Raw genomic sequence first — 72,089 nt, 5'->3', positions numbered from 1 at the left:
TGCTGATAAGTTACTTTATCAATTGAAGTGCCTAATGAAATTATGGAAATGCCAAAGGAAGTGCGAGTGGAATCAGTGTTGGGTTAATGCCACTGAATCCAAGCCAGCCAAACTCATCTATGAACTGAAATGGTTCGTACGGGTGATGGGGTTTGAATTGTGAAGGCATCCCAGCCTATTTATGGCTATTAGGACTCACAGTTCAGTTTTGATGGGGTGAAGCCGCGTGTATTCCTAAGTTAGATGGCCCAACTTATATTGATTGGGAAACGTAGACCATGTCACATGTAGCATCTATTTTCAGCAGCTAGTATCACATGCCAACAACATTTAGGCTTGAAGAAATCAAAATCTTCGCTAGCTTTCAAATTTTAAGGTAACCATTATTTATCCGCCATTATTTTTTTATGTTAACTTTAATGTGAGAGTTGAGATTTTGTGCATAATTGTTATGTGGGATATGATGCTCCATTTTTTGTCATTCTAGTTGTCGGTTGGGTGTTTTAGGGATAACTTAGATTATGTGTCTAAAGTATATTTGTGAATTTGAGTTGTTTGATTTGGAAGTTGGGTTTTCGTTGAGATATATATTTACCAGTAGAATATAGATGTAAAAATATGACTCAGTAGTATTGCCTTCCTTTGCCTATCGTTGATTATAGAATGTATTATTGGCTCAAGGGATGCAACCAATATATTAAAACACTAATTTTTTTTATGAATAATGTAGTTATGAATGTATGGAATACACAACACAGTATGTAAGAGAAGATAGTTATTAATGGTTATTAATGGTGATATATATGTCATTGGGCTATAACATGTGGTATTGATCGAGTTATGTGAACATCACTAACAGTCCCCTACGGCCCTACTCCTAGAGGATACAAACTACACCTTTCTTTGAGTTTGGTCATGGTGAGCGGTGAGAATTGTTTGCATAGCATGATGTTCCCTTTGATGGAGCATCATTTCGGAAACACAAATCTTAGAGGCTTCGCTAAACCAACCATCTATAGTTAGCATATGTAAAAAATATCACTTCTCGATCCCCCTTTCCATTTAGGGCAAGTTTGCTTCATATTAAATCGATATCTTCTCGATCAAACAGTGATATTTTACAAATTCTGGAAACTCAGCAACTGATGTCATCATGTTGTATTCATGCAAAACAACAAGCTCTACTCAAGTTATATGATTCTCAATCTCGCATGCATAACGTCTACTCAATGTTTTAGTGAGTATTGTTGCTCTAAACTCCTTTAACTTCTTTCTTTTAATAACAATTGTTAATGCATTTTATAGTTTCTCATGGCTCGCTCTGGATGGCGCTTAATCATAGCCATTGCTGCAATTCTTGATAATACTTGGTGCAAGTATGCGGGGTTGACTCTGACGATGAAGCTGTGTTAATTAAATTATCAGTTCGAATGAATGAGTCATATGTTGGAATGTCAGGATGTGAAATTCAGTCATTATGATTAGATTAGTGATTAGTCAATAAAATATGCCAAGCAAAATGCTTAGAAGACCATCTCACAATGATGGACCCCTGTATTTTATTTTAGCAGTTAATCTACAACCACTGCAACTGATTTTTAATTATTTATTTTGGCCAATATGTTAAGTTCAGGCTGCAAATTTGTATTTTAAAGCTTGGTTTATAGGCGGCAGTACGTGCGATGAATAATTGCATACACAAAACTGAATTATCTGTAATATACTGCTACGTTTCTTCTGCAAGTGTAGCTTTTATTGATTAAGAAAGACCAACCAACAACATTTAAATTTAAATGGTATGTGATGCCACGTCAAAGAAACCTTTCATTGTTAGCTTAAATTGACTTCTTTCCAAATAAGTATTTGGCCTATTAAATTCATTTTACCGTTATGTGTTTGACTAAAGTTGACTAGCTATGCAATTTGCCTTATTTCTAAGTGCTTTATAGATGTTTGGTTTTAAATGAGAGATATTTATAAAGGCCCATTTATAAATTATCTTTGTCGACTGATTTTGCTATATGATTAAACCGTTGCTTTACTTTGTAATTGTGCAATTAGGCCTATACATTTAGTGGCAATTCTACCATTTCACAACCGTAACGATATATGTATATGGAGTTCATCCCAGACCTGAATTATGCATTTCTCTATTAAGCCGTTTAACCAAATGACCTTACTACATCGACTTCAACTCGATGATCACTTGCCAACAACTTAGTTTCAAGAATAAATTTTCAATTGTTATGTTATCCAATTACCTATGTTTTCCTTATTAAAAATGTTATATGGTATTTAGCCATTTTCAAATGCTTTCAATGAATTAGTGACAGAAAATTTTAAAAGAAAACTACTATTCAATCTTCATCACTAAATAAGTTGTTTTTATTAGCGCATTACTCTTTTGGGGTTGTCTACTTCTCAATCTCCTTTTCCAATATAATAAATGATTTGATGGAATTTTTACATTGGTGTTGGTTGAATGACTGTGGTATTATTAGTTTTGAATTTTTAGGGTTGCAGGTCATAACTTGAGTATATTATATCTGACAAGGACTTTGGACAATTTCTAACTTGAACAGTAAGTTAATGCGTTAAATGTTGTAGTTCATTTTTGTTGAATATTTGTTCGGTGAAGTAGCCCTATAGTAATATTAATTACCAAAGAAAGTGAAGGCATGGTGAAACTTTAGGAATATTATTATTGATGGTCAATTCAGATGTTTTTCATTTGTAAAATTCCAACATAGTTATTTTCAAAATGTATTGTTTATTATTTTTGTCTTTTTTTCGTGGGATTTCTTCGACACTCCTATTTTTCGACACTATAGGGGAATTTCCTATTCTTTGACAGTTCTATTTTTATCGAGATGCCTACTTATCAATTTTTATTTTTCAGCTCTATAGGGGAATTTCCTATTCTTCGACACTCTTATTTTCATCGAGCTGTCCACTTATTAAATTTTTTTCCCATCACAATAAATAGTAAATGCATGTGAAATTTTAAATCACATTATCTATGATGTTTTTATGGAATCCGTGCCGAAGGAACGAACATTAACTAGTCTACTTAACAAAACAGGGCGGTCTTGATAGCCAACGGTTGAGATTCAATTTAAGGGGGTATAAATCAAGGGTCAAGACGAGTGCCACGATGACAACCCATGAGTTGGATTAGAAATTAATTTGATTCTTAATTGTGAAATTAAACAAAAAAAACCCCCCTTTGTTTTCTCTAGAAATGATTAATTGCAAACTTTAAACACAATTAAATTTTTACGTGTAGCGATTTAACCACTATGACATCCCATGAGTTGGATTAGAAATTAATTGGATTCTTAATTGTGAAATTAAACAAAAAAAAAAAAAAAAACCTTTGTTTCTCTAGAAATGACTAATTGCAAACTTTAAACACAATTAAATTTTTCCATGTGCCGATTTAAATTTCTTTTATACGTCCAAACGCTAGACTGGTAAAATTTTATTGAAGGGCCAGGGCATGCGCTTATGTTAACCCCCTCTTTATTTGTAATTTAGTACTCTCTTTTTGAAATTAAGAGTAGCTCTTCATCAGTTCTTATTTGCCCAAGACTCATGAAGACATGAACAGGTGTAACCATTTTCTTCTCTATCTCATAAAACAGACGATGAGTTTTTAAACCCAAAGGCCTCATTTCTACTGTTTTTGACCATCAAAGGTTTTCTACAAACTCATGCAAGTATTTTTCTTAGCAAATTAATTATTAGTCTTCTTTTTATTTTGGGCTTTTTAGACTTTGGTCCTACGCATAGTTGGTTTATTAGACTTTGGTCTAGAAAAGCTTGAATATTAGACTTTAGTCCTAGTTCTGTTTGTTCACCGTTAGTCAACTCAGTTGACTAACAGTCAACGTGGTCAATCTGCTTACATACGACTGAGTTGACTAACGGTGAACAAACAGAACTAGGACTAAAGTCTAATATTCAAGCTTTTTTGGACCAAAGTCTAATAAACCAACTATGCGTAGGACCAAAGTCTAAAAAACCCTTATTTTGAATGTTTTTGTATCTCTTCAAACTACTGATTTCTGGAATTTTCTTGACTTCTATATTAGAATGGTTACAAGGTTGCTGGGGGAACTGATGGGAGCAATGGACGTCACGACAAAGACAACGAACTCGACATTCATCACGGATGATTCAATTTCATCTAAATTATTCAACTATTTAAGGATGATTCTATCAAATATACACACACTCATCTATATTTATTTTGAATGCAATTTTCTAATTGCATTGGAGGCGTCAGCTTTGGTGATTGGGTCGACAAGTTATCATAGTCAATATAAGAGGTGAAGCAAAAATTTGTTCTTTAGTATCTTTAAAATATTGGTAGCGTTGATTTTTTATTTATTAATATAAATAAAAACTATACATTCTAAAATTACTTTTAAGCGAATGTTGTAAAAAGGAAATTGTAAGATCATGTAAGTGCTGCTTTGATCAATCGATTATTAAGAGTAGCATTGTTGCACTAATTCCCTTAAGTGCGCTGCATTTCTTTGAAGGTTCTTTAATCTTGAATAAGAAAAATGTGTTACTATTGATTCATTGTAAAATGTGTGCTTTCTGCTTTCAAGAAAATGTTTATTAGTTTTATTCCTCAATTTTATTAATTTCTCAGTTGAAAAGTTCATCGGACTAAATAGATAATTGATATTATATGATTAGTACTCATCAGATAAATATTTTAATGGGATTATTTATATTTAGATTTTTACAGTTCATCTTTAAATATATTTTTTATTATTTTGGTTCCACCAAGTTTCTTACTGTGGAATAGAACTTGATGGAATGTTGTACTCAAGATGTTTAGATTTCCATAGTACCTAATGGTTTAGGATGTCTTGGTTCCGCAACATTTTTAGGAAATAGATTATAGATTTATATTTATGATTGTCTGTCGATTCTACACCTCAAATTTGTTTTTTTCTCAAGCCGGATAACTTTTAGGCTTCGCTTTTAAGCGGAAAAAGATGAATATTATTTACATTCGGTATGTTAAAGTATTTCCATATATTCTAAGAGCTCCATAGATGCTCCAAGAGAGCTTTTTAAGTTGATCAAGTGCTCTATTTTAATGAGGATACGAATGCATTAGTTCTATTTTAATGGGGAGACAAATGTGTTTTTTCAATCCTAGAGTGAAAAATACTCACTTGAATACACACACACAAAATTATTGACTTAGTAGTACAGAAAACAATGATTTGGAATCAGTTTGTTCTCACGGCCTATATATGTGCATTTTAGTTACCGGAAAGTGACCCTTCTGCTTTTCAAACGTTAAGTATATATTTTTGAGTTTCTAAAGGAGTAAATGAAATGTCTAGGTACAGTCTATTGTTATATCTTTATCCTGATCGATGTTCTTTTAATCCATATGCATAATAGCAACATTATTAGACTTTGTTACGTATACATGACTTTCCAATAGGATAACTCAATACTTCCCAAAGCTAGCATTACCTGAACTAAATGTACTTTTTTTGTTGCATTGAATTAAAATTGTATTTGTTAATATTGTATTGGTCATTATTTTGACTTTTGAATTTGTGTGTTTAAAAAAAGTGTTATACACCTTTTATGTTTAATAGAAACTTTGCAGAGTCTTATTTCAGATTGCAAGATGGTATAAGTTAAGTTTTTTGGTGCTTCAAGTTCACTAAAGGTAGTACTAATGCCAACCCGCATAGCTTTTAAAATGAAATATGCACTTGGTGGATAGTTTTTGTGGCATATATATGCAATATCGACTGCTTCAGTGAATATGATGTTGGTGATCTCGACCCCCCAACCTCCCAAGTTTATGTGCATTCAATTGGCTTTTCTTAATTTGTTCTGATTTAGTTGTAGGCCTTTTTATTTATGCATATACAGCCAAGCATGCCAAACATTTATCACTAATGATACGATGTTCCATATTCAAGGCACAAGTCATACTTGCATAGAGTGTTGTGAAAGACTGTATAGACTTGGTGGTCAAAGTCCTAACTAGAATTCCTATTGTGCTATTGAAAATAACACTTTGAAAGCAAAGAGTAAGTGTACGTTGGATTGTGTTTTCAGGTCACTACGTACAATTTGCTCTCGGACTTCTTCTCATGGTGCCTTTTTTTTTGGGGTGAAAAGGTTTTATTTCTTCCATTCACTCTTGGAACAACGAGGGTGTACCAGCTAAGACCTCTACTCCAATTCTAGGTGATTTGATGGGATTTTTACATTGGTGTTGGTTGAGTGACTGTGGTATTGTTAGTTTTGAATTTTTAGGGTTGCAGGTCATAGCTCGAATATATTATATCTGACAAGGACTTTGGACAATTTCTAACTTGAACAGTAAGTTAATGCGCTAAACGTTGTAGTTCATTTTTGTTGAATATTTGTTTCGTGAAGCAACCCTGTAGTAATATTAGTTACCAAAGAAAGTGAAGGCATGATGAAACTTTAGGAATATTATTATTGATGGTCAATTCAGATGTTTTTCATTTGTAAATTTCCAGCATAGTTATTCGCAAATTGTATTGTTTATTATTTTTATTTTTTATTTTTATATATTTTTTTTGTGGGATTTCTTTGACACTCCTATTTTTTGACACTATAGGGGAATTTCCTATTATTCGACACTCCTATTTTCATCGAGCTGCCTACTTATCAATTTTTATTTTTTGGTTATATAGGGGAATTTCCCATTCTTTGACACCCCTATTTTCATCGAACTGCGCACTTATCAATTTTTTTTCCCCATCACAATAAATACATGTGGAATTTTAAATCATATTATCTATGATGTTTCTTTATGGAATTTGTGTCGAAGGCACGGGCATTAACTAGTCTATATAACAAAGATAGGTGGAGTGGGTTGACAAATTCCTCCTCATAAGGTGATATGTGGTCTTGCCACTCCCTAACCATAGCCACTAAAATATTTTTTTGGGGTGAGTTAACAAGTTTTTTTGGGGTGAGTTTAAAAGTTTTTCTCACCTCACCCACCCCACACAAAAAAGGCCTGGACTGTTTTTAAACTGAACTTTTATGGGCTGTTGGGCTCTGGAAACATGAGTAGGGGGGGGGGCAGATGCACATCGGGGGCACCTATATCTGTGTCGTACAGGGGAGGCGGATGCGCGTCAGGGTGCCGAAGGTGCGCATATTTGTGCCGTACGACGGGCAAATACTAGTCTCTAAACAAAATAGAATTTAGATATCACATATGACATGGAGTCCCATTGGAAGTTATTAAGGGAGTACGAGCCACAAAATATTTGCAATATATTCAAACTAAACCTTTCTATCACTTAATAATTAATATATGCACAAATATAATTACTTTTATCATGCTTTAATTATTTAAACTTTAAACTTGGACAAATTAAGTTTTCCAAAATATGTACTTTCTATACTAATTTTCACCGCCATTATAAACATAGTCACAAATTTGGAATTTGGCAAGGATGAAATCGTTAGTTAATTCGTACAAATTCGTTAAAAAATCGGCAAAGTCATAAATAATTAAAACATAAAATGGTATGTAGTGTGTGATTGTGCATCATGTCAAGGTTGCTTCGAGCATATATGAAATTCAAAATTTACAAATAAATGTCGAGTTTTTGCAATTATCATTTGCCAAATTGTCAAACAAGTTGAATTTTTGTAGAGATGATCTTTATGGTTAGTAGATCATATACACAAAAAAATAGGTTTTAAATCATTTTGTAGGTAAAGTTGTGGGCTGTTTTATATTTAGTACTTAGTTTGGTACTTATTTTAAGGTCCTTTTAGGAGCCTGGCTAATATATATATAGCCCTGCTCCTAAAAGGACCTTAAAATAAGTGTCAAACTAACTACCAAATCTAAAACAACCCACAACTTCATCTACAAAATTATTTAAAACCTAATATTTTGTGGATATCATTTACTAACCATAAAGAACATCTCTACAAAAATTCAACTCGCTTGATATCCTCTAACTTAGATAAAAATTGTTGTCCACTTTTGAAAAAATATCTAACGGTCTAGAAATGTCGAGTTTTTGCAATTATCTTTTGCTAATGTTAAAAATTGTCAAACAAGTTGAATTTTTGTAGATATAATCTTTATGGTTAGTAGATCATATACACAAAATAGGTTTTAAATCATTTTGTAGCTGAAATTGTGGGCTGTTTTAGATTTAGTACTTAGTTTGGTACTTATTTTAAGGTCCTTTTAGGAGCCTGGCTGTATATATATATATATATATATATATATATCGGGCTCGCTACGTTGACATACAAAATTGACATATGCAATCCTACATATCTACATAATGAACCAAAAACTGATTTTCTGGGGATGTGATCTCTACAACATGGAGATCATCTCTACAAAAAATTAGCTCCTTTGAACATTTCTAACCCTACCAAAAATTGAGTTCAAATTAGAAATTTATCTGACGGTCCAGAATTTTAATATTCTTTTGACAAGACTAGACATATCCGATTGAGGTGATTTTTTATGGAGATACTATCCATAGTAGGTAAGTCATCTCTACCAAAAATCAGCCCTTAGTTCAATGTGCAAATCTGCTTTTGGAATGCGTATGTCAATTTAGTATGTCGACGTAGCGAGCTCATATATATATATGGATAGTATCTCCACAAAAAATCACCTCAATCGGATATCTCTAGTCTTATCAAAAGAGTATTAAAATTCTGAACCGCCAGATAAATTTCTAATTTGAACTCAACTTTTAGTAGGGTTAGAAACGTTCAAAGGAGCTGATTTTTTGTGGAGATGATCTCCATGTTGTAGAGATCACATCCCCAGAAAAATCAGTTTTTAGTTCATTATGTAGATATATAAGATTGCGTATGTCAATTTAATATGTTAATTTTGTATGTCGACGTAGCGAGCCCGATATATATATATATATATATATATATATATATATATATATCGTCTTGTTATATCTTACGATATCCTACAAATAATTGCAATTTGGAAAATAAGATATTAAAATAAATGAATAGAAAGCTATCCATCATAAAAAAAAATAAATAAATAAAAAATCAGAAAAAATCATTAAAATTTGGAAAACATCAAGAATTAGGAGACTTTTACCGTTTTTATTGTTTATTCGTTTTGAAATTCTGTAATCTGTCAATTCATAAACTTCTTACAATTTTTAGAAAAAATCAGAGATTTTTGTAACTATGATTATAAATCTTTCTCTAACCGAAAACCCCAATCAATCTATTAGCCACAAATCCCCGCCAAAGCGCATGTCAAGAATCAACAAAAGGCTAAAGCACAATGAAGCCTTTTATGTCTACTAATCAACTAATTCGAAAACGCTACACCCTAATCCTCCCTTATTTAGCAATTACTAGCACCCATTCAAACTATTACTAAAAGTAGTTAAACCCTACATCAAAATTATTACTAAAAATAGTTAAACTTTTCTCTTGTTGATCTCATCAGATAAAACTCTTCTCTTGTTATTGTAGATAAGTTTGCATCACTTGGTATCCATGCAAACTCAATTGTCAGTGGTACATCAATCATGAGAATGTTAATTTCATCAGCCACAGTTGTAATGTCACCAATTGGTTAGGTTGAGCTTTTCTAGAAAATGTCTTATTAGCTATTTCTAAAGCTTGTTGAGAATCCATTTGGACATAGATTGATTTTACGAGTTTCTAAGAATGAGTTCTAATTCTCTTGCTATAATTAAGGAGATTTACGATAGAAATGCGAGTAAAGATTGGTAGTACGTACCTACATTGTAAATTACTTTCCGTAGAAAATTATCACCTCCAAACAAGTTTGGAGCATATATGGGTTGCATGAAAAATGAGCAATTAGTACTACATTTAATAAAAATAAGATTTTTCATAGACAATATTATAAATGTACAAAAATTTGAGAAATCATATGACAATAATAACAATCGCAATGTCTACGCAAAAATCTACAAGACATGGAAAATATATATATATATATGGGGTGGGATAGAGACACATTCACTGTAGCCACATTGTGGGCACAGTGAATCCACACCACCAATCTATCTCCAATCCAACGGACCATCTCGACCACCTCAATTCTCAGGTACCAAAACGAAATCAAAATGAAATTAATGAAATTTCAGAACAGTGAATCCACACCACTGATCTTAAACACGAAATTTTCACCAAAATGAAATCAAAACGAAATTTCGGCAAAAAACATTTTGGCAAAACAAAAAACCACGAAATTTTCAAAATTAACACCGAGAATTGAGTCTGAAACTCCTCCTCCTCCTCCAAAATTAGATCGATCTTAGTGAAAAGTAAATTGACCATTTCTCATTCACCGAAATTTCTCAACCATTTCTCTTTCTAATAGACCATATTTAGTAAATCTTACTGAAATTTTCATCCAAAAAAGTTAATCTTGCTGAAATCTCCATCCAAAAAAGAGAAATCTTTTTCCCCATTCACTGAAATTCATTTTCATTAATTTGAGGTAAACCTTTATTTTCATTTTCATTCATTCACCGAAATAGATTTTACAGTATTGTTTTTTTGAATTGGGCTTTTATATGGGCTTTTATATGATATGGAAATTTGGTGTTAATTTTCAATTTGGAGGAACTGAATGTTATGGAGTTTTTAATTGATTGTGGTTGGCTAATGGAACATTCTGCATGAGTTATTTGCAGGAATGGACGACTCCATATTGATTGATGAAGTTGGAGAGTAGGAAAAATGTGGTTCAGGTGAGCTAATGTTTCAATTTTATTTTCGATTTCTACCAACGAATTCAATACTGTATTATTGTACCGTGTTAGTTTTTATGTTTTTTTTTGACGTGGACACATTTATTTGCAGTACCCGAGCCTTCTGCGGCACCTTCTGCGGCATTTTCTTCCTATGTTCAACCTCCGGAGTTTGAAGTGGAAGTGGAAATTGTGAAGCCACCATGTTTGGGAATGTGTTTTGAAACTCTTGAGGCTGGAAAACAATTCTATATAGATTACGGAAAATCGTTTGGATTTAGTCCCGTAATTCGAAGCTCTGAAAAATCATTTTCTCGTTCGGATGAAGTTAGTAGTTGTGAAATGACTTGCTCGCGATTTGGGGTTTATAGAGATCGAGGAGGCAAAAATAAGAATGTGGATGGAACTGAGAAAGAAGTGAGAAAAAGAAACACAAATACAGTTAAATGTGGGTGCCTTGCTTCAATGAGGGTGACAAAGCAAAATAGTGGAATATGGAAAGTGGTGAAATTTAGTTGCGAGCACAATCACAGCCTGGTTAGTCTGGCAAAAAGAATGTGTATGCCTATTAATAGAAATATGCCTGCTGCAGCTAAGATGTTGATTGACTCATTTCGGGATGGTGGTGTACCTGTGAATAAAGTTGTCGACATACTTGATGGAGTACAAACTGGTTTTGATGATAGGGATTGTTGGAACCATTTGGGCCCCTCGAAAGAATACAAGAAACCGGTGAGAGGTGATGCTACCGCGGTGCTTCATTTTTTCAAGAAGAAAAGTATAGAGGATCCTAATTTCTTTTATGCAATACAGATAGATCATGAAGCAAGGGCCATTAATTTTTTCTGGGTAGATGGTCGGTCACGTACACAGTTTCAATATTTTGGTGACGTGGTTTTCTTTGATACCACATATCGTAAGAATGTATATGAAATGCCATTCGCGCCATTTACTGGAGTTAACCACCATATGCAATCAATCCAATTTGGTTGTGCACTGCTTTTGGATGAAGCAGAAGATTCTTTTCAGTGGGTTTTTGAGACTTGGCTTGGAGCTATGGGCGGACGTGCCCCATCTGCAATTATCACAGATCAAGATAGAGCTATGACTCTAGCTGTGGGTACGGTATTCCCTAAGACTCGACACAGATTCTGCCTATGGCACATTATGAAGAAGTTCCCTGAAAAACTTCCAAATTATTATTACAGGAGGTCAAAATTCAAAAAAGAATTCAAACACTGTATTCGGCAAATATTTATTCCTGATGTGTTTGGAAGGAGGTGGGCAGAATTGATGTCTAGTTTTAAGTTGGAGGAGAATGAATGGCTTCAAGAGATGTACAAGATTCGACACAAATGGGCTCCAGTTTATCACTTGGATACTTTTTATGCCGGCACTTCGACTACCGGGCATTCTGAAAGCATGAATTCTGTTTACAAGAACTTTTTCACATCTACAACAACTCTTAAAGAGTTTGTAGTGAAGAATGATAAGTGCTTGATGAGGATTGTCGAAAGAGAAAAAAAAGAAGATTATATTACTGAACACTCGAATCGGATTGTAGGCGGTAATTCCTTTCTCTTGAAGAGTGCAGCAAGTGTATATACAAGGAATGTGTATGATAGGTTCAAGCAAGAATTCGAGTTAGCTGAAACTGAGTATGTCCTGCATGATGATGAAAAAGGTACTGATGGCAATAGAACCTATACTTATAAGTCGCGAATTAAAGGTGACGAGTGCGAATGGAAGGTGAAGTTCAACCGAGCGACAAAAGAAGGTAATTGTGAATGCAAAACTTTTGAGTTTCTGGGGATACCTTGTAGACACCTTATAAAGGTATTTCAGAGTCGTGATATTGAGATTATCGAGCACTTTATTCTTAAGAGGTGGATGAAAGGGGCAAATAAGTATAGAGCTGAGTATGACCGTGGACTGGTAAGTGGCCATGAGAACTCTGAGGTACTGAGAACTACTCAACTTCAAATGGTTGCTAATCAATTGGTTTATGAAGCTGCGAAAACTGATTCGGTTTACCAATTAATGCTGCAAAGACTACAAGAACTGTCAGTGGAGCTCAAGAAACAGAAGGAAGTTAACCCTGGTATTTCTGTTGTTAATTCATGCACCATTGCTGATAGTTCAGCACCGCCACTTGATGACTGATAAGCACCCAAAACTGTATTATAAAAACCTGTAGAGACATAACATTTTGGTCAATTTTGTGCTTAATAATCATGAAATAATCGCATCTTCGTGCCTTTTGCAGGTTGGAGCAACTAATGTAAAAATTATGATAAAGCCAGCATTTAAGCACGGAATAGGGAGTATACACATGCCTTCCGATCAAGCCCATGTGAAGCCCAACAAATTCGGACTAAAGCCCAAAGACTCAAATAGTACAGAATCCAATCAGAAACGGGATTACATGCACAGAAGCATCAAACTTCCGAAGCTCATATCTCTTGAACCAGGACTCGAATAGCGACGAGTGTGAGCTGCTCCGACGATCAGTGGCGATGAACTCTACAAATAGGCGGGAAGTTGTAAAATGCCAAAAGACCGGACTGCCATCGGATTTGTGACGTGGACCCCACTAGCGGGCCCATAAGATTTGATGAATCATCATGCAAGTCAAGACAAAGGTGCAAATAATTGGTGCAATTTTGACACCTTGCATGAAGTTAATGAGTTAGTTGGATTTAGGTGATGATTATCTAAAAAATAAAAGGTGTCAAATGGGAGTTAGTTGTGGATAAGTGAAAAATAAATGAGAGGAGAGTGTTTCCACGGGAGAGAAGAAAAAGGCTCTCTTATGTAAAGGGGGCTGATTTTGGGAGTTGGAAGCTTTTACTTCCTTGACTTTTACTTTTCATTTACATCCATGTCTTTAATTTTGTTTTTTTAGTTCTTAGTTTTGAGAGAAAAGCTTGTAACTTGTTAATGGGGGAACTCTCTCTAGTTTTTAATAAACTCTTCTTCATTTAGGTAAACAGGTTGTAGTTTTCTTGTTTCATTCTCTTTCTTTTTCATTTCACATATCTTCTTGTAGTTTAATTCAATCTTAGGATCATGAGCTAAAACTCTCCCAAGGGGAGGGTTAATGATGCTCATGTGAGGATCATGCTACAAATTTAGGATTCCAAAATCACTACTTAAAAGACTTAGGTTCTATTTTTCATCCTGTCCCAAAATGACAGAGATTGACAATTATCTGATCAATTGTTGTAAAGTAGAACTAGGAGTTGGAATGATATTTCAGAGATGAAATATCATTTCAATTCTACATGCTAGCATGATATGTTTAGAGATAGGTATATTATGTTAGGGATTTGAGATGGTAGTGACTGTTTCTAACAGACTTGTAGCTAGGCCTTGCATGAGTAGGATTAATCCTTCCCTATCTCTCTCTCTTTCATTTAACTATAAACAAACTTACAAATTTTAGATAACTTGTGTAAAAAAATCTATCTATAAAATCCTTCTCACTTAGTTCTCCAAAGTGTAGATTCCAGTTGTGATCATTTAAATTCTTGTCTTAGAAGTTGGAACGAAATCCCTACTCGAACTAGACTGACATTCTCAAAGAAAAAAAAAAGTGAGTAAGGAATTATTGAGTTTTAGCACGTAGTAAGTCAACTTCTAAAAACACTGAAAAGTGCAAAGATCAAATGGCGCACGCCATTCTAAAGACCCAAGGACTGTGTTTTACAAACTGGAATTGCTCCAAGGGAAACCCCCGCTCATCCTTTCATATATTTCTTTTTCTTATGTTTTCTTCGTTTTTTAAATTTCCCCAAGATTTTTGCTACTTGATAAACATTCGGTTTTGGTTGAACTCGACAGTTCCAAATGCTAGGACACGGAAACTAGGCTACAAGAATCACTAAGCTTACTGTGAAACATTTGGTCTGTTGTGCACGTTTCTTTTATTTGGTGGACTTGCGGGAAGCTTGCAGGTTCCAAATTTTAAATATTTTTGCATGCTTCACATGTATGTAGTTATTGTGTTATAGTTAATGGACTATATTTTATGATTAGGTTAGTAATATGCATGAATCATGTGAATAAATCGCTTTGTGTGAGTATATATATGCGGTTAAGCGGTCATGAATTACATATTAATGTATATATACATAAATATAGAACTGTTTCAAGATGCATGGTTATCTATATATATATATATCTAAGTCACATGTTTAGCATATATATTACTGAGTGAGTGATTATTTGCATGTTAGCATCTATAACTTAGGAGTTATACATAGTAATTAGGATGTGTTTTGGTATTTTGGCCATAACTTTGGCTACAGTTCTCTGAATAACGCGTGTGAGCTCAATTCGGAAAGATCTCGACGGCGCGCACGCTGTCTCCACTGACCTCCGCTCAGTGGAGGTCATTTTCGAGGTCAAAATCAACTGTTTTCCCCTCCAAAATCATCATTTTAGAAAATGGTGTTGTTTAATAAGTCGATTTTGTCATGAAAGAGGAGAACATTCCAACGAGGGTTAAAATCTGAGTTGGGTAAGTTGTTTCTAAACCCTAAGGGGTGAAGCTGCTCTCTATATGACATTTGCAATCTCAATGAGTATTGATTTAAATCGAATTATTATGCAATACAAAAGTAAATTATTTTAGTCTAGGTAAAAACGTTACGTTTAGTTTACGTTTTCACATTTTAGTATATATATATGCATTTATAATATTTTCACATGCTACTATATCTAAATACGTATGAGTAATTCAAATTTGCTCAGAATCGTAGATATACGACTCACGCAATATCGATTTACAAATTAGCGTACATATGATTATTCGATGTATATTTGCCTCAGACGTTATGGAAATATTTATCGATGATACAACCTTGCCTATTCGTATAGCTATAATGTATGAGTAGAGTATCTTCACATGCTACCGTGATCTAGTATAGTATGAGTAGATCGTATTTGTATGTTTGTATTTTCACCCTTGCATAAATAAAAAAAAAAAAAAAAAAAAAAAAAAAATAAAAGATTAAAAAAATAAAAAGAAAAAAAAAAAAATAATAATAAAAAAAAAAAAATTAAAAAAAAAAAAAAAAAAAAAAAAAAAAAAAAAACGACCTTGCATAAATTTTAATTCCATAACTCTTAATCATATTCCAACGGTGTCTAGGAAACTTGACAGATTGAGGTTACTTTTAATTAGAACCGTGTTTTGCACGGAAAGCCTCCCTCATATCTCTCTTGTGACTGTTTGGTTTATGTACACGTATTCCTAGTTTCACTACTACGTTAGCAGCAACTTAGGCCTACGTTGTTCAACTCTAATGATTGAACATAATTATAAAATTCAAGTAATAATAAGTTCCTTTTGTCAATTAGATCTAAGTTTATGCTTGCATGAGATTAAGGTCTGGTTCTACTAAAGAATTTGAACATACTTATCGTAGGAGAAAATATGATAAGCAGTTGCGTAAGTTCTCACCTCCACAAAGTTCTTCATCTATTAATCAACAAGATTCCTTGTCACATTTTCCGTCATTCATTATGGCTGACGAAAATCCAAAGAAATTGAAGAAGCCCTTTCGAACTTCTATACTGAATTTTACGGGAAGGACCTTCTTCCCGCATCAAACTTGAGGACATTGTCGGTGATTTTCGAATTCCGCCAAACGTTTTTAGTTTGTTACCTATGTATCATGGTTTGGATCATGAAAAACCGTACAATCATCTTCGTAGGCTATAACAAGTAGCCACAACATTTCACCATCCGGCCGTCTCTAAGGAACAACTCTTGCTTTTACCGTTTCCATTCACTTTAGCGGATAAAGCGTCAATTTGGCTAACGGGACAACAGCCACAATCCATAGACACATGGAATAAACTTGTTCAAGCTTTCATGCTTCAATTTTACACTCGAAAAAAAAACATTGAAATGCTTCAGAAAATTCAATTCTTTCGTCAAAATCCTCATGAATCCTTTACGGAAGCATGGAGTCGCTTTACTGATCTTCTTTTAGAATGTCCTCATCACCAACTAGACAAAGCTGTCCTTGTTCATTCATTCTTTAATGGACTTTCTGATCATCAAAAAGAAACTCTTGATATAATGAACGGCGGTTGCTTCATGGACAAAGGAGCTACTGAAGCATATACTTTTCTTGACAAACAAGCGAAAAAAGGTACACATTAGGGTAACACTGATTCTTCTAGGTCATCTAAGGATAATGTTACAAAAGCTACGTCTATTTTTGAGGTAAAACCCGATCCCGAGTTGAAAAAACTGATAGAAACCCTCACTAAAAAAGTAGATGCTCTTGTAGTTCAAGTAAAAAACGATCAACTTCCACAACAGGCCATGAACGTTAACACTTCCCCATGTGTTCTATGTCTTAGTCCAGACCATCTTGATGGTTATTGTCCCTTGTTACATGCTACCCCTAACCAAACACCGGAGGAGGCATGTGCATTCAACATTCCTAATGCACCATGGAGACAACATCCTAATTTCGCTTGGCGCCCGAATAACCAACAAATGGCTCCTCCAGGTTTCGCAAATCCACCTGTTCGACCAATCAACAATTTTATTCCATACCGCCAAGGAAATAATCAGTAATACCAACAAAGTCAAAATCAATTTCAAAGTAATTTAAATGCTAACTATCAAAACAATCGCAGCCTTGTTCCAGCTAATCCAAATTCTGGCTATAATCAACAACTTCTCAAAGCAATAATCGTGGAACTAGTAACTGTTGCACAACCTATGCCTCCCGCAACTGATCGATAGACAAGTGAGATGTTCTTCGCTACATGAACCAACAATCACAAATCCTAACGCCTATCCAACAATCAATTCAACAATTAGCGCCAAGACAAGAGCCGAAAGGCGTGTTTCCGCCAAGCGGTTCTCAACCCTAAGCCAAAGAAACAACGCCTTTGAACTCACTAATATACCGTACAAGTACTCCAACCCAAGGTGAGGTGAATGCAATCACTACTCTTCGATCTGGGAAAACCGTTGATAATCAAATCCGTATGCCAGATGATAAAACAAACGATACCGGAGGTTCCAAGGAATCTGTTTCAGATAATGAACCTCAAATGGACACACCAAGTTCAACGTCACAATCTACAAAATTGGGAAACGAACAGGTGGACCCTTATGCCAAATTCCGCCCTAAGGCACCATTTCCTGCCCGTTTGGCAAAGAATAAACCGGATGAAAACTTTGATGAAATTAGGGAAACCTTTAAAAATTTGACAATAAACTTACCTTTTCTCGATGCCCTAAAGCAATTACCAAAACATGCAAAATTTTTGAAAGACATGTGCACCACAAAAAGAAGAACAAATGTGCCTCAACAGATTTCCATCAACAGCGGTTCCTTCCATCATCGAATACAATGGTATAGTAAAATACAAGGACCCGGTAGACCAACAGTTCCATGCACATTAGGTGATAAGTATACGGCCACGACATTACTAGACCTAGGAGCTAGTGTGAACTTACTTCCTTATTACTTATTCAAACAACTAGGTCTACATGAGCTTAAACCTACCACGATGACTTTACAATTAGCCGATCGATCCATTAAGCATCCGAAAAGGCATTGTGGAAAATGTCCTTGTAAAAGTCCAAGATTTTTTTATCCCGTAGATTTTGTCATTTTGGATACGAAGTTGCCTGTGACTCCATTCCTATCATATTAGGGCGTCCATTCCTCGCAGAATCGCTAATGCGCCATAAACTGTAGGGATGGGTCCATGACCATGTCCTTCGAAATCTTTTCGTCGAGGTTAATGTGTTCAAGTTGATGAAACAAATTCCAGAGAATGATATTGATGGTGAGATTAACATGATTGACACCCTCGCACAAGAATATTTAACAAACTCTTTTCCCCGAAGATGAAGTACACCAATTCCATTCTTTTGGCGGTCTGAATTTGATGTTGATGATTATTCAAAGGAGGTACATGAGTTTTAGAATCAATACCACCAATTGACTCTACTACCATCCTATCGTTTAATTTGGATGAACATAAATCTGTTTTCTCTCTGTGGAAAGACGACTTTCCTCAAGAATCTTTAATACCCACTCCTCCCACCCTCGACTTAAAGCCTATTCCTTCGGACTTAAAATACGCATAATTAGATCCAGATGGTAGTCACCCAATTATCACATCATCACAATTGATCTGGCCGATCGGGAATCACGGTTAATTAAGGTCATTCAAGAACACCATTCTCGCTATCGATGGTCTCGATGACATTAAAGGCATTGACCCTCATCGTGTTCACTCATCGCGATACATCTTGAAGACAATGCCAAGACATCACGTGAACCACAACGTCGTCTAAATCCAACCATGAAGGATGTGGTACGGGAAGAAATTTTAAGGTTACTTGATGCAGGTATTATTTACCCCATCTCAGATAGTGTTTGGGTAAGTCCGGTCCATGTTGTTCCCAAGAAGTCCGGAATTACGGTTGTGCGAAATGATAAAGATGAATGCATATCCGCCAGATTCCGTGAAGTGGCTAATATGCATTGACTATCGAAAACTTAATGCAGTCACTCGAAGGATCATTTTCCACTCCCATTCATTGATCGATGCTTGAACGGTTAGCTGGTCATGCATTTTACTATTTTCTTGATGGCTTTTCGTGATATTTTCAAATCGTCATAGATCCGGCCGACCAAGAAAAACAACGCTCACGCCGCCTTTTGGTACTTTTGCATATAAACGAATGCCATTTGGCCTTTGCAATGCACGGTACATTCCAACGCTGTATGCTTCATATCTTGATGATATGGTTGAACGTTTTATGGAAGTCTTCATGGACGATTTCTCATTATATGGTAATTCTTTTGATAACCTGTTTTATCAAATCTTGAAAAGGTTTTAGTACGTTGTGAAGAGAAAAATCTCGTTCTTAATTGGGAAAAATGCCATTTTATGGTTACAAAAGGAATAGTACTAGGTCACATTGTTTCAAGGATCCGAATCAAGTCGATAAAGCAAAGATTGAAAAAAATTGCTTCCTTGCCTATACCAACTTCGGTTGGGAAATACATGCATTTTTAGGACACGCAGGTTCTATAGAGATTTATTCAAGATTTCAAAGGTTGCCCGACCTTTAACAAATCTCTTACTTAAAGATGCCGATTTGACTTCACTTTCGATTGCAAACAAGCTTTTGAGACCTTAAAGTACATACGACTACAGCTCCGATAATTCAACCACCGATTGGTCTAAACCTTTTGAATTAATGTGTGACGCGAAAGTGACTACGCTTATTGAGCCGCCTTAGGGCAACGCCGAGAGAACAAGCCAATTGTCATTTACTATGCTAGTAAAACTCTTAATGACGCCAACGTAACTATACCACCACCAAAAAAGAATTTCTAGCAGTTGTATATGCCCGGATAAGTTTCATCCTTACCTAGTTGGTTCTTCTACAATAGTCTACACCGACCATGCGGTACGCGTTATCTATTAGCAAAGAAAGATGCAAAAGAGGTTGATCCGATGGATCCTCCTTTTGCAAGAGTTTACTCTAGAAATTAGAGATAAAAAAAGGTTGCAGAACGTGGTAGCAGACCATTTATCACGACTTCGTTAATGATGTCAATAATGAGTCCGAACCAATCTGCGATTCATTTCCGGATGAACATTTGTATTCCATTTTTTCATCTCCTTGGTATATCGATATAGTAAACTACCTAGTTACCGAGGAGGTCCCTTCATCTTGGACTCGAACGGACCGAAAGAAGTTCTTATCCATCTGGAAATTTTATTTTTGGGATGATCCCTACCTCTTTTAAGTATTGTTCGATTAACCGATACGCCGTTGCATTCCCCGACCGGGAACATAATGACGTGTTATCCTTTTGCCATGAACAATCTTGTGGTGGTCATTTTCAGTGGTAAGAAAACTGCAGCCAAGGTCCTACAATGTGGATTTTATTATTAACGTTGTTTAAAGATGCACACGAGCATTGCAAAGCATGCAACCGCTGTCGCAGCTAGGGACGATTACTCAACGCAATATGATGCCCTTAAATCCAATTTTAATTGTAGAAATTTTGATGTATGGGGATCGACTTTATGGGTCCTTTTTCCAAATAGTCATGGCTTCCTATACATACTAGTAGCTGTTGACTATGTGTCAAAATGGATTGAAGCGTTGGCATGTCGTGGTGAATGATCATAAAACGGTCGATTTTTTCAGTAAAGGAACATATTTTTCTCGACGCATGTTCCCAAAGCTATAATTAGTGATGGGGAAAACATTTCGTAATAAAATTTTTTGAATCATTAGTAAAGAAATATGGAGTTACTCACAAAGTGGCAACTCCAGATCATCCTCGCACTAGTGGCCAAGTAGAAGCCTCTAATAGAGATTAAATCAATTTTAGAAAAGACAGGTTAATCCATCTAGAAAAGACTCGGTCTCTTCGATTATCCGATGCCTTGTGGGCATATAGAATAGCTTTTAAGACACCTATAGGCATGTCCCCTTACCGCCTTCGCTTTTGGTAAACCTTGTCATCTTCAGTTAAACTCGAAAGCATCGCGGCTCTATGGGCTATCAAAAGCCTAAATTATAATACCGATGCGCAGCGAGAAGTTTAAAAATTGGGTTAAATGAGCTTTGAAGAGATTCGAGTGATGCCTATGATCTCTCAAATCCTATAAAGCCAACATGAAAAGAGTGCATGATAAGCACATATTAAAAAAGAATTCAAAATTGGTCAAAAGTTTTGTTGTACAACTCGAGATTACACATTTTTCCAGGAAAACTAAAAACTCGATGGTCTGGTCCTTTCACTGTCTCTGCTGTCAAACCTTATGGGGCTATCTCTTTGAAAAATGAAAACGATGACAGCGAATTTCAAGTAAATGGCCAACGCCTTAAACATTATCATGAGTTATGTTATCCGGATGTCGAAAAAGACTCTTCTCAAAGATCCGCCTATAAAGACTAAAGATTCGGCTGGTGTTTTTTTCCGTGTGTTTAAAACAAGGAAAGTACACCATTAGGGTAGCCGGGCCCTCTTCTATTTTCTTCTCTAAAAACTCCTAGAGTGTGTGGTTGCAAGCACCGGAACCTTAGTCCACAAAAACTCTATTTCAGAACTGAGTATAAATGTCTTCGCTCATCGAAAGCAAACGTGCCTTCCGGGTAAACAATGGGTACCAAAATTTCCCAGCTTTCCTTCTCTTCCCTTTTCTATTCTCTTCCTCATGAACTCCAGCTCATCATTTGGTGTAAATCTCACCCATCTCGAATAGGTAATGGTCGTAGTACTTTTGCTCGAAGCGTTTAATGCGTGCGAAGGATGGGGTGGTGTATGAATTGTCAAACACCTTTCTGTCTGTGTCTTGATTTACTATCCGATATGAGCCGGTATAAGGTATATTATTGTCCGACACCACCAAGAGGATAAACTTCGTCGCCGTCTCCGCTATTCCCACAGGGGTGGGATTCGCCTTGGAGGATCCGACGTTAAAAGACTCACATTCGCCTTGAGGATCCGACGTTAAAAGACTCCACATGTATATACTCGTGTATTTTATTTTCACCCTTGCATTGTGCACAAAGAGAGTCGATGATGAACAACATCGATAGTCCCACGTCAAGACGGGCAATGGATTTCACTGAGCCAACCCCGAATAGTTTTCTATTTGATGACAGTTAAAGGCGGTTTGAGGCTATACCATATGTACTAAGGGTAATATTATTATTATTAGACCATTGCACATTGGTCGGGGATGGTACCGTCCGAACCCTAGGCCCCCAAAACATAAAAGGTTAAGCCACAAACCGGCCGGATTGGGGTTGGTTCCCAGAGCCGACATGACAAGTTGCCCGATTTTATCAGAATGATTTTCTTCTTGTAGTCCGTGTTGTTGTCACGTTCTTTTGTATAATGACACATACATCTTCCCTTGTACATTGCCACGTTCATCTCCACTTGTACATTTGTATATAAAAAAAAAAAAGGTTGAAGGTGCCTTCTTCATATTCCAAATGGATGACATTTTTAATGCCGATCATTTTAGCATTCGATTCGTTTAATTTGAATTGAAATGAATCAAATTCGCGGTTTGAAATTTTGGGGGATAAGTTTAAATTTTCGAATTCATTTGGGCTTGGACCAAAAATTAGAACCGACCCAAATCACGGTCTGGTCACAAAACCCAAATGTTATCTCCATCGTAATTATTAAAAAAACGGTCGATATCCACAAACGGCCGATATCCACAAACGGTCGATATCCAAAACGGTCGATTTTTGCCTATAAATTCGACACAACTCATCACCCTTCACTCACCTCATTCTCTCACTATCCAAAGCTTAATCTTCACATATTATCTTTTCATTCAAAACAATGGATCCGATCGGCGATTGGAAAGCGAGCAACATGAATGGTCATCACAAGATTCGTGGATAACAGTATTTGTCATTATTCTATGCCGATCATGCATAACTTCATCCGAATATCTAGATCTATGTAACCTCCATATCTCTTTCCCTTTGTCGCTTTTGTATATTACTATGGTGTGTTAAATAATTATCAACCATTTGTGCGGGTTCATTACTAAATGGAGGAGCATCCTTTTAATAAATTGGGTATATTAGTTGTATTTTTACCTTATCATAAACATAAAATAGTTATCAAAACCATAACAAATAAGAAAAATCAATAACTAATAAAATAAATCAAACTCAACTTATTGTTTTCGAGAGAAGACAAGACGCTACACAGCACGCCTAACACTTGTCACGACGCTTGCTCAATTATTCTATCTATCTTCTATTATTGAGGTATGATAATAAAATTTTGAAATTACGTGTAGGTCTAAGCGCCGTGAAACTTTCCTCCGAATTCTCTATCATTTTAAGACCTCATTAATTGTTTTTGCTATAAATCTCTTCATTTGACCATTCTCATTACCACGGTTTCTACACTATCCTTCCATCAATTATCCTTCCAAATGGATCAACCAAGAAAGATAGTACCGAGAAGAACTACTTGAATTTTTTTGATGATGGCGATTTTCTCCTTTTATGACACGTAAATTATGCGTCGAGGATGGATGCCTCTTCTATATCATCATGCATGCCTATTCCGAGATTTGGTCTTGATGTTCTACCAATTTAAGCGGACTGAAAATGGAAAATTATGTTTCCATGCCTATGGACAACGCTTTGAATTAACTAAGGAAGTTATTTCGACATACTTCAAATTCCAATGAATGACTCGGGGTTCGATCTTTTCGAGTCCCCATTTAATTCCGTCAAAAATTACTACGGGCCACCGTATCTCATGGCGAAGTCGGAAATAAAAATCACGTTGTTCTTCAACGCTCTTTGAAACAAAATCAACGAGCCGCGGCTCCATCGGTTGGGACACAAAATGTGGTGGGTATCGCCACACCAATCTGAAGTCACCAAGCCTCAATTACACCTACTTTGGATTATCAGAATCAAAGAGATGATTTTTGTATAATCCAACACCTCCGAACGCAATCACCGAAGAAGAACAAAAAGGTTAGCACCTCTGCCTACTTTAGTCACGAAAATTATGATGCGTTGGGGTTATCCAGCAGTTTCTCCAGAAATACCTCTTCAAAGAGCACTTGTTACAATACTTCACAAAGATTGTGCCGGTGGTTCTTGGGCCTTGATACTCTCTGCCAGATGAAATGGATGGCCAAAACTCAAACTCTGCACATTTCTTTGATGAAAGTGCCATGCAGAACATTTTTAATCCCATGGAAGGTATTCAAATTCTTCATCAAGGAATGAGGGAACTCCACGCGTCGCCGGAAATCATCATCAAAAGTCTTATGGATTTCCAAGAACGTCAAAGCGATGCATGATGCCGATCAAGAGGCACTATTGGAAACTCACTCTCGGTCATTAGAAAATCACACTCTTCTAATAGAGAATCAAACTACGATCTCACGGCAACCGGGGAACCCTTCAAATCCAAATTTTAGCCAACAAATTAATGAACTGAGCGGTGTTGTCCACAATCTGCATTCCCATCACCATCCTTATCATCATTACGAACCATAAAAAATAATAATAATAATAATGGGGGGTTGCGTTCTGTTTTTACAAAACTCAACTTTCCCCAAAATAAATAAAATAAAATTATTATTATTAAGTATTTCTGTTATCTTTGTATCTTCTTTTGTAAGAAATGCCTACTAGGATTGTCATATTTCAAGTTGTGATAATAACAATTTTAACGTGTTCTTTTAAACTTGATTACAGGAGGTTTTATCTTCTTGCATACTCATTCCTCCATCCAGTCAAAATTTTCTTGGACATATTTCTTCTCATATCTTTCCCCATCACTCCACTCCATCAAACATGGCATCTTCATCGAAGCGTAGCATCTTCATCAAACGGGACACCTCGAAACTCATCCCCGAAAGCAATCATTTCAGCCATGATGGATTCCAATACTTATGGACTTCATTTCCGTGATTGCATTACTAACATCGGGTGGTCTTCCCTTGTTATTAATACGACCAAACTTATTCTCCAAGTTTGGCTGGCCTACTTTTATGCTAATATGGAAGATACACCAAAGATTCAACTTATTTGCTCATGGTTTTTCTTAGACGGATTCACAATCAAAGTTGGTGGCACAAACCATGTCTTTTTCAGAGGCAACACTTGCCCCGACTTTAGATCTTCCATATCACGAAGCCGGCAACAACATGGCCATACATTTATCACAACTCTACTCGTTCCTTTTCATGGCCGCTTTTTAGCGCGCGCAAAGATGATGACGGTCTTGAAATTAAAGATGAAGGAACTAAACTTGGCGAGATGGCGGACATCACCATTCCTTAGCCAAAGATGACCATGAACATGGGAAATGCGATGTTGTTTGTCCTTCTTAACATCATGGGAGATTGGCATTTTTCTACCGCCAATGATCTTTGCATGTGTAGTCTTCAATCGCGCTTGCTTTCGAGGTCATACATTCTTTGATATCTTAAACGTGGTTATCTCCAATTTGAAATGAGCTCGTACTTTTCGGGATCGAGATATACTTTTACAGAATCGCTTGCGAATTATGAAGACACATTTCCCACGGTTTTCAGCTACTTTTCATGGATGGGTCAAAGTAGATTCTATGTGCCCAAAGAAACAAGATAATTCGTTCATTAAGGTTTAGGCAATGGAAACGCCCGCCGCGATACTTGAGACATGTTCGTTTGTTATCCAAGCGATGATAAAATGATGAAACATTTGAACGAATCGGTGAACAAGAATGGGCCACCATTTGGGAATACGTTACCTTTTGGTAGCGATACTAAGGAAATGCATTTCATCGAAGAAGAGGCGGACCTTCACCACATCCCTGGATGGTAAACTTGAGTAGGGAATTGTACATATATCTAAGCGTATATAATTGTATATAGTGTGCTACTGTTTTTCTTTGTTTTGTTTTTCTCGTATAATATATTATGTTACCACAACTTTTACATTTCAAACAATCCGGCTCTAATTTTGTTTACGGTTATCGGGTAATTCCTTTCTTTATCTATTTCTATTTCAAAGACTAATCATCTGTTTGGGAGTGATATATATATATATATATATATATATATATATATATATATATATATATATATATATATATATATATATATATATATAAAAAAAAAAAAAGGCAACTTGTAGTCTGTATATAGTTTCTATTTTCTTGTTAGTAAATGTAATTAGTGACAATGTCTTATTTCTTTTTCAATGATGAAAATTATCTAGAAGTCTCACATTAGCATTCGAATTATGATTCGTTTTTAAGAAACTTAAGCTAATACGTACGCAATAGTTTTTATATCTTTTTATGAGTATTCATGCACTGAGTATCATTGATTGTACATGACAATAAGTTTCTGGAAACCACGGTTAGTCTACTTAAACTATCAATCCTGTGAGAATCAAACCAAAAGCCTCGATATGAGTGATTTGTGAGTAATGACACAAAAAGGAGTAGTTTTTCGAATAGAGAAAATCACGATCGACTTACTTGATCACCACATCCGAACCTGGCTTTTAGAATTTAGGCATTCTTTGGATCGACATAGCTATAAATTATTACCTGTTACAAATTTTACCGCTAGTCACTCCACTGAACCTTTCATCAAACCTTTCACTTTCACCAAAAATTCCTTACCCATATATGAACCCCAAATAAAAGAACCTACCTAAGTGATGAGTATATGAAATAGGGGACTTAAATGTAGAAAAATAAAAGAAGACTTGTTCCAAATAAAAGTTAGTTACCTGCTTCAAAAATAAAAATAAATAAATAAACAGGATCATGTTTTTTAAGCCTAAAAAAAAAAAAAATAAAAAAAAATGAAATAAGGCTTAAGAGCAAGGTAGGAAAACTCAGGTAGGAGCAGGAAAAGAAAACAAGGATTTCTCAAGTGTAAATATCTTGAAGACCTTATTCTCTTATACTTATCATTTTTGATCTTCCACTTCCATTTCTTTCTACACTATCTCCTAAGCCCCAAAATACCTAATAAAGACCTCTAGCTCAATTAGGAGTAGGATGGTGTGATAATAAGTAGTAGATGTGATTGATTGACCTTGGCTCCTCTGACTGTCATCGAGTATGTGAGGAAAAGTGTGCCCACTACACACTGGAGTTAACAAACCTGAGTGGGAAAATTATTTTTTAATTTGTGTTTTACACATACATGTGAGAACCCATTTAGGTACACTCTCCAAAGAATCGAGAAACAGCCCACTTTGTGCAATTCAATGTAAATTCACTGAATGCATACTCATATGTAGATGTTTTAATTATTGTATGCATATTAACTTGAGTTTGAAAGAATTAATCCTCGTTCGCTAAGGAGATGTATAGATATCTGAGATTAATTTAGGAAACAAGCTTTTGTTACTAAGTCATTGTAGTATAAATGAAGTTTGTGAGTATCTTCTCTGGAAAACTCTCACGATGCTATAACTCGTCCACTAGGAAATTCCTAGTGGTTTAAGGCCTTGTTGCATATGGTCAATGCAACCGCACTCTGCGAAACGAGACTTAGCTTAGAATGCACAGTTTTGGCCACTTATCTGTTTTAATGTCTCTTCTTTGTTTGAGGACAAGCAAAATGCTGTTTGGGAGTGGTGTGATAAGCACCCAAAACTGTATTATAAAAACCTGTAGAGACATAACATTTTGGTCAATTTTGTGCTTAATAATCATGAAATAATCGCATCTTCGTGCTTTTTGCAGGTTGGAGCAACTAATGTAAAAATTATGATAAAGCCAGCATTTAAGCACGGAATAGGGAGTATACACATGCCTTCCGATCAAGCCCATGTGAAGCCCAACAAATTCGGACTAAAGCCCAAAGACTCAAATAGTACAGAATCCAATCAGAAACGGGATTACATACACAGAAGCATCAAACTTCCGAAGCTCATATCTCTTGAACCAGGACTCCGAATGCGACGAGTGAGCTGCTCCGACGATCAGTGCGATGAACTCTACAAATAGGCGGGAAGTTGTAAAAATGCCAAAAGACCGGACTGCCACTGGACACTGTACGTGGACCCACTAGGCGGGCCCATAAGATTTGATGAATCATCATGCAAGTCAAGACAAAGGTGCAAATAATTGGTGCAATTTTGACACCTTGCATGAAGTTAATGAGTTAGTTTGATTTAGGTGATGATTATCTAAAAAATGAAAGGTGTCAAATGGGAGTTAGTTGTGGATAAGTGAAAAATAAATGAGAGGAGAGTGTTTCACGTGGGAGAAGAGAAAAAGGCTCTCTTATGTAAAGGGGGGCTGATTTTGGGAGTTGGAAGCTTTTACTTCCTTGACTTTTACTTTTCATTTACATCCATGTCTTTAATTTTGTTTTTTTAGTTCTTAGTTTTGAGAGAAAAGCTTGTAACTTGTTAATGGGGGAACTCTCTCTAGTTTTTAATAAACTCTTCTTCATTTAGGTAAACAGGTTGTAGTTTTCTTGTTTCATTCTCTTTTTTTTCATTTCACATATCTTCTTGTAGTTTAATTCAATCCTAGGATCATGAGCTAAAACTCTCCCAAGGGGAGGGTTAATGATGCTCATGTGAGGATCATGCTACAAATTTAGGATTCCAAAATCACTACTTAAAAGACTTAGGTTCTATTTTTCATCCTGTCCCAAAATGACAGAGATTGACAATTATCTGATCAATTGTTGTAAAGTAGAACTAGGAGTTGGAATGATATTTCAGAGATGAAATATCATTTCAATTCTACATGCTAGCATGATATGTTTAGAGATAGGTATATTATGTTAGGGATTTGAGATGGTAGTGACCTGTTTCTAAAAGACTTGTAGCTAGGCCTTGCATGAGTATGATTAATCCTTCCCTATCTCTCTCTCTCTCTCTTTCATTTAACTATAAACAAACTTACAAATTTTAGATAACTTGTGTAAAAAAAATCTATCTATAAAATCCTTCTCACTTAGTTCTCCAAAGTGTAGATTCCAGTTGTGATCATTTAAATTCTTGTCTTAGAAGTTGGAACGAAATCCCTACTCGAACTAGACTGACATTCTCAAAGAAAAAAAAACAGTGAGTAAGGAATTATTGAGTTTTAGCACGTAGTAAGTCAACTTCTAAAAACACTGAAAAGTGCAAAGATCAATGACCACTCCCAAGTTTTACTTTTGAATCCTAACATCTCTCAAACAGAAGGAAGAAAAAAAGTCATGAAGATTTTTAAGAAAACTAAGGACAGTGGTAGAATAAAAGGGGGTCTTGAACAAGCATGCGCAAAAGCCAAAGCAAAGACAGAGAGGAGATGTACATGTTGTAACAAAGTTGGTGTTAACCATGACAGACGAAATTGTCCTAAAAATCCAAACAGAAAGAAGGGCCCAAGTAAGTATAATATTGCTTTCTTAAGCTTAATTCGTAGTATCCTATCTTACGCAATTGGCTTTAAAACTTGACGTTCCATTCTTTTTGCTTTATAGTATTGGATGTAGAGTTAAAGGACGAAGATGACGACGACGAGGAGAACGAAGATGAGGATGGGGAGGAGAATGAAGACGAGGACACAAATGATGATGAATATGATTGAGCTTCTTGGGGTTAAGGTGTGTTTTATTTTCATGCTAAATCAATATCAAATTTGTAATCTTGGTATTTTCATGATATGTAATCTTGGTCAAAGTGTTTGCTTGGTCAGTATGCCTAGTGAGTAAGTTGTGAGTGATACAAGGCTAGCTGGATATGTCATTTGAGAGTGATACAAGGCTAGCTATAAAAAACGAAGTTGTGAGTGATCAAGGAGAGAGATGAAGAAAATTAAAACTGTTAGTATTGTTCATTCACAAGCTTGAAAAGGGATTGAGAGTTAGCAGATGCCAACTTCTAGGAAATTTTTTCTCAAAAATGTGGCATGTACTCTGACATTTTGATGCTATTTTTGGTGTTTATCTATGCATGTACTCTGACATTTTCCCCTCTGCCCTGTTTCAGGAACTTGACTATCTTGATCGTTGGAGATGTGTCTAATCCAAAAAGGTCGTTTGCTACTATTGTAGGAGGCTCAAAAGTGTCATCCGAGATTGGTGTGAGTGATACAAGATTGGTTGGAAAGTGAAAGTTCGGTGCCTTGTAACTAAATCTTCTTTAGAATGAAGAATTATTTGTTTATGTTTCTTGAAGTTGTAGTTGAAGATTGGTTGAACTGTACCATCTCTTTTGGTAGTTAAATCTTCTTTAGAATGAAGTTGTATTTGTTTATGTTTCTCAAAATGGTCGTTTGCTGCTATGAAGATTGGTTGAACTGTACCATCTATTGTTGGAACTATTGTTGGAACTATTTAAGTTGTAGGAACTGTTTATGTTTCGGACCAAAACTTGTTCTCTGACAGCTTGTAGGAACTGTTTATGTTTCGGACCAAAACTTGTTCTCTAACAGCTTGTACACTACACCAGAAAAGACGTTTACTAACGGTTATATCCGTTACCAATATTTTTACTAACGGTTATATCCGTTAGTTCTGGAGCGTCACTCAAATTATTTGTAACAGATAGCCAACAACCCATGGTCCGATAAATTTGTCATTTGTAACGGATATAAGTGTTAGTCAAGTTGGCGCGCTTCAATTTCTAGCGGGAAAATAATTTGTTTGTCACGGATATAACCGTTAGTAATGGATGTGGTCACTTGTTTACTAACTATTGTTTGTAACGGATATATCCGTTAGTAAATTGGAGCCACTAAAAAAAAAATTCCTGGGTCAAATAATATCCAATACAAATTTGGTCAAATAATGTCAGATGAGCAGAAGCAGAACTATGTGACTGACTTCTCATATTTATATGCAATGATATGATGAGTACAAAATTTTCACCAAATTTGGGCAAGAAAAAGGAGCTCCCAAAGCCTTCAAGAGTGGTGGACGTCAAAGGACTAAGTCAGGAGACTATGGAGAAGCAAATTGATTACTGGACCCTCTCCTTCACCATCGACGCTTCTTCCGAATTCTACATAAATCTGAAAAGCTCAAAGTCATATGAATTTCAGCTCACCCTTTAACATTATAACCTTCACTATTAAAATTATTATAAATACCAACCTCATTACTCTCCATTCTCCACTAGATCTAAGTAAACACAAAACATTTAACAGAATGCAAACATAAAACAATTACCCGTTCTCTTCGGTGAGGAAATCTAGTATGGTCAATAGCAGTAGCTGCTGCACTAATTGAAGCTGCCCCTCTATTTCTAACATTCCCAATATTACTACCATTCATTCCTCCATTTCCAGCCATACTCATCATCATATACTTGTTACTCTCTCACATTTTCATAAAGATCTCTTACAATGACAACAGATCTGTAACTCAATAAATCATTTCCCATATCTGTTTTCCCATATCTCTTGCAATGAGTTTCTCTGGAAACAAGACAAAAGTGCATACCCTAGAAGCTACAGCATATGCAGCTTGAATGCTGGTCATCCCCTTGAACGGTGTAAGATTAGTGGCAGTTCCCACAAAACTATGGAGAAAGCTGTAGATGTCAACCTTATGATCATAGTGTTTCTTCTCTCCACGTAGAAAGTGGGGTTGTGCTGCATAACTGATTAAAATAGAGAAGGTTGAGCATAATATGTTTTGTGACAGCATATTTATTTCAATTTTCAAAAGCAAACAAGTAGTCGGCAGAGGAGATACATCGGGGGCCATCCATCCGTAAGTACCAATCTCGATGGACATTGCTTGAAGAACCGTCTCCTTCCGAAGCTAGCCCAAAATCAGCCGATTTTAACCTTTGTTTGGTCTTACATTATTAAAGACATTACCTGTAAAACAACAATCATTTAGCAGTAGAATTACTCACTTGCATAAACTTGAGCCATATTTGATTATTATATTTAAAATTCAAGTCGAAATAGAAGACGAGCAATACACGGATAAACTATGAAAGTTTTAAATTTGTTAACCTCACAAAATCGGAAAAAAAGAACTTTACGGGCTTAGTCATGGTGAATGATGCCATTAGAATGTAAGCATTCCATCACTCGAGCAATATCTAATGCAAAGTTTAGAGAGGGGCCAAATCTCGACAGCTTGGACGCATGTCCCACAGATACTTTTTAAGTGAACCACCTTTCATCAGATCCATGACTATTAGCATATATGGTTGCATAGATGCACCAATAAACTGTCACACCACAAAAGCTTATGTCAGTATCAAGAATAATGAGCCAGTACTATCAATAGAATGTCCATACTTAAATTCCAAAAGTATTCAGTTATATGTGTGGTATATCTGAAGAGTAAGATGCAATTTATATTTAATTACAAAGTCGTAGGCTGCATATATGAAATATGAGTCGTGAACTATTCATTTCTACTCAAAGAAAAATAGTTCCTGGACACTTAGAGATCAATAAATTACATGCATTGTTCATTTCTGCACGATTTTAGAAGAACATATAAGAGTCAAGTACTAGGATATGACAGAAACTCTCACATACATATCTACAAGGTGGTAACTATGACGAATTCAAACTGAACTATGGAGAAATGACTCGTAAACAATATAAACATAAACATGACACAACCTGATCCAGTGTCCAACTTTTACAACGCCTCCGACATGTTGACCTACAGTAACCTAACACACTCCTATCCTGTGAAAGTGTGTCCACATGGGTCTAAAATGCAGGCACAACATGGTCAGCCTGAGACATAAAGTCGAGACTAAATGTGAGCTCTAAGCAAGTAAAAGAATTTATAATTAAGAGAGGAAGGTAGATATAATGTCGATGGAGATACTACGATAACCAACAAAGTGAACCCCCTAGGAGCTACAGTTATCTTAGTAAAGGACAATGTGTTTGTTAAAAAAAGCAAATTCCATAAACAAAACTTTCAGGGTATTGATAACGTGGGTGGCGTGGTAAACAAATGACTAGCTGAACCAATGAACCACATGCTCGAAAATCCTGGCGCCTTTGGTTCAGTGACTGTGTAAAGCAATAAGCTAAAATTAAAATCTACTTGGATCAAACACAGATCAGGAAGTAACACGTACAATAAAGGAAGTTGTAAATAAGCTATAAGAACAAGATATTAAGCTTGTACATGTTTCTTCTCGCGTGTTCATTGGTTCATTTTGCAGGTCCTCTCGCGATCTTGAAAACCGGAAGGAGGTATGTACTAGTTTACGCACTATTTTCATATACTAGAAAAGCCAAAATAATAATAAAAAGAAAAACATATAGAAGGATAGTATGTACCAGTATGTTGTGCATAATCACAAGTAGCAACAATGGAGTTCCAACATTATGAACCTCGCATGCATCAAACAATTACACAATCATTAGTGGCAAATAAAAGTAAAAACTTCAAATTAAAATAGCTAATGGAAAGAAGAAGGGAAAAAAAACTAACCAGGGGCTTATGCATCCCCCGGCTGACTACTAATTGCTCCAAGCATCTCGTCATCTCTATCCATGTTGCCATCTGCACCAGAAACTTAAATACATGAAAGGCCTTGATTTCTTTACAACAAGGCAAGTCAAGACATAAAACTAATAAAAAGAATTGACATTTATGTACAATTAAGATTCTAAGTCATGATAACACTAACAGTTCCAAGTCCTGGCAACCACAACCACATCAAAGTTTAACGCCATATTTGTTTCTTAAGTTTCCAAACTAAAGCAGAAAAACCAAAGAGTAGAGCAATCCAAAAAAGATCTAAAACCTACAAACATCAATCATACTTCAATCGCCCATCAAGCCAAGCTATATACCCTCCTTCAACCCACGCGTTCAAAGTTGCATTACCATCTTGTGGACTGTAATAAACAGCAGCATCGGGAACCAATACTTCATCAATATACACTCTTCTCTCTCCACCAACCAGAATTCTGCCATGACAAATTGTTGCACCAACATCAACCGGACCCTTTAGCAACTTCGCACCAAACTTATCTAGTAAAGTGACTCTAGGTCGTTCAAGCGACCCAAAAGCAGGGTCAAGTTCGAGGAGTTCTTTGGAGAATGGAGTTGAGTAGAATTTGAACCAAGTTTAGTTCTAGGTGTAGTCACACCCATATGTGCCGGCATTGGCCATCACATTATTATTGCATAGTTGTTGTTGAATGAGAACCTGCGATGGAGTAGATGATGCAAGGATATTTTTTATGTGTGGATCAAGTATTAACAACTCTAACCATTACCACTAATTGCAAAGAAAAAATTGACCTTGAGCATTGATTTGCCCTCAGACACGTCTCCATCGACCTTTGATTTAAATGAAGCCATGTCGGCCTCGACCTTTGCAACTGATGTAGTGCCCATCTGGTTGATTAAATCATTTGCCACAGCAGCATGTTGTAGCTGCTTTCTAATAATATTAGAACCAACTCCACGGACACGGTTCTTCTTTTCCTTGCCAAGTACTTCAGTCAACGCATCAGAGTCGATGTTTTCAATGTCAGTCTCTCCACTCGCTAGTCATCTTTTCTGAACTGCTTTCACTTGATCCTGCAATATATATTTTAAAAAAAAAATCAAATCAAATATCTAAAAATATGTCCGATAGCAATAAAAAACTACAGTTAGTTAATAGAAAGAAACAAAATTTCTACTCACATATTTTTCCCGAGCATTTAGCAAAACTGAACCATCACGGCGTTCACGGCCCTTGCACCAGTCATCTACCCGAGTCCTTTTTGCTTGAGGGTTTTGTTCTTGCTACAAGCAAATAATCAATGCTTGGTAATAGTGCTAAAAGAAAGACAACTAAAAGAAAATATATTAGTCAACTAGCATAGTTAATTGTTTTGCAAATTTTATACATGATCAAACGACATTTTTATTTCAAAAGTGATACATACCAGCTCCTTATGTATTTGGGAGAAGGTTTTCCTCCCATTAGTAGTACCAATATCATTCATTGCCCTATTGTTTGCATTTTTTGCATTTCTGTCCTTTACTTTAGGTTGAAGCTCATAGTCAATAAAATCAACCCAAATAGTTGGATTAACACCAGGTGGGCAGTTTGCCTTAGCTGCTTCAATGCTTTCAGAGTTTGCCAAGAACTTTGACCGATACGTCGCTTTCACAGTCCTAAGTTTTTGAGGATAATTCGTCTCAACCCATGGACGAGAAGCAAAATTGGATACATTAAATTCATATTCCTTCTGTCATGAGTAAAATGATTGATAAGAAAAAATATAGTGAGATATAGATGAAAGAAAGGTAGAATTGACCAAAAACAATACAAAAAAAAAAAAAAAAAAAAAATACCGTCAAGGCTTTCCAAATAGCATCCTTAAAGCTATCTTTCACTAGTCGCCAATCTTTAGTGTTGATCGGGATATGAAGCCTCACTTCATTCCCTATTGCAGTCTTGAAGTTGCTTGCATTTGGTCCAACAATTTGGCCATTAGACCACACATCAACAAGCAACTTCCCAGAGGGACCTCTTAATTGTGCCGTTTTGGATGATCGAGAACTACATTCACCTGTGGGAGAAGATGCATCTGATGCGCTGCGGTGTGCATTTGTATTACCTGACTCCATTATTAAAAAACAACCTAACAATTCCCAACAATTGAAAACATATTATCAAGGATTTCATAATGCTTCAAATATGACATATAACAAACAATTATTTAAGATCTTTAAAATGTAGAATAGATAAAGTAAAAAGAAAATAAGAAAAATTAAAGGAAGAGCACTATCAAATTAACCAGGATATCAAAAAATTAGCACCCAAATCTAGTACATAATCATCAAAAGAGAAAACTAGTCTTTTGAACATGTTTTCAAAATTACAACTACACACTACAATCATCGATGTGGTTCTAACAATGATCTCAAATTAGGTTGTTGTGCAAGAGTAGATTGAAAGTCTTCGGGTACTTCTAGCTGGTCCACTTGACTAGTCATTCGCCTTGGTGAATGTATGACCACCCACCAATCATGATTTTTCAGATCTCTCGAATAGAACACTTGATGGGCTTCTTTAGCGCAAATGGCTGGCTCATCTAACATTTTGTCAGAGCTCTTGAGCCGATTAAAATTTACTATCAATAAGTTAGAGTCTGGGCATAGCTTACAGCCATTGGTCTTATCTTCCACCCTAACCCAGCCACAATAAAACACCACTTCCTTGAAATTTATGTAATCCACCTCTAGTATTTGTTTGATGACCCCATACCACATAGCAGATGCATCGATAGGATTTTTATCTTTCCTACTTGATGTGAATGTAGTAATTGCACTCATGCAAACACCACTGTCTTGCGTAAGAATGGTCTCATCATGAGACTTAGTAGAAAATAAATAACCATTAACGTGATACTTTCGAAAAGTTTTAGCTTTGAACAATGACCCTCTAGCAAAGAACCACAATTCAGATGAAGTGTCATCATTCTCCAAACAATTCTGAAAAGAAAACATAACACAATTCAAAAGTGTAAATAATATAAAAATCGTATATTCCTATCCCCATTAAGTAATACCTTATTATATAACCAGTCGATAAAATCTGTTTGTATCTCTATTTTCGTCTTTGCTATCCCTTTTCCTCGCCTCGGGAACTAGATTGCAAAGACTCGCGATACTCACTACAATTTAACCAAAAGTTAGTATATATCGTCAATTTATTACGGGAAATAGACACATGTGAAGAACTAACACTGTAATGATCGTCAAGTCCATCGACTTCCAACCGAAAAAGTAGCCATCTACGGATTTGTACAAATTGCTCCGACGACAAAATCACATCTTTACCTTCAAACACAGGCCCTTCATCAATATATTCATCATTTTCATCTAGAAACACTTCACCAGTAGTGCTTTTGTGATTTTTGCGACGTGGATTTGGAATGTACTCCATTGCATACTTAACAGACTCAGAGACAAGATACGACTCTGCAATCGATCCTTTAACAAATTGTTTGTTACTAGGTATATCTTTGCACTCCTTCATCGACCTATTTAAGCGATAAACCCATGAATGCATTTATTAATTTTATTTAAAACTGAGACAAAAACAATGGGGATTGAAAGAAGCATAATTTACCTCTCAAACGGATACATCCAACGATCTCTAGCTAGTCCACACATCAATGCCTCATCAGCTAGATGCACAACAAGGTGGATGCTAATATCAAAAAATGATGGTGGAAAGTACTTTTCCAACACGCACAATGCCTCTGCAACCATGTATTTGGCATCTTGGATTTCTTTTCGAATTACAACTTTCGAACACAATATGTTAAAAAATAAGCTTATCTGGTGAAGAGCTCTCCGCAAATCAGGATGAGATGGAAAAGCATGTTGAAGTAGCACGGGCAAAAGATATTGCATAATCACATGATAATCATGTGATTTCATTACGAGCAAACAAGGTGGATCAAGACTGACGATGTTACTTTCAGATTAGATGAAAAACCTCGATGGGAGCTTCAAATTTTTTAAAGTTTTAAGAAAATTCATCTTCTCCGTTTTATCTAGAATGAACGGTGCTGTAGGTTTAACTTGTTTCCCACTTGCAGGGTCAATTTGCATCCACTGATTTCGGTGTATGCCAAGTTCCTTCATATCCTCTCGTGCTTGGTCAGTATCCTTTGATTTGTCTTTCTTACTAAGGATCGTGTCGAGTATGTGCTCTGCAACATTCTTTTCAGTGTGCATCACATCAATAACATGACAAACTTTATGATGAATCCAGTAAACAAGGAAAAACAATATGGACTTTCTGTACCATGCCAATGTAACTTCATTACCCTCATTGTCGTTAACCACATTTTGACCGCCTCTCTTCCGCTTTTTACCAGGTTTATACTTCACATAACTCAACGTTTGCAAAAGTGCATCACCATTTAATCGTTGTGGAGGAGTTCTACGCTCCTCTTTCTTGCTACCCACTAGTCCCAAGTACTTACCACTCCTGAACGGATGATTACCTTTAAGGAAAATATTGTAATCAAGGTATACATTCTTCCTGCTAGACTTCAAATATATGGAAGAAGTGTTGTCACTGCAAATAGGACAAGCTTTGTAACCATGTATTACGCAGCCCGCTAAGTTTCCATATGCGGGCAAATCATGGATCCCCCACATTAGTATAGCTTTTAAAGTGAAGTATTCTTTTTTGTTCATGTCATAAGCTGGCACTCCTTCCCACAACTCTTTCAACTCGTCATACAAAGGTTCAAGAAAAACATCAATGTCTCCTTTTGGTGCCTTGGGACCCGGTATAAGCAAAGACAACATCTGAAACTCTGATTTCATGCACATGGAAGGGGGGAGATTGTAAGGCACAGTGATGACAGGCCAACAGCTATAACTAGTAGACTGAATGCCACGCGGATTAAACCCATCAGTTGCAATTGCAAGCCAAACATTGCACTGCTCATTAGCAAAGTCTGGCCACTTTTCTTTACAAATTTTCCATTGACCCGAATCAATTGGATGACGCATATAAGCCACGGAAGTCTCTGCTCGTGCATGCCATGTCTTCTCATGTGTTATCCATGGTATACTATACAACCGCTTAAGTCTTGGAATTAAAGGAAAATGTCTCAGTACTTTGTTAGGCTCCTTGGAATTCTTCTTCCCTTGACCCCCCTCCTTAACTTTATATCTTGGAGCTTGGCACTTAGGACGATCTCGTCAAATCTTTCTCTGTCTTCCAATATAAGATACAGTTGTTCTCGCACGCATGAATGCACGTAGCCTTCATCCATAAGTCTTTCAACATCTCCTTCATTACTGGATACTTCTCTGGGAGTGTGTTACCTTTAGGCAACCATCGCCTCAACAAGGATCAGAGTACTGTCATACCAGTTCTAGACCAACCAAATTGCTTCTTTACATTGTGAAGTTCTACAAGTGCAGAGAGAGTTGTCTCGGGACCCTCACATGCAAGATACAATTTTTCACACTACTAAAAATATGGTTTTTTGCCACGGTTAGTTGTGGTGGCAAAAAGCCCAAAATTCGTGGCAACATGTGTTTTGCCACGAAAAAACTTTTAGCCTCGCTCGAGGCAAAAAAGGGTGTGGAAAGAAGTTTGTTGCCACGACTTTTGCCACCGCTACAAGAGAGTGAACATTTAGCCACGACCATGTCGTGGCAAAACATTGTTTTTTATTTGAATTAATTTAATTGTCAAAATAAATTAATTTCTTTTTTATCACAGCACGACCGCTGCAAAAAGTATTTATTGCCACAAGTCGTGGCAATAAATGTTTCTCCCGCCATTATTTTTTTGTTCTTTTGGCAACAAATGGCGTGGCAAGACATTCTTTTGTTTTTTTTTTTTACAACAAATGGCGCTGCAAGACATTATTTTTGGTTTTTTTTTTGCAACAAATGGCCGCGGCAAGACATTATTTTTGGTTTTTTTTTGCAGCAAATGGCCGCGGCAAAACATTACTTTTGGGTTTTTTTTTATAGCAAATGGCCGTGGCAAAAAGTGTTATATATATAATAATAATAATATTAATTTGTGTACTAAAACTACATAGAACTATGAATGAGAATCTAAAGTGAAATTTCATTTCACATGGAAGCTACATAAACCAATTCCAATCACTACCAAAAATAAGAGAAATAACAATCCATCTTTCGAGTATTTCGGTATCACACAAACAAAAGTATCAAACTATCTACACAAAAAATTCTTATGATGAAAGTCCAAAATCCAACAGTACGCATACGCAATAGTACCATATTCCGCCTATTAGCGCCAAAATCGCAAAAACTATGAAGTTTCGGAATCAATCATGCATGTACAATAAGCTATCGTTGTGCATTTATTTTCTGCGTAAACAAACAACAAGAAAAGTTTAGAAATAACAAGAAAGACATAAACCGAAGACAATAATTAAAGGTTTATCTCCTCCAAATGCTTAGTCATCTACCAAGCTTAGCATATGCTTCATTAGTGTCGACTCTATAAACCAAAATGTTCACTATAAGTTTTGTAGCTATTTCATACCTAAGACCCGAAAGACCAAGGATGATAGCCACTCCCTGCCCTTTTTTTCTCACCTGCCCAAAAGAAAAGGAACAAGTCAAGACCGATCACTACTTGTAACATATCTAGAATTCTAGATTCTAGACAAAACAGAGTAGATGTAGATGCAATTTCATTATTATAAACTGAATAATACAGATAGATAATATTATAATGTAGCAAACACATGGATTATGGACGTAGTTGACAATACCCAATAATCGGCCTTAAACCCCATCAGTTAACAGGCGATTTTACTATGATGGCAGATAAAAATCTTTTCTACTTTTAAATTTGTCAATGATGAGGATAAACAGCACAAAGAGCACTTGCATCAGCAACGTTCTATGCCCGTCAACAAGTAGCAGATGGAGAATTATATGCAAAGCAGAAAGAGGCGGAAGGACTAATTGCACTAGCTCAAGCACAAGGCACATATTTGCGTACACTCTTAGAAGCACTGGGAGGTAACTACACGGCATTAAGAGATTATATGATGATCAACGGTGGTGTGTTCCAAGAACTTGCAAAGATTAATGCAGGCGCCGTACAAGGACTGCAGCCAAAGATAAGTATTTGGACTAATGGGAGTGGTGGTGAAACGGTGGATGGAGTAGGAACTAGTAGTTCTGCCTTGAACCAGGTTGGTGGAGTGTATAAAATGTTGCCCCCATTGTTTCAGACAGTACATGAGCAGACTGGAATGCTTCCACCCGCATGGATGGGTACTTCAACTGACTCAACAAATAACTGAAATCAATATACCCCTAGTGTGTGGACGTTGTATGTAAGCTTGGTTTCAGTGTAGATTGTGTGGACTGAAGGGGTGATGTGTTGCATGTGGCTTTACTTCAATTAAATTATGTAAGCTTGGTTTCAGTGTAGATTGTGTGGACTGAAGGGGTGATGTGTTGCATGTATCTTTACTTCAACTAAATTCCGCAAAGTTCAAAACAACAGTGTACAACTACAAATCAGAGAAAGTTCAAAGAACCCGAGTCCTACAGTTGTATCCGCGAGAGATACCTCATTAGAAAACGACCATGCAGCATCTGAAGAAAAACAAATTAATAATTGAGGATGGGAACCGAAAACGTCTAAGAGTCTAAGACAACCTTTCAACTAATATTTTACATTTGACACATCTATAAGCAAATAAAATCGAAAGGAAAACCTCACTGTATTATTTTTTTTTAAATTACTTTCTGACATCCCTGACGTTGTATCCAACCTGACTACATATGACCTGAAAAGGAGACATTTCTTGTGTCCAAAGAAAGTGTCCATGTGGTTCTTCATTCAGATAATAAGTCTTCACTGAGGAGATCATTTAGAATTAATCTAAACTCATTAGCCTTTGCAATTACATTTTACCAAATTAAAGCCAAAAATTAAGATTGCACTCTACCCCAGCCCAGAATCGGTGATATACCGATATCCACAAAAATGTAATATACTAATTACACGGACCAAAAAGATTGGTCATATCCACCAACAAATCTTAGTTTAATATTTCAGTTAAACCTAATCTCTTACTTCATATATATGATGCCCTGTTCCCGGTACTAGTGGTAGTATAGAATTCTTATATGCCCCATCAAACTTACAATAACTAAAGGCAAGGCAATTTGTTCCACCAAATAAAAAGCCACACACCGCACCTTCAAGTCCTTCGACTCCATGAAGGCGTGCCCCACCTTCTCTAGCCTATTGTTTAGTTATTCCGTCCAACCATGTTCTAAATCAGGTACCTATTCCCCAACTAGTGGGAAAAAAAGATAATCATTCCTATATAGGGCCAAGCATTGATACTTATTTCCTCAACTTGGGGAACATATGTTTAGTATAGCGGGGACAACTATGGAGCATAAAAAATAGGAAAAGAGGTAAGAACTAACCACAAAGTCGGGGTACTTAAAATTTGGTTCCCAAGATACACCTTGGTTCCGAATTGTCAAATCAAGCAGCAAAAAATCCGGTTCAAAAGACCATCTGATCTACGACCACCCTCAGCACCGCTTATTAACAATAAATAACAATAAAACAAACAAAGGGCAGCACGGGGGCGGCTTGAGCCAAGCCTAAGTGCACCAAGCATTGCCATTTGAGCAGGTTGTTGGGGAGTATCGAGGAACTACTCTAATAAAGAAAGTCATTTCTCTCTTTGGCGGGATACCCAATTAGGGGAGAGCGAGCTTCCCGAACCCCCAACTTCCATTGATTCAACTTAAATGGATGATTCAACCGCTACTTCAACAACATCAATCGATGAAGGCGTCTGAGAACTTCAATCTCGCACATTGAAGGGAGGCACCGACTTGATATCGCCCATTTATCGATGTTTATCGAGCGAAGAAAGCCCATTCAAGCGATTGAAGCGGGTACTAAATCGGTCTACGAGACTCAGTCTTGAACTCCAGAAGCCAGAGCAGAGTTTTCAAATTCCTCCAGCTGTACATCCTTAAGAGATGGGAGTTGACCAAGTGCTGGGAGATTTTGACAATTTCTACATTGTTTGAGACTAATCAAGACTAAATCTGGGAGCAATGGATCCGTCATCCACCGTGGGAACCTGTTATCTCTGTAACCTTTTATGCCCAACGCTTTAAGATTTCGATGTGGCTCGAGGTTTCCCAGCACATCAAAATCAATTTTCACTCTGTTAACGCCTTCGTCATTCCATACTAAATGTAACCTTGCAAGGTTGGGCTTACCCTTTAGATTCGCTTCCACACAATCTCTAGCACTGCTCACATTTTCAAGATTGAAAATCTTCAACAGGCCTTTGATATGTATTAGTCCATTCAACTCATTCAATTTGCATCCAATCCCCTTCCCCACAAAAAAGTTTCTAATCTCTGAATAGAAGTTAAATGACTAAGGCCAGATGGCATGTATGTTAACACAGTGTCCTTATGGGTATAAATGTGCTCGAAGTTTTTGCAATTTCAGATTTCTCCGTGCAGCAATGTAATTTTACTACATAAAAGCCCCAAGCTTTCTAAACTTTGCAGCTTAGTAATAGAGTTGGGGGGATTAAACAGAGTCGGATATAATCTCAAGGTATCTTAGGCTTCAACTTACCAATGGAACTTGTAACTTCCCTAGTTTCTACCAAACAAACCCAAAGACACGTAAGCATTTAAAGTTTGAGAGAATATCCTCGATGAGAGATAATTTCGAGTTAAAAAAGAAGTGTCCGTAAGTTTGTATGTTTACGCAAGGATTCTCGAACTCAACCGGCAAATCTTCTCCCACGCTTGGCGCAGATGCCGTACTCCATTAGGGATGTCTCCTTTAGTTTCCTTTCCCACAATGAAGTACTCTGTTCTCGCAATGATTGTGCAAGGTCATGAACAAGGTCATGCATTTTCAAAGTCCGAATCTCCCCAAGTAATCTAGTTCGCTTCTTGAAAGAACGATCTCCACATCAAATCTTTGACATAACGATTACCTATATCTTCTAAGATTTGATTTTCTCCGAACGTGTGAACAGACCCTTGTGCCACCCATAATTGGATCAGTTCTGGCTTCGAAAGTACCCAACCTTTAGGAAATATAGCACAATAGGAAAAGCATTAACAGGAATGGAATGGCAAATGATTATAGCTTATTCTCAATGCAGGCAAAATCCCAACTTCTTCTAGAGGCAATCTCCAAAGATCACTATCTTTGATACTCGTCCACTCATGTTCCTCAGTCTTAAACCGCATTAAGCTTCCAAGGGCTTTAGCTGCTAGAGGCACTCCCCCACACTTTCTCACAATTCCCTTTCCAATTTCCACAAGGTTCGGCTTTCCTTGCTTTTGATCTGAACCAAATGCCCTTTGCTTGAACAAATCCCAGCAATCATCTTCCGACAACCTTAAGGTTTATATTGTGAAACGGATCCCATTATAACTGCAACCTTTTCGCTTCTAGTGGTTACAATTATTTTGCTTCCCATTGCACCTCCTAATAACAAATCTTTCAAGTTATTCCATTTCTCACCGTTTTCATTCCACACATCGTCTAGAACTAGTAAAAATCTCTTCCCTTTAAGTTGTTCCGAAGGCGAGATTTGCGATTTTAAAATCCTCCCGACACACACCCACAATTTTAAATTAAAAGTACGATTTTAAACAGAAGAAGTTGGCCAAACACAAGAGAGAACTTACAGAGAAGTGACTGAAGCCCTTGAACCTACAGTTAGAGGTTCACAAGTCGTAGTTCATTCTGAGGTACAAGCTTCAAACAGATTTGCAGTACTCATGCCAGCAGAGGATGAAGGTGTGCAGGAATCTGAAACTGAGATTGAAAAGCAAAATAACATGGAAATAGTTCCATATGTGGCAGCCATTTCCAGAAATGAACAAGAACTGTTACAGGAGGACAAATTTGAGGAGGTCAGAACTGAATTTGAGCCATCAGAAGTGGGTTCTCTGAATACAGAAGGAGAAGAAGGAAATTCTTAAGATTCTAAAGAAAAGAAAGTTTACTCAATCAAGAGAGGAGAAATTCGGCAGGAGGATAGCTACTCGGTAAGTGAAGAGGAATTCGAGAAAGAATATTTTTCGGACCACCTTGATCTTTGAAGAAGATTCGGAGGAGGTATTTGGAATGTTAGAATCTCCACCAATAAATGGTATTAGTGTCAAAACTAAACCGCTAATAGAAACCACTGGCCTCTCTAGTCAGACAGGATGGCATAAGGCCAAGAGGAAGTCTAGAAACAAGGCCAAAGGGGCAGCCAAAGTCAGAAAAGATAATAATGAAGAAAAGGAAGAGAATGCAATAGGAGAGAGTATCAACGCCATTGCAAGTACACAACACATGCATAAGAGCAACAGAGCTGGTGCAGAAAAAGGGACCAAGAGTGGGTCAGGAATACAACCCCAGAAAAAGGGACCATATCGGGGCAGTTCATGGGCATAAGCTGATGTAAGTATCATATCACCAGCAATACTAGTAGATACAATCTGAGTAATTATATCTTTGTTGGTAAACCGCACAACAAAACGATATTTGGGTGTCCCGTACTTGTTCTTGTCCTGGTTGATAAGACGGATACGAGCCCTGTAATCCGTCTTTCCAGCTCTCTTTCTCCTGAACTTGACTTGATAACGCTTAAAGTAAGCCCTCGACTTTGTGGGTTTGATGAACACCATGGTTGGGTTTTCGGATATGCTCTTTCTTCTGCTGCCGAGAAGAGAATGAGAGTGAGAGAAAACCAATACAAGTTGAGTGAAGAAAACACCAGCGTCCCCAATTTCTTATAGCTGATCAGAATAAAACAGAACCATGGCAACAGACTGATATGTGTGGCACAGGAATATCTAGAAGTCAAAGACTCTACGACGAGAGTTTTACAAGACCAGTTTTTGTTCCCGATATATGCCCAGTATCCTGCGCCTTCGATGTTATTGAAATTGGGTCATCATTTTTTCTTCATGAAGAAAGCGACAAGTAGCTTAAACGAGACTGCGATAGCGAGTTCAAGCACAACCCTGCTCTAGCACCTCTTCCCAATTGAGTAGGAGTACTGAAACTTCAATCCAGAAAAATGGGTTTATTGAGGCTCAAAGTGACATCTCACTAGCCATCCAAGATTAAACTCAAGTTTGGATCGATCATCCCTACTAAAAGCGTGACAACCTCGTTTTCACATTTCGAACAAAGACACCAGAGTAGACAATATCTCAAAAGTCAAAACATAGACATCACTCAAAAAGGCACCAAGAGTCAAAACAAGAAGCACACAGTTGAATACAATCAACCCTTGTAACGATCAAATAGGAACTCTAGCTTGCTCTAGACTTGGACACCGGTGTATATCGGGTTCGACTTGAACTCTAAGCAACTCATGACTCTAAGAGACCAGCTCAGATTATAAAGAAAAAGAACATTCATAGACAAGAAACTAAGCATGTTTACATTACCTCACGTGATACCATTTGGGCAAAATTAGCCACCTTTTGCATAAGTCGTGTTTCCATGTCCCATCTCGTGCATCCAATTGCCTCTTCATCTCATCTATTTCATGTTGCCTTTGCTCATCTTTCTCTTGTGCTTGCCTCTTAATCTCTTCAATCTCAAGTCGTCTTTCCTCCTCCTTCTCTTGTGCTACTCTTTTGCATTTCAGCCAACTGGCTTTCGTGTCATTCACACGATTGTCTCGAAGATAGTCGGAGCCAAAGTAGGCTGGTTGGGGTTACACCTCGTCCCTTCAACCTCACACGTCCATGCCGCTCTGGAGGCATCACTTCCCTATAGATCTCATCTGAGAGAGGTAGTTGTGTCCCATGTTCATCTATACCTGCTAGGTCTTTCATTTTGTGCTTCGTATTCCAAAAAAAAATTAACAAGATTACGGGATATTAAATACAGCCAAGTATGATATTTAAACTGAAGCTATTACTAAGATGAAATTGTTACATACAATGTATTCTCTTGATTGATCATCAAGAGCGTCATGCGTTTGTGAACTTGTGTGAGTCCTCACAAAAAGATCTCCTAGGGAAGGGGTGCTCGGCCTCGACTCTAACCAAATATAAAGAAATTTATTAATTGTTAATCACTAGTCAAATTCAATGCCGCAGTAGGAAAATAAAAATAATAAGCATATGTACCATTATCTCTTCAAACTGGGGAAAACTTATTCTTCCAGCAGCATGCTTCGCTATTTGCTTAGCACGGTTAGCCCTATTACGTTTAGAAATTGCCTATACAAAAAGATCTCCTAGTTAGTATTGTACCCTATAAAAATACTTAAGCTAAACATTACACTTTTTCTTACTTGATGCTCCGGAGTATCCCAAAACTCCATAAGTTGAACCCACTCCTGTTGCGATAGTTGCTCTGGCCTATGGCTTATACGTTCTTCATATGTGGCATAGCGGGTATAAAAGTTCCTTTTCCATTTACTCTTTCTGTTTCTGAATTCGTCCCCGGAAATCACAGCCAAAGTGGGCTCTTTTCGGGTCTCATCAAGTTCCCATTTATCCTAAAACGAGAGACAAAAAGATCTACTAAGAAATGAAATAGACAGTTTTTTTAAATTAGTGCAAGTGTGTGCAGATCCAAATGTCCATACCTTAATGTTATCCCATAACCACTCTTTGTCGCCTACATCTTGGAGCTCCCAATTTTTTGTCCAATCAAATCGACGTGACGTTGCCATTAATACTCCAAGAGATTCAGAGAACAAGCTTGGATGTTTTCGAGGTCCCCACCGGTTGTCGCCTTTCCATACCAATTCCAACTTTGAGCCATTTGGTTGGTCAAATACCTTAGGAAGGGTAGAAGTGCCCCTTACCCACTTTCCAGCTGTACACAAGCCCAAAGCTTCATTAATTAAACATAAGACAATAATGAACTAGAATGTTAGTTTAGTTAAACTTACCGCTCTCGTCACCATTAGGATCCTCTCGAAATCGTTTGACCATTGCACCTGTCTAAATCGTCACATAAAGCAATTCATCAAGTAAATCCATCAAGGAAGACACTAGATAATAACCACTCCCAAAACATAAAAAAAAAAAAAAAAAATAGCACAAAAAACTACATATAATCATCGTCACTGTCATTGTCTTCATCACAATCATTATCAAGGTCTTCATCACAATCACTATCATTGATGAAGTCTTCATCACATTCGACACCGTCAATGATATCTTCATCAATAGTATCCGCAACAACTTCTACTCCATCAATCTCACTCCTAGTCCAACCGTTAATGTCGTGGTGTCTTTGTCAACTATGTTATCCACATCTTCTTTGCATGCAAGGCGTGTTATCTTCGGTCGACTCAACCATTGAACCCATATCATACAAGTCCCTTGGAAGGCGTCTTTAACACAACTCGCCAATTATCATCCAAATTATCTTGGAGATAAAAACTTGTTCAGCTTGAGATGCTAAAATAAACGGTTCACTCGTAGCTAAGGTTAGGTGTAAAGTTCACGATGTAGTGAACCCATATTCATCTATTCTCATTCTCGCCAGCGAGTCATAACATCCCACCAATCACACTTGAACAGAAACACTCTATTCTCCTTGCAATAACGCTAACTCAACTATGTCATTCAACACACCATAATAACCCACACTACCGGTCACTGGGTTCATGTCTTTCAGCTTCATAAAGCTTGGCGTTTACGCCGATACAAAAACTCCACTATTCTGAGTTTTCCTTCGTGACTCCACGAGCTTTTTGTGTGAAATCTGTATCCATTTGCAATACAGCCCTTGAAACAAGAAGCAAATCGACTAGGACCATATGCTAAACTCGAAGTTGCTTTCGTGACCAACTCCCCATCCTTTTTCATTTGCTGGACCTATTCAGATAAGGAGAAAAAAATAATGTTGAACTTCAGTAAACATAAGCAATCAGTAGCAAGTAGCTCCAATCAAAAAGAAAGAAGACAAAAAAATGGCTTCTTTTGCAACAAACAACATGGCAGAATATTGGACTTTTATTACAAGGTTTGAGGCTCAGACCTCAGAACACTCTATCTGAAGCAGAATATAAATTGTTGTACATGAGTAATTATTATAAGGTTTGAAATTTTGAATAGCCCTAATAACTTTACCACTATTGATAACACAACTAGATCAAGTAAAGTCATTATAGTAGATCGACATTAGATCAAGATATACTCTGAAGCAAAGAAAAAGAGCTATTACAACTAATTACTCGGTAATGCAGAGAGACATTCTTTGTCTTCCACTCTCCAGGACCCAAAAGAAAAGGAAACAACTAATGCAGGAGGGAGGGGGAGAGAGATTTACTAACATCTTCCTATTTTTTCCTTGTTCTTTGTGTTGGACGGACTAATTACCAATGCTCTAGGAACATGCAGGCTAAATTCCAAGTAGAACAAACATCCCTAAATAAGAAACTAAATCTAAACTGTACTAAACATCCTCTAAATATCCCTAAATCAGCTAAACATAAATATAAATAAAACAAGTAGAATCCTTCTTGAGGCATGTTACTAAACAGTGAAATCATATTGCTATCTACAAAACTACTTTGGAAAAAGTAAATCGAAAGTACATAAACCGATATACATAATCTAACTGCATACAATTAACACTTACTTGGTTTTCAAACTATTTACCAAACTGTTCATTATGAATACGGTCCACATTCCTAGCACTTCCCCTTAGCCGAGCTCATCCCTAATCACTTGTTTGTGTTTTGTACAAAACATTATTGCATTTTACGACATAGGTTTATAAATAATATTTCTTTTAACTAAAGCACAATTTCAATAAAGTGGACTTACTCAATAAATGGTACCACTTCCTCACAATTGATTAGCACATACAAACGAGCTTGTTCCCACTCATCGTCTGTTAAAGTCCTAAACGCGTTCCCTTTCCCTAAAGCACGCATTGTATCACGAAAAATAGAAAAGCTGTCCATCCAATCCAACAACTCGAACTCTTCATTCCTCCCTGTCCGGTTGAACTTAGTCTCCATCCCATCATCTAAGTATCTTGAGCAGAAAGTCAAGCATTCATCAGCAAGATACCCTTCGGCAATGGATCCCTCTGGTCTACTCTTATTACGAACATACTTCTTCAAAGTGTACAAGTACTTGAATAAATATAAAAGATGACAAAATTTAAGTTCAAATTTTAACAAAATACAAACAAAAGTAACCATTACTATTATCTTTACTTCGACCTTTTCGATTGGGTACATCCATCGATAGTACACTCGTCCAAGTGAGCTTAGCTTAGCTTGACTAAATGAATAGGCAAGTGCACCATAACATCAAAAATGATGGAGGAAATATCATTTCCATTTTGCATGTGTGACAATCTGGTACTCAAGACGTTCCAACTCTGCAACCCATAATACTTTTGAACACAACTGCTTGTAGAAATTAGAGAGTTCAACAAGAACTAATGTAACTTCCTTAGGTAAGATTCCACGTATTGCAACTGGAAGCAGTTGCTGCACTAGAACATGCCAATCATGACTTTTTAGGCCGGTATTTTGCATTCTTTCACCTGAACATGACGCGATATATTTGATGAAAAATTATCCGGAACTTTAATACCTTTCAAGAATTGACAAAGCTTCCTCTTCTCAGTCAAGGACAAGGTAAAGGGAGCAGGGGGGATATAGTATTTGTTACCCTCTTTAGCTATCGGATGAAGTGACTTTCGCATACCCATTAACACCAAATCTTGTCTTGACTTCAGGTTATCCTTTGATTTCTTCTCTAAATTCAGCGGTGTCCCAAGCCAACTTTCACCGTTGTTCTTTTCAATGTGCATGACATCTAGATTATGGAGTAAACAAAGGTATTTCCAATATGGGAGCTCAAAAAATACACTAATCTTCTTCCAATTGTGTGGCAAAGAATTATCCTCTCGACTTCTCTTTTGTCCAATAACCTTATCACTATTCACCTTACCAAATGTGATTTGGTCGAATCCATCTAATTGAGCAAGTACATCACTTCCAGTAAAGGGGCTTGGGGCAACTCCCATTTCTATCTTGTTATCAAAAGAACTCTTATTCTTTCGATATTTATGATCAAGTGGCAGGAATTTACGACTTCCCATATAACATAACTTTTTCCCATTTTGCAACCATTTTGAGCAAGTCTTCTCATGGCAAGAGGGACAGGCAAGTTGTCCTTTAGTGCTCCATCCGGACAAATTAGCAAATGCTGGGAAGTCATTAATAGTCCACAAAACAGCTACATGCATTTTAAAATTCTGTTTTGAAGAGGCATCATACGTCTCAACTCCCTTCTCCCACAACTCCTTTAACTCATCAATCAATGGTGCAAGTACACGCGTCAATGTTATTTCCGGACTGCTAGGGCCAGGAATTAGCAATGACATGATGAGAAAAGGTTGTTTCATACACATCCAAGGCGGCAGATTATAACGGAACTAGAATAACGGGCCAAGTGCTATGAATAGAACTAAGACTACCAAAAGGATTGAAGCCATCACTAGCCATTCCGAGTCCGACATTGCGAGATTCTAAACCAAATGAAGGATATCTTTGGTCTAAGCTTTTCCATTCCTTGGAGTCAATTTGGATGCCTCAAAGCACCATCTTTAAGACGATCATCGGCATGCCATCTCATATCTTTAGAAGTTTTTGAGCACATAAATAATCTTTGGAGTCTTGGCTTTATAGGAAAGTATATCGAAAAAACCTTAGCGCCTTTTTCTTAGGTTTTGCGCGGATGAACTAACTCTATTTTCTGTACACTCCAAAGTCGTGATCCATCTTGACTCACCACATACATCACAGTTATCCTTGTCCATGACTGGTTTGTTATCCTTCCAATACAACATACAATCATTAGGACAAGCGTCTATCTTAATGCACTCCATCCCAAGATCCGAAGTTGTTTTTGATTCATAATGATTCTTGGGCATATTGATGTCATTTGGAAGTGAATCATTTAATACCTCAAGCAACATGTCAAGCGAATGATTACTCCACCCGTTAAGACACTTTACATGAAGCAATCGTACTAGAAAAAGACAATTTTGAACTCTTAGTACAGCCAGGGTACAAGGGTGTGTGCGCTTCCTTCAACAACTTGTAAAACTTATGTGCTTCTTCATTTGGCTCATCCGTTCGAAAGTGTCACTTTGGAACTAGACTCATTTGTATTCGAACTAGGTGGTATGTCATTGTCTATACCAACCATGTTTTGAAATCCTAATGCATCTTGCAACATTGTATGCATATCATCACCCTGATTAGACTCGGTATTTACCTCCACACTCTCCCCATGCTTTGTCCAACGGACATAACTCCGTAGTATACCACGATTCTTTATATGATGTTCCACTATATGTTTAGGCAATAACATTAGATTAAGGCATCCTACACATGGGCAGTAAATCTCACCACCAAGTTCCTTAATTCGATTATTCCAAGCAAACTCGATAAATTTCTCACAACCAAGTATATACTTACGACTGCATCTTCCTAGAGTCGGATCCATCCAACTTTTATCCATTTAAAAACTGAACTACAACTACATAAAAAAAAAAAAAAAAACAATCTTGTTCAGCAAGAATATCATATCCTACATCAAGTTCAAAAATTAATATATTCACTAACATATCCTAACATAACATAGGAGAACCAATAAAAAAAAGACTGTGACAAGGCCATATTAACTGTCCAAATGTGGGATTTACCACCAAATATTGGTCTCACATAATTGAAGAAAGCAATAGCCATGAAAACATAACTAGAACTCAATACGAGGAAAGCTAAAGCTTTAAATTTGAAAAGTCGATCTTTTTATCCAAAAATAACATAAATTGGATTAAAACCTCATATATATATATACAATATTCTAACAATAGAAAAGTCGAATCAATTGATCAAATATTCTTACGATATTTAGATTTAAATAAAATAATGAAGTGCTTGACTTAGTCACCAGATCGTTGAGCGGGAGCGGGAGCGAGATCGCCTAACTTGAGAAGCTCCCACTTTGAGAGCGCCCACAGAGCGCTTATATATACTAGTAATTTTACTAATTAATGAAGTACTGAGTAACAAATGCTAGTTATCATACTTGATTTTTTCTTGTGTGTTCTCAAAGTAATTAATAAAGGATTAATAAATCAAATGTTTGATAACAAAGTTACAAATGATTCTAACCAAAAAAACAAAATTACGAAGGATTGAAAAAGAAGTAGAATTAGGAGAAAGGACAAAAACATAATTAGCTATTGAGTTGGCTGTAAAACTGAGAAAAATAAGTTATACTACACTAGTGCTACTATGAGATGGGGAGTATAGTATAGTGGTACAGGTCTTCTTCCTTAAACCTTCTTCACACTTCAGAGACCCAAAAATTTCATGAACGACAACATCTCGACAAAAACCCATTTCATCAATTATGAGAAACAAAACTCGCTAGTTCGATAAAATCGTCATATTCTCATCTCTTCCAAATTTTTTTTTTGTTTTTGGATTTTGATTAATTCATCTACAATATTTGGATTTAAAGTTGAGAATCTATTAAAGTTCTTCAAATTAGTGAATGGTTTGTATAGATAATTAGATTCGTGTTTTACTCTAGCAGAAAACTCATCTAAATGGATGATTAGAAATAAATTAACTGATTCTTTAGTGCAAAGAGCAGTTCTTTAAATCCAAAACGCGGAGAAGGAGGATTACCTGAAGGTAAAATAAGCAATGGAGAAGGAGGCAGAAGCAGTGAAGAACAAGAAGGCAACCGGTGAAGAAGAAGCAGCAACTGGCGGTGAAGAAGAAGGTGGCGGTGAAGAATAAGGCACTGGTGCGGCAGCCGGTAAAAAGTATTTGGGTTTTTTCAATTTCTTCTTTCTTCGATCTTTTTTATTTGATTCAACTATCAAAAAATAAACGAGCGAAAGAACCGCGGGAATGCTAATTATTTCTATTTTCTATTTTCTATTTTTTCTATTTTCTATTTTCTGCGGTTTTTCTATTTTCTGATTTTTTTTTAATGAAAATAATTATTTAATGTTTTAAATAGCCTTTTTGCAGCCATCGACGCCAAACACTTAATTAAAGCCACGCGCAAAATTTGTTCGCTACGAAAGGTTTGACTTAAAGCCACGACCACATTGAAACGGTTGCAAAAAATGCACCTTTTGCAACAAAAGGATAATCACGAGGCAAAAAGGTACTTCTTGCCACATATTTAGTTTGTCGTGGCAACAAGTAAGATATAGCCACCAAACCCCTAGCCGCGGCAATATGTCCGAGGCTAAAAGTCACTTTTTTGGTAGTGTCAGTTGCCTTTTTCTTATATTCATAATACCTCTTTCCTAAGTCTGGTTTAGGAACATAAGGCTCATCAAACTCCGATCCCAGACTGCCATCACCCACAACTCTTTCATGCAATCCAAAAGAAGAGTCAACAAAGTTTCCCATCCCAATCCCGACCTCCCCAATAGTTTCTTCCTCGGTGCCTTCCATCTCAATAGCAACATCACCAAAGGTTGTTTCTCCAATATTTGCAACCATTGGAGGATGAACGGCAATGTTAGATAAGTCCTCACCATGTAAAGTCCATACACAATAGGACTTCTCTATACCGTTTGAGACTAAATGGTGCTCAACATCTTTATAATTCAACCAATACCTATTTTGACACTTCTTGCACGGGCAAGGACACTTCTTACCACCCAACTTCCACTTTGCAAATTTAAGAAAAACCTCGAATCCCATAGAATATCGTGGTCGCCTCTTTCCTTTTCACTCATCCATTCTTTGTTTATTGGTTCAGACATTCTATACTATATTTAGACACCAAGGGAAATAATGATCAGCATAAATAACAGACAACTAGCTATCCAAGTACAACCAAAAAGCAAAAAACAAACGACATCATAAGATTCAAATGCAGGTAACATTGTTTTCAATCCATAAGGGCAACAACAGTTAAAACACTAAATTTTGCAGGTGTATAGCTCGTCGCTTAATGCAACATATAATTTCCATCATATCTACAACTCAAAACTAACAAATACTATGAATATATGTCATGCGCCCATATTTTTTCAGAATGAAAGAGCCACTCTGAAATTGTATTTGTGAGTACAGGATCTTTTGCTTTAGCACTACCTATTGATTTGATTTATTCTAGTGCAAGGCAACTAATGAAATTAAATATGCACCAACCTAAAAGAAAATGTCTAGCCTAGTTATATTCTTATGTCCTCAACAACTAATTATCGCATTTCAAGTAGTATGTAATCCTGGAGCTATGTACATAACCAACAAAGAAGCAAACTTTTATAACCACATCTATTAAACCAATAAAGATTAATATTTTACCTCAAAATTAGACTTAGCAGCAACAAGTGAAACTTTTGAGAAAATCAGTCAACCCTTCAAAAAAGAAACATATCAAGTATGAGAAAAAATAGCTACACAATGGATAAGTGTCATACACCAACATTTTCAGAAAATTCTATCTTATAGTTGTTTTTCTAAGCCAACTGCCTAGTATGCACTACTCCCACTTACAAATCACAGACAACAACAAATTGAGGATGCTATGAATAGATTAACACCAATGAGAAAAAGCAGATACACAATGGATAAGTGTCATACACCAACATTTTCAGAAAATTGTATCCACGACTCCACTAACACATCTATCTTTCTCAATGAATAATAATAATAATAAATTACAGAATCACTAACTAAAAGAAATTCTATCTTACAGTTGTTTCTCTAAGCCAACTGCCTAAACTGGGGACTTTCGGCACGCTAAGAAATCACTTTCCAGCAACGCAGGACAGTTCAAGTATAATGGTTAAGACCCCTATTACTCCTAACATGGAAGCCACATCTTTCAACACTGTAAGGACAATGAGATACGACACAGTCTGTTTGAAATATTCAAGCCAGAAAATATCGCATTCAAACGTCACGTGTACAGTGTACCCTACATGATGACCCTGACGGAAATTCCCCACCAAATTTTGTGGCTATAAATACTAGGTCTCTGCAAAGACGAATGATCATTTTCATCCTCTTTTTCCCCTCTTTCACCCTTGTGCTTCATCTTCTGGTAAATCAATTTTCATTTTCAATTTTCAATTTTCAATTATTATTACTATTTTTTTTTTTGGATAGGTAAATCAATTTTATTAATATACACATCAACAGTAGGATGAGGTGTCCTACCAAAGTACCAAATACAAAGATTACAGATAGAAGAGGTAGAAAAGAATTAATAAAAAATGCATTAAGGAGCATAAATGCTCAAAACAGCAAATAGAAACGGTAGAACCATGAGTTGTCTTCCCACAATTAGCTAGTATTATTATCACATGTTGATTTTATATTGCCATACATGTCTTTCTTTATGTCTTTATATGTGTCACAGGAGAAGAACAAAATTATCTCATTCATTTTAAATCTTATGATGGATCAAGAGCACTAAGTTCTACTCCAAGGGTTCGCTTTTTCTCAAGATGCCAAAGAACCTTCTCAAACAGTTGCCGCCTCCTCTTCAATGCAGCCTTGATTCCTCTCTTCAAAGTTATTGTTTATGGCACTCACTGAGTTCAGTTTGTTCCATCTGCTGATCAGATCACCAGACAGCCAACCTATTCACTAAGGGTCTTCACAAAAATCAGGTACAGATAAACCAATGAAGAGCCTTCAAACTCCCCAAGAGAAAGGACAATTCACTTTCTTGGCTATCCCCTCTGTTCTATTAATTACCATCTATGGTCTTATACAACAAATACCAATACCTAATCTATGGTCTAATACTAAAGGACAAAATTAAGTCAGTCCCATACAAGCTGAACATTTGAAAGAATAACAGAAACTTCTATAGTGCTTATGAAACCAGATTGCAAATTAATAGCTACTAAATGTTTACATAAGACTTACTCGAAGACAAGGTCCAGATAAAACTGAGTAGAGAACATGATCACATAATGGAAGAATATATTTATTGTAAATCATGACCACATGATGGAAGGCATAAAGAAAACTAGTATGCACTACTCCCACTTACAAATCACAGACAACAACAAATTGAGGATTCTATGAATAGATTAACATACAATCAATCAAACATGTTTACAAACAACCAAGAAGAGATAGAGAAAGAGAGAGAGAGTCAGCAAAAAAGTAACCTTTTTTAATCGATAATCTACGAAGAGATTGACCTGGTTCGTCATAGAAATTGGAGAAGATGGGCGTAGAGAAGCTAGGGTTCTTCAGAGAGTTTTTTTTTTTGTTTCCTGCCGTATGAAAAAAGAGGTGAGATAATTCCTTTTGTAAGTGTTAGCCGAAAAAATAAGTGAGCTAAAAAAAATAAGAAAAAAGAAGGGGGAAATGTGACCGCGTTACCAAATTTTCCGGTCGTGACATTTTTTTATTTTCCAATTTATTATGCATATTTGTTTCCTTTTCTAACGAATATAAATGTTAGCATATCCCAAAATAACTATGAAAACATTATTAAATATTAATTCAAGATTTTAAGTAACACTTGTTATAGTAAGTAACGGATATAACTGTTACTACCTAGCAGTTATATCCGTTACTTATTGAAAATTTGCACTGTTACAAAATAGCTATTATGGTGTAGTGATGGCTAGTTATTTATTAATATATAGTACAAAGAATGTCCAAGGGAGGAGCATATTAATTATCACACCTAATCAATCATAGTAACAACTTGATGAAGATATAAATAAATTCCAGTAGTTGAAAAGATGAGTCAAAGAAAGTCAAAAGATATATATATATATATATATATATATATATATATATATATATATATATATATATATATATATATATATAAATCTCTGTTAAAAGTAGTCTACCTTCATATAATCTGATTTCAGTAACCAAGATTCTTTCATATAGTCTACTTTTTATTTATAGAAAGAACAATCATGACACCAATATGGCCATCCCCATACTGTTATTATCCCTCCCCCTTTCATATAAACCACCTCCACTTTATCTCCAAGTAGGGGCAAATGTGCAATAAAGCCCAAGTACACCTTACGTCTGTAAGAGCAAGACACCTCATGCTCAATTAGACCCTATATGCAAATGACCAGGTCCTACCTTAGGACTAAAGTGACCACACACACCACACACACACAACTAACTTTAGTAGTAAAAGTATTCCTTGTTGCCAAAACTTTGGGGGCCAAAATTTCAAAATGAACCCATTGTTCTGGATCGCTCAATTTGTGGATATAATAATTATAATATTCTCCTACTCTATCTAATGACAACACCTTGTAATCTTGGACATCATCTCACACAAAAATCATTAAAGCTATGTGATTACAAAGAAGGAAATCATGATCTTAGTCTGAACACCCATACTCATCAACGACCAAAACACAAATTAAACAAAATTAATTTCAAAATTAGAATACACTTGCCAGAGAAATGAAGAAAATACAATAAAAGCACAAACTTACAGATTAGAAGAAACTTTTTGTAGAATGCAGATCTGATTTGTGTACCAAACACATGGGTTATGGATTTCACCTCTTCAAGAGAAGACTTGTTGTATTTCAATAAGATCTGCATAACTGAATCAGTAGTGCGTCAGTACTGGTTCAAGCCTTAAAGTCATTTTTCAGTACTGCTTCTCTATAAAACAAAATTACTCAACTGCCACTATTATTCAGTACATGCAAAACATAATGAAAAACACTTTTTTTTTGTCAAATTCAAAAACCAGATGAACACTAATGGTCCCTCTTTGAGTTCATTAATCAATTAACAATCAGAATTCCATATCTTACAACAATGAAAAACAGTAGATTCTTTGTCTAATAGAAATCCCAACATTAACTAATAGAAAATAGAAAGAACAAGAAAAAAAACTAACTAGGGGAAACGCATCCCCCGGCTGACTACTAACCGCTCCTCCAAGTATCTTATACCATTGATGATAGACATAAAATTGAATAGTTTACCTACGAAATGAACGATGAACTCAAAATGTAAGTAAACTAAAACTTCTTAACGTGTCTATATTTATCAAAGTTTCTACTCTCAATTCTATCGAAATAGAGTGGAGTAATAAATTCGTTCCACTCCTAGTTCTCTAGCATGGAATGTTTTCTAGTCTAATTAATCGGTCTTAAGTTTGGTGAGAGCTTTACGAAGGGTGTTATACTATGATACAATATGAAATTGATTATGTTGAATTTAAACTACGAATGCTATGTAAATATGATTGTTTTTGAATCTAGATAAAGGATTAGAGGGGAATCAAATCCACCTCGAATCCAACTTAATAACCTAGCATAGATTCTTGTATCTCGATTCTTACGTTCTTATGGCAAGAATTTCGAGTTCTAATCCCTAGTGTTCATGGCATTTCTACCAAATACTAACTAGCATGTGAGGTCGTCCACCCATTCTCATGGCGAATCACGACCCTGTAGAGTGGAATAGATTCTACAACGCTACTACACTATACCACTAAGTTTTCATCAAAGCTTCATCCACCCCTCTAATGGAGGTTTTAGCCTTTAGTCATCAACCCATCATTTCCCATTGAATTATAATTACTCATCATATTAAAATTCTAACTTAACTAATTTAACTAACAATGTTTCAATCTACTTCAACTACGAAATGATAATCAACAAGAATTAAAATTAAATCTATAAATTGAAATGCCAAAAATCAAAATTGATAAAAATAACTATTTTATTTATCTAATCAATCAAGAACAATGATTCAAGGACTTAATCTAAAACAAGAATTGAAAATGGAACTTAAACTTAATTACTCTACTGAAAACTAGATCTAGAATTTTATATAGTTTTTAGGTCTAATTAGCTACCATTAACAAAGAGTTAAGCTTTGGTTTTTATACTTTCAGATCTAAAAATCGTGCATGGGCTTGGAGCCATGTTTTGGGCCAGAGAATCAGGCCCAAAACCCAATCTTCTTTCAAATCCAAAAGGCCACTTCAGCTGCAGTTGGCTTCAACAGACTTTTCATCTACTTTTGCTCCTCTGATTGGGTCAAGGCTTAGACCATTGGAAAGCTCTTTCCGAGCCGGTCGTTTTGACATAAGGTAGGCCCAATTCCGAGGTCTGAGTCCAAAGATACGGCCTTTGGAAATTCTACTGACTTGTGTGCTGTTTCTGCTCGCGTCGACTTTTCAGCTTTTGACCGGGTTTTTAGAAAGGCTTTGTCTTCTTGAATCTTGGCCTTTAATCACGGAACTCCTTAGTAACCGACCTTTGCTCTTTTATCTCGCTAAAGTGGCACATTTCTGCACATAATGGACTTTGAAACCTGAAATGCATAGAAACACGTAATCAGTGTTAACTCTTAATTATTACTCACATAATTGGTCTAAAAGTATGACTGTTACAGGGTTAAAACTACAGTTTTGGGCTCTTATCAAACCACCCCCAAACAGCATTTTGCTTGTCCTCAAGCAAAGATGAGAAATTAGAATAAGTGACCAAAAATGGAATTCTAACTACTCTCGTTTCGCTGAGTGCGATTGCATTGACCATATGCAACAAGGCCTTAAACCACTAGGAATTCCCTAGTGGACGAGTTATAGCCTCGTGAGAGTTTTTCAGTGAAGGTACTCACAAACTTCAACTATACTCCAACGACTAAGAAATAAAATTATTGTTTCCTCATTCATGTCCCAACTATCTATACATCTCACCAGCAAATGAATAAGAATAACCAAGTCAAAAACCTAAGCTAATATATGCATAATAATCAATCATCTATGATACAAATATAAATACTATGAGTAATACTATGAAATGCCTAGCAGGTTCGTTTATGAAAACTCGGAATAGCGTCCTCAAGTAGGTCCTCACATAAATGTCAAGACGAAAACCATTCTGATTTTTCCGTTCAAGTTTCGCTACTCCAGTGTGCAGTGGGCACACTTTACCTTACAATCTTAATGACAACAAGGAAGCCAAAGTCGATCAAATACATCTCCCACTTACTATCACACTAACCTATTTCTAATTGAGCTAGAGGTCTTTATTAGGTGTTGTGGGGATTAGGAGATGGTTTAAGAAGGAAGGAAATGGATATTCAAAAAGGACAAGTCTGAGATAATAGAGTCTTCATATTATGTAGCTTAGAGAAAACCTTGTTATTTTCTTTTGCTTCTATACTTTGTTTCCAACCTTAGCCATATTTTTTTCTTTTTCTTTTCTTTGGCTTTTGACTCCATTTTATTCTATTTTTTGGAGTTTTTATTTTATTTCTATTTTTATTTTTCTTTTCTTTGGATGGAAACTTCTTTTCTTTATTTTCTGAAGCAATTAACTAACTTTTGTATACCCAGGTTTTTCTCTTCTTCTTTCTTCCTCATTCTATTCTCAGACTTATCTAAATTGGGTAGGTTGAATTTTTTATTTTGTTTTGTTTTGTAACAGGGTAAAGGATTTGTGGGTTATGAAAGGCTAAGGAAAGGCTCAGAGGGGTGACTAGCGGAAAATAATTCATAGGTTTGAATTTCTGGCTATATCGATCCAAAGAGGGCCTACATTCTCGCTTAGGATATGGCATAGTGATCAAGCAAGTGGACGTGTGATTTCTCTATTCGGAATATACTTCTCCCTTGTGTCATTTCTCAAATGTTTCGCTCATATAAGGCTTTAGGCTATATTCTCACAGGATTTGTAGAATAAGTACTCTAGCCTAGATTTCTGAAACTTACTGCTAACAATCATAAATACTCATGTAATATATTTATAGATAGATGCAAAGATTATTACCTACATATTAACCTAAGTTTCTAACAATTATTACGATGCAAAAGCTCATTGAGACTTCTAGATTGTTAAGAGCATAGAGAAAGAAAACAATACCAATATTCCTAAGTGTATAGCATAAACTTATTTATTTATATTTTTGAAATTTTTTTAACTTGAAAACAAATGCATATTATGCATATCTATATCCTAACAGATGCCTTAATTACACGTGTTTCTATGCCCCCCCCCCCAAACAAGAAGCATGTTTTGTCCTCAAAGCATTTAAATAAAGAGGGTAGAAAAATACCATGGAAACGCGTGAAATTCTTGGACATATGCAAAACAAGGTTAGAACATACTAATATAGGGAAAATAAAAATACTGACACAACTCTATAAGAGTTCCACCCATTATGGGGCTAACAGAATTAATTTGCTTGGGACATAAGCAGACAATAACAAAACTAAAAACTTACCTTATCTCCCGCTTAAACATCCGCCTCCTCAGTAAAGAGATGAGGTTCCTTCGCATCCTGCCAGTCCATTATAACTTGCCAAGCTTGCCGCTATTTATCATCTACTAATACTAACTTGTTAAGTGTTATTATGTCTGATGGGATGTACGGGGCGATCAAATGAGGCTGCACCTGCCATCTCGGCCAAGTCATTATTCGCAATGAGCGAATCACCCAATTGGTGGGTCTCATGACTTCAACCCTTTTCCAATCTGTGAATTGTTCACAGAATACAGGTAAACAACTACGCATGATGCGGCTTACCAAAACAGGCATAAGAAGATACTTATGCCTCATGCTTTGGGCTATCTTAAGACTAGCGACTAAAACTCGGGGAATGTCATATCGGCGACGTCCCTCAGCTAAAGCGAGGAAAATGTCACCCCGATCTTACTGTTTTGCGAAATGAAGCGCCATTCCCCAAAATATTCATCAGGATGAATAACATGGTGGTGCCTACGTTTAGGGAAAGGCTACCAAGGGCAATGCTATATCGCCCCTGGTCCATTACTCGAAATACCCCTCCCCCATAATATTCATGGAAATATGTATAATCATAAAGGTATGCATTATCGTTCATATATGCCCATGTGTGAACAGGATCAGGTATTGGTAATCCTGAAACTAAAGCGACCACATTTTTATTGAATTTATGAGTCGTGTCATCAACTACGACGGAGAATTCTTGTTCTCCATCCTGATTACAATAGAATTTAACGTGGTCGTAGAAATAAGCAGTAAGCTGTGGTGAATATGAATCATCATCACTTACTAGTAGATGACGCCATCCTAATTGCAGGATCTTGTGTCGGAACCAATGTCCATAAGTCTCGGTTCCCAACACGTCTTCGAAAGACTGTTCAGGTATGACTATAGGAGATGTCATCTCAACGACTCCTTGAACAGTTCCAAAAATCCTAGAATGACCCTAAAAAAATTGGAATTTCCGTGTTCACGGATGGATGGTAGGGCGCTGGTGCTTTGCTTTGCTGGTCGCTCGAAGTTTTTAGAATTACAGAGTTTAGCTGCGAATTCGGTCGCTTCAAAGAGGGAACGCACGGGTGGCACTCGACTAAACTTTGTGAAAGTGTGCGTATGCCTTGGCGGCGCTTTAACGCATCTTGGCGCTCGTAGGTCTTTGAAAACAGGATTTTAGAGGAAAAAGAAGGAAAAACTTGGAGTGAAAGGTGAGGGATGATGGTGGGGTGTAGTGTGGTTTGTTAGTGTAGAATGAAGGGGTTTAAATAGGTTCGTGCTTCCAAAATGAATCGGCAAGTTGCCAAATTGTTTAAAGGCAATTTCGAAAATAGAAAGATTCCAAACCAAGCGGAAACAAACCATCTTCTTGATTTTCTAAAAATCCGGTATCTTTTATCTTTGGATTTAGAATAGTAACTTCTAAACTCTCCTACATTTCATGCTACCACCCACACAATTCATAGATATGCCGATATCGGCCAAATTCTAAACCTTTCCTCCAAGACAAATTTATGCCAGATGATCATATAACGAATTATATTAAAACTTAAATTTAAAACCACACAACATAAAACAAACACCTTAATATTTAAATTTAACAACTGAATTAAAATCTAACTAATAAAACAAAATCATTAAATAACAGCGAACACAAATTGATGGTGAACACCTAGTTATGTGATGAAGATGGACCCTGAGGTGGAGATTGGCCCTGGGATGGAGAATGGCTTGAACCATCGTCGCCGGCGACGACGCTCATGCCTGTCGGACTCGGCTGAAGCAGAGTCCTCCACGGGTGGCATGCGTCGTCGCATCTCTATTCGGAACAAGCGCTGTGCTTCCCTCTCAGTCTTGAGTAATGCATACTGGGCTTGTTGATGCTGGTGGATAGTCTCCATGTTAGACAAGATATCGTCCTGAACCTTTTCAAGCATTTCAAGTCTCGTCTGAAGGTTCGTTTGCTTTTTTCGAACTACAATCTGTCTATCTCGGATATCTTCACAAATACCATAAACGCAACGCAAGCCAGTTTGCAACACTTGCATGCGTTCTAAATTAGAACTACAATTATCTAATGCATCGTCATCCAGACATGTCATATCCTCCCTTTCATCCTCTAACTCAACAACCTTTCCTTTAGACAGCAGCCACGTCTCTTGGATGCAATCCGTATAGATACTTGCATTAGAATGCAATTTGATCTTAATAGGAGCAGATTTTGCGACAGCTCTAAAGGAGAGCATGATCTTAGTGATCAATACGGGAAGAGGCGCCAAGGTCTTTCCCACTCCTCTAATCACATTAAACATTAAGTCGAGGATGCAGAAATTATACTTATTTGTTTGCAAAATCCATAGAACGTGCAGACATTGCAGGCCGATATCACTGACTTTGTCTTTCAGGGGCGTTCCTACCAATCCACCGAGCTCTGGCGAGTTGATTGGTTCGGGGTTGATTCGGCGGGCCTTGAATGAGATGTCGGATTGTATTCACCCTCCACGACAGTCTCTTTCATCAAAGCAGGAACTCCAGTATATTGGGATTCCTGAATTGTCGTTACGAGGTTGCTTTCAAGCGTAATTCCTAACAGTTCAGCCAACAACTATCTCATTACTTCCCTCCTCGTTCCTGCTAGCTTTATAAAAATCCTATCCCCCTCCAATTCTCGCTTTTTATAAAATTGTTCTACCACATCATAGTGATAGAACTCCTCAGTCGAGTACCACAGTCCGTTCCAATCCCTCCTAATCATCTCCGCGTCGTAAAATGGCGCGAAGTTGTCGGCAGCAAACGTGTGCTCCGGCAAAATTCTTCGTCGTAGTGCCATTGAAGATTCTGAGACAACTAATGGCTTTGTAGACTGTGGGGGAGGCGAGTTTGAAGAAAAACAACTAAAAACAACGGTGGTGGCGGTGGTGGCGGTGGTTACTTGAATTGGTGGCTGTTTTTCGGAGTTAGGTTGGTGGTGGTAATGGTTTGGAGAAGATTTTAGTTGGATTTGAATTTCTTGGCGTGGGTGTAGTTAGGTTTCCATTTCTCTCTCTCTTTTTTTTTTTTTTTTTTTTTTTTTATTTTTTTTATTTTGGTGTTTAAGGTTTGTTTTAAACCTTGGTAACCGGCGGGATTGAAAAGGAAAGAAATGTGCGTTTTTGGGAAGGAAGGAGACGCACAGACGTGCGTGCGGTTTGGGCCCAAGCCCAATTTGAATTCCGAAATTTTCCGATTTTTCGCGCAATTTCAAATTGAATTTGCCGCTTCGTTACTGGCCCGATTTTGGCGAATGAGTTATGGAAATGATCAGTAGAGAATTTCCAATCCAATGATCCATAAAACACTCAATTCTAGCCATGGGTGACGTATAAGAAGGTGGAAAAATGCCTCGAAGTGCGTGTGTGACGTAAGTTATGTGAACGAAGGAAATCTAAGTTTTAGATTACGTCAACCCAATTGAACTACAAGTAATGGGCCTAAGCAACACAAATGGAAAGTTCAAGCAATCCAGATGGAAAGACCGATTGCCCACCCTCAAACAAATTTTTAAACACAAAATTTGTTCTAACGTGGGTCGTTTAAAGTCAGATTCCCAAGACTTGTTGGATTGTTATTTCTATGATTAAGAATTTTTTATTATTATTTATTTTTTTTATTAGTTTATTATAAGAAAAACAAAAAATAATAAATACATAATTCACCCAATAGAGAAACATGACTCCAAAACCGAGAAAACATGCAAAAGTGGAAAACGTGAATTATGTTAACCGTGGACTTAGGTTCCGGTACTTACAGCCACACTCCCTAGGGAGGGCCCGGTTACCTGAATGGTGCACTTACCACTATATGGAAGTGAAAGGAAGTACACCAATGACAAAGGTCAATCCTCATAGACAGGGTCCTGTAAAAGGACTTCCTCTACATCAGGGGACAGAAGTTCATGAAAATGTTTTAACCGTTGACCATTAACTTGAAAGGTACTGTTGTCATTGGGATTTACCAAGGTGATTGCCCCGTAAGGGGTGACTTGATAACGAGAAAAGGACCGGACCAACGGGTTTTAGTTTCCCTAGGAAAATATGTAGGCGGGAGTTGTAAAGCAAGACCTTTTGATCGACCACAAACTCTTTGCGCAAGATTTGCTTATCATGAACACGTTTCATGTTAGCTTTATAATCCTTCGCGAGATCGTAAGAATCGCTACGGATTTCTTCAAGCTCATTCAATTGCAATTTGCATTTGACACCTGCCTCATCAATATTGAAGTTAAGGCTTTTTATAGCCCACAGAGCACGGTGCTCTAATTCAACGGGCAAATTACATGGTTTCCCAAATACAAGTCTAAAGGGAGACATACCTATAGGAGTTTTGAAAGCAATTCTATACGCCCATAAGGCATCCGATAGATGCTTCGACCAGTCTTTCCTATCAGGGTTTACAGTTGTTTCTAAAATCTTTTTGATTTCCCTATTAGAAACTTCTACTTGTCCGCTAGTTTGTGGATGATAAGGAGTTGCTACTTTGTGTGTAACTCCATACTTTTTCACTAGGGATGCAACAACTCTGTTGCAAAAATGTGTTCCACCATCACTAATGATGGCTTTAGGAATGCCAAACCGACAGAAAATATATTCTTTAATAAAAAAATACAACGGTCTTATGGTCATTGCTACGGCAAGCTAGGGCCTCTATCCATTTAGACACGTAGTCCACGGCAACTAGAATATAAATGAAACCGTGGGAAATAGGGAAGGGACCCCAGAAATCAATGCCCCAAACGTAAAAAATTTCTACTATCAAGATTGGATTTAATGGCATCATATTATGTTTCGTGATTCACCCAAGTTGTTGGCAACGAATACACGTCTTGCAATGCACTTGGACATCCTTAAAAATGGTAGGCCAATAAAATCCACATTGAAAAACTTTAGTAGCTGTTTTCATCCCACTAAAATGGCCACCACACTCTTTGTCATGGCAGAACGATAGGACTTCATTATATTCCCACTGGGGAATACAACGACGAATAATCTGATCTGCACAATACTTAAAAAGGTATGGCTCATCCCAGTAGTATAACTTAACTCTGGCCAAGAACTTCTTACGTTCATTTCTTGACCAATTATAAGGCATAACATCAGCCGCTAAATAATTTACAATGTCAGCGATACCATGGTCTTGAAAAAAATCGCGATCTGAGATGCTCATCGGAAAAAGTCCGGTATGGACTCAGAATCACTCTGATCGTCGTTTGTGAGTCTAGATAAGTGGTCGGCAACTATGTTTTCGACCCCTCTTTTGTCCTTTATTTCTAATGTGAACTCTTGCAGGAGAAGAATCCATCGGATTAATCTCTACTTAGCATCCTTCTTTGCAAGAAGGTACTTAAGGGCTGCATGGTCCGTGTAAACTAAAGTTTTAGAACCAACCAAATAAGGACGAAACTTATCTAAAGCATAAATGACAACTAAGAATTCTTTTTCGGTAGTTGAATAATTCCGTTGAGCATCGTTTAAGGTTTTACTAGCATAATAAATAACAGTGGACTTATTATCTAGTTTTTGTCCCAAGATTGCACCAACTGCATAGTCACTAGCATCACACATGAGTTCGAAAGGTTTAGACCAATCGGAGGCTGTATAATTGGCAGAGAGGTTAGGCTGCTTTTAAAGTTTCAAAAGCCTGTAATACAGTTAAAATTAAAATCAAAGATTGCATCTTTCAAAAGCAGATTAGTTAAAGGCCTAGCTATTTTCGAGAAGTCTTTAATAAACCGCCTATAAAACATGCATGGCCTAGAAAGGCCCTAATATCACGGACAGTCCGTGGTTTAGGTAAGGTCGATATCTTATCTAGTTTGGCCTTATCTACTTCTATGCCATCACTAGATAATGATGTGACCTAATACTATGCCCTTTTCACCATGAAATGACACTTTTCCCAGGTTTTAAAAGCGAGGCTCTTTTCTTCGCGACCGTGTCAAAACCTTTAGAGCGGGTTAGACAAACGATCGTGAAGGAGTCTCCATAGATAGAAAAATCATCCATGAAAACTTCCATAAAAGCTTCTACCATGTCACTAAATATATGAAGCATACACCATTTGGAAGGTACCGGGGAGCATTACAAAGGCCAAAAGGCATTCGTTTATAGGCATACGTTCCAAAGGGACATGTGAAGGTCGTCTTTTCTTGGTCATCAATATCAATAATAATCTGAAAATAGCCTGAGTAGCCATCCAGAAAACAATAAAAAGCATGACCAGCAAGGCGTTCGAGCATTTGATCTATAAAAGGTAAAGGAAAGTGATCCTTTCGTGTCATAGCATTTAAACGTTTGTAATCAATATAGATCCTCCATTTCATAGGACCTTGTGTGATAACATAGTCACCCTTTCCGTTACGAACCATGGTGACTCCCGATTTCTTAGGAACTACATGAATGGGGCTTACCCATTCGCTATCAGAGATTGGGTATATGAAACCCGCATCGAGTAATCGTAAGACTTCTTCCCTAACAACCTCTTTCATGGTAGGGTTCAAGCGACGCTGAGGTTCACGAGAAGTCATCGCGTTATCCTCCAAATGGATACGATGAGTGCAAACATTAGGGTCAATTCCCTTAATGTCGGCTAGGGACCAACCAATCGCCGACCGATGTTCCCTAATCACCCGGATTAAACGTGTCTCTTCATTCTTAGATAACAGAGAAGATATAATTACCGGATGACTACCATCCGGATCAAGTTGAATATATTTTAACTTTGGGGGAAGAGGTTTAAGCACTTGGGTGGAAGGAAAATCAATAGATGTTTCGTCGGGGTCCTCATTTTGCATAATGAATACTTGCTTAGGTAGCAAGTCTTCATACTCAGTATATGGAGCAACCGAAGGGTCTACAATTGGTGTGGACTCAAGGATGGTGTTGACTTCCTCTAAGTAGGAGTCATTTACAAAATCTGAAATTCCAAAAGAAAAGAATTTGTACATATTGTTTTCGGGAAACGTGTTGTTAAAAAAATCTTGAGCTAAGATCTCGATCATGCTAACCTCCCCATCTATAGACGAATCTGGTAACTGTTTTATCATTTTAAAAACATTTACCTCAACTGTAAGATGGCCAAAAGATAAGGACATCTTACCATCGCGCCAATTTATAAGTGCGTTGGCAGTTGCCAAGAAGGGGCGCCCTAAGATGATCGGTACAGAGTCCTTAGCGACTTTTGTATCGAGGATAACAAAATCAGCAGGATAATAAAAATCCTGAACCTTAACAAGCACGTTTTCCACTACACCCTTAGGATACTTAATTGACCTGTCCGCTAATTGCAACGTTATTTTTGTAGGTTGGATTTCCTGTAGACCTATTTGGTTATACAAGTAATACGGGAGTAAGTTAACACACTCGCCCCGTGTCTAATAAAGCGGTCGTCATGTGGGAATCTCCTAAGGTGCATTTTACAGTAGGACGACCAGGGTCCGTGTACTTAACAATTCCATTATTTTCGGATAAAGTTGGGAATTGTTCAGTTAGAAAGGCGTCTTTAGGTATGTTGGTCTTATGCCTAGTAGTGCACAACTCTTTAAGAAACTTAGCATGGTGATAATCATAAAATGAATAGTTTTACCTACGAAATGAACGATGCAACTCAAAACGTAAGTAAACTAAAACTAAATTATGTGTCTATATTTATCAAAGTTTCTACTCTCAAATCTATCGAAATAGAGTGGAGTAACAAGTTCGTTCCACTCCTAGTGCTCTAGCATGGAATTGTTTTCTAATCTAATTAATCAGTCTTAAGTCAATGAGAGTTTTACGAGGGGGAATTATACTACGATGCAATATGAAATTGATTATTTTAATTTGAATTACGAATGCTATGGAAATATGATTGTTTTTGAATCTAGATAAAGGATTAGGGGAATTGAATCCACCTCGAATCCAACTTAATAACCTAGCATAGATTGTTGTATCTCGATTAAATGCGTTCTTACGGTAAGAATTTCGAAGTTCTAATCCCTAGTGTTCGTGGCATTTCTACCAAATACTAACTAGCATGTGAGGTCGTCCCACCCATTCTCATGGCTTAAACACGACCTTCTAGAGTGGAATAGAATCTACAAACAATTCTACACTAACAACTAAGTTTTCATGAAGGCTTCATCAACCCCTCTAATGGAGGTTTTAGCCTTGATTCATCAAACTAACATTTTCCATTGAATCTAAACTAAACATAATGTAAAGAATTGAAATTTACTTAATCAAACAATAATGACATCTACTTTAATGACTAAAATGAAATAAGAACAAGAATTGAAATTAGATCTAGAAATGGAAATGACAAAAATCGAAATTGATAAAAATACTACTTTATTGATCTAATCAAATGAAGAACAAGATTCAAAGGTTTAATCTAATACAATGAATTGAAACTAATTAAACTAAGTTCTAAAATTAATTAATGGGGGCTAACTAATCTAGGTCTAACTATCTACCATTAACAAAGAGTGAAGCTTTGGTTTTTATACTCTCAGATCCAAAAATCGTGCATGGGCTTGGAGCCATGTTTTGGGCCAGAGAATCAGGCCCAAAACCCAATTCTTTCAGTCCAAAAAGGCCTCTTCAGCTGCAGTTCGCTTTAACAGACTTTTCATCTACTTTTGCTCCTTTGATTGGGTCATGGCTTAGACCATTGGAAAGCTCTTTCCGAGCCGGTCGTTTTGACATAAGGTAGGCCCAATTCCGAGGTCTGAGTCCAAAGATATGGTCATCGGAAGTTCTGTTGACTTTGTGCACTATTTCTGCCTGCGTGGACTTTGACTTTTCAGCTTTGACCGGGCTTTAGAAAGGCTTTGTCTTCTTGAATCTTGGCCTTTAATCAAGGAACTCCTTAGTAACCGACCTTTGCTCCTTTATCTCGCTAAAGTGGCACATTTCTGCACATAATGGACTTTGAAGCCTGAAATGCATAAAAACACGTAATCAGTGTTAACTCTTAATTATTACTCACATAATTGGTCTAAAAGTACGACTGTTACAGGGTTAAAACTACAGTTTTGGGCTCTTATCAAACCACCCCCAAACAGCATTTTGCTTGTCCTTAAGCAAAGATGAGAAATTAGAATAAGTGACCAAAAAATGGAGTTCTATCTACTCGTCATTGAAAGACGATTGCATTGACCATATGCAACAATGCCTTAAACCACTAGGAATTCCCTAGTGGACGAGTTATAGCCTCGTGAGAGTTTTCCAGTGAAGGTACTCACAAACTTCACCTATACTACAACGACTAAGAAATAAAACTATTGTTTCCTTATTCATGCTTTAAATTAACTATACCTCTCACTAGCAATGCATATAGAGTAATCAAGTCTGAAACCTACGCTTAATATATGCATAATAATCAATCATCTACAATAAACATATATACAATGAGTAATACTATGAAATGCAATAGCAGGTCCGTTTGAAACTTGGAATAAGCGTCCTTAACTAGGGTTCTCACAATAATAGTCAAGATACAACACTGATTTTTCCACTCAAGTTTAGCTACTCTAGTCTTCAAGGTGGCCACACTTTACCTTACAATCTCAATGACACACAAGAAAGCCGAGTCGATCAAAACACATCTGCCACTTACTATCACACTAACCTATTCCTAATTGAGCTAGAGGTCTTTATTAGGTGTTTCGGGGATTAGGAGATGGTTTAAGAAGGAAGGAAATGGATATTCAAAAAGGACAAGTCTGAGATAAAAGAGTCTTCATATTATCTAACTAGAGAAAACCTTGTTATTTACTTTTGCTTCTATACTTTGTTTCCATCCTTAGCCATATTTTTTTCTTTTTCTTTGGCTTTTGACTCCTTTTATTCTATTTTTTTGGAGTTTTTATTTATTTCTATTTTTATTTTTCTTTTCTTTGGATGGAAACTTTTTTTCTTTATTTTCTGAAGCAACTAACTAATTTTTGTTTACACATGTTTTTCTCTTCTTCTTTCTTCCTCATTCTATTCTCAAACTTATTCTAAATTAGGTAGGTTGTTGT

General features: G+C 36.7%; 2 protein-coding genes across 2 annotated transcripts; one reads left to right on the top strand and one right to left on the bottom strand.

The window, feature by feature from the left end:
• Nucleotides 1–9,766: 9,766 nt before the first annotated feature.
• LOC147509863 (protein FAR1-RELATED SEQUENCE 5-like) lies at nucleotides 9,767–12,938 on the top strand. Its single transcript, XM_086597940.1, has 2 exons — nucleotides 9,767–9,782; nucleotides 10,888–12,938. The coding sequence occupies exons 1-2, from the start codon at nucleotides 9,767–9,769 to the stop codon at nucleotides 12,936–12,938; spliced, it is 2,067 nt and encodes a 688-aa protein (XP_086454066.1).
• Nucleotides 12,939–34,056: 21,118 nt separating this feature from the next.
• LOC147509862 (uncharacterized) lies at nucleotides 34,057–58,355 on the bottom strand. The gene is made up of 9 exons (XM_086597939.1): nucleotides 58,276–58,355; nucleotides 55,139–55,192; nucleotides 35,598–35,887; nucleotides 35,186–35,491; nucleotides 34,941–35,042; nucleotides 34,827–34,832; nucleotides 34,551–34,736; nucleotides 34,397–34,455; nucleotides 34,057–34,213 (listed from the first exon to the last, which is right to left on the bottom strand). The coding sequence occupies exons 3-9, from the start codon at nucleotides 35,871–35,873 to the stop codon at nucleotides 34,057–34,059; spliced, it is 1,092 nt and encodes a 363-aa protein (XP_086454065.1). The 5' UTR covers nucleotides 35,874–35,887; nucleotides 55,139–55,192; nucleotides 58,276–58,355.
• Nucleotides 58,356–72,089: the final 13,734 nt, after the last annotated feature.

This window comes from Coptis chinensis, chromosome 3, assembly GCF_015680905.1.
Source record: "Coptis chinensis isolate HL-2020 chromosome 3, ASM1568090v1, whole genome shotgun sequence".
Classification (NCBI taxonomy): Eukaryota; Viridiplantae; Streptophyta; class Magnoliopsida; order Ranunculales; family Ranunculaceae; genus Coptis; species Coptis chinensis.
Note: the sequence above shows the minus strand (reverse complement) of the source record. Positions and strands in the feature narration are given on the sequence as shown.

What these genes read in the sequence shown, in the direction of transcription:
- LOC147509862 (XM_086597939.1), bottom strand. Translation starts at nt 35,873, where the DNA reads ATGGAGTCAGGTAATACAAATGCACACCGCAGCGCATCAGATGCATCT. An exon ending in CTATTTGGAAAGCCTTGACG is followed by an intron (nt 35,492 to 35,597) that starts GTATTTTTTTTT and finishes TACTCATGACAG; the next exon opens with AAGGAATATGAATTTAATGT. An exon ending in CCCAAATACATAAGGAGCTG is followed by an intron (nt 35,043 to 35,185) that starts GTATGTATCACT and finishes ATTTGCTTGTAG; the next exon opens with CAAGAACAAAACCCTCAAGC.